Here is a 71355-nt window from a genome sequence, read left to right on the forward strand (position 1 = left end):
GGCCTGAAATGAAATCCTAAAAGTCTTAAATTCTGTTTTGATGAAGAAAGAAACTTGGATGGCCTGAGGATGAGTAAATTATCAGCAAATTTTCGTTTTTGGGCGAACTGTTCCTTTAAGATTTCTGTCTTTAAACCCTCCAAAAATTGGCCCCATTCACTTCCATTGTAAGTGACTCACTGTAACCTCAAAGTTTTTTTTTTTTTTTTTTTTTTTAAGGGAAAAGAGGGACGAGTCAAAATAATTTTTGAGGTAATCAACATTATGCCACAAATGCTGTTGATTGAGCTTAACATGTATAAATCCTGGAATATTCCTTGAAGCCACACTTTAAAGTGCCTGATTGTCTTTACATTACATAGCAAAATATCAAAGCAAGTGACTTTTATTGTAAAGAAACAACAAAATCACACTTTTAAAGCACAAAAAAAAGTTTGATAGGTTTTGAATGATAAAACAATAGATATACTGTTCAAAATGCAAAATATTTGGACTATTTCTGGTTGTCAAACATTAGTGGAAATTGTGGTTAGTCTACCAGAATGTGTGAATTTAAAGGGAGCTGACTTCATACAGTCACTAAAAATTACCTTAGGACAAGTTGGGTAAAAGTAAATGCAAATGTTAGTTAGTTCAAAAATAATAATTTGTTTTAAGAGAACACTTGCTTTGATATTTTGTTATCTGTTCTATTCAAACAAATCTAATAAATTAAATACATTTTGGTGCCACTGTATGTGGCAATGTTATTACGGAGAATCCAGTTTTAACATTGCTATTTTCTTTGGCTTAAATTTTATTTGGTAGCACACAGAAAATGACTTTGTTATGAAAAAGAGCATATATTTGAGTAAGTTTTTGTATCCTTTATTATGTTAGGCAAAATCAAATCCTTGGAATCCTCATGGGATCGCTGCCATATTTTTATCCTCTAATCATTCGGCATATCACATCCTCTCCCCACTGTTGTCTTTCACTGCCACGGGAACCTCAAAGACTCTTTGAATAACTGGCTCCATATGTGGAACATTTGGCATATGACCAGGCCATGCACGCCGATTATTCGTCCTTGGAAGAATGTAAAGCTACTCTATAAGACCCCTGGTTTGGGTCATAACACCACAATTGTTCTTAACTAGTGCAAGTGAGAGAATCCAGCTGGGTCATATCTCCCTCATTAATGAGTCATTGGGGGACCCTGTACCATTACTGTGATCCGGATTGTGCACTTGCTGCAATTTGCCACGATTAATGGAGGAGGGTCAACCCAGGTCACTTTCAATTTCCACCCAGAGGAGCGAGAAATGGAAACAACTCATTTGCACAGATTTGAATAATTTGCCCCCTCAAAAAAAAAAAAAAAATAAAAAATGGGGCGAGGAAAAAGAAAGAGACGATAAAGGAATTGGGTAGAGGACTTGAGCGCTGTTGCACTTTGCACAATAATAAGCCGCGCTGCCATCGTCGGCTGGCACAAAGGCAATAATGAATATGATGGAAGATATGAATCCAGATGTGGGAATAAAGCTCGCCTTTCTCTGTGCAGTCTCACTTGGGAGCGTCTGCTGCGTCTAGTGAGCTTTTAAACTTATCATAAATGTATTAAGATTGCACCGGGCCATGAAACAGCTGTACACAATTAATCTTCCGCAAATCTTATCTGAAGAATTGGTTTCAGCAAAGTAACATCTGCTGCGAGAGGCGGTTATTCATGGGCAACGCGCGCCTGCCACACTTTTATGCATAGGGCACGATCATTGCCAATGAAGTAAAAATTCATCGCTTTCCCTATTCGGTAAAAATAACATTCAGCAGCATTAAAACATCATCCATCAACATTGTCTGGGGGGCTCCAAACCCATCGCAGCCCAAGAAATTAAAGAGAATATTCATTTCTGTGTGAACTTGTAGCATGCAGCTTCACTGAGCTGATATTTTCTACATTTTTGGAGGAAATGAATTTGAAGCAGAGCGTTTCAATATTACAGCAACTTTTTTGCTGTTGGGCCTGGGGCAGGAAGTACATACAGTAGTTTGATTGTCATCATTATTCACCTGTGACCTAACAAGGGCCTTGTGTTTGGATGTGACATGGAAAAACACATTGCTGCTTTAGTGAATTAATTGTAAATAAATATCTGTCAATACCACATTGTTGCAGAATTATGACATTGTGCTGGTTTCTGATGATTTACAAGGCAGATGATGGACCTTGAAAGCCCTTTAACTCAGTTTTAGTGACAATTGTTGAAAAAAGTTTGAGGATCAGGCTGGATTGGTCATATGACAGGAACTTTTATGCATGCTCTACATCTTTTATTTTCTCAACATTAATTAGAATCTTGTAATTTCTTAATCCCCAACTGTCGGCACCTCACAGATGGCAATATTATTTAACAAAACACAGTGTTGCTTGGAGCCTGGCCAGATGCTATCTTAATATGGATTTGATCATCTGTAACTTTGGCACTTTGTCAATTAGTCTTTTTTTTATTTATTTATTTTTTTTTACAAAAAGGAAAAAACAAACAGCTTTATATCTGTAGTCCTTTGAAAACTTACACAAAAAGTCAGATTTAGAGACAATTAGACGAAGAAGTGGCCAAAATATATAAGCATAAAATGAAAATTTGAAAACAAAGGCTATTTGTATTACGATAAAGAGGTTTAAGAGAATTATAGCTTCATAATTTACTCTAAACAAGCATGGTGGTTAACTAAAAAGGTGGTTTAGGTGCATGTGTTGATAGTTTGAAGTATACAGAAATATAATTAGCTGATATTCTGTTAATGTAATTTATTAATATATAATTCATATAAAAAACTCAATAATAGTTAGTCCTACTCTGTAAGGGTTAGGTGTGTGTTAGGGTTAGGGTTAGGTTAGGTTAGGTTAGGTTAGGGTTAAGGTTCAATACAAGTTAAACTCATTTGACAGTGTTTGTGGCATAATGTTGATTACCAAAATATTTTATGAAGATCTCAAAAAAATTTGGGTTCCAGTGAGGCACTTGCAACGGAAGTGAATGGGGCTGATCCGTAAATGTTAAAATACTCACTGTTTCGAAAGTATAGCCACAAGACATAAACAATACTCGTCTTAACATGATTTTAGTGTGATAAAATTGCTTACTAACCTTTTCCAATTTCAAAGTTATATCCATTTTGCAACTTCATTGCCATGACGACAGAATGCTTAAAACCCTAAAACGACCATAAATGTATGATTTAAGCAACTTTACAGCAAAAAAGTTATACATATGTTTATAACATTTAAGCTTCACATTTCTGCCATTAAACCTTCCAAAAACTGGCCCCATTCACTTCCATTGTAAGTGCTTGATCTTTGCTGTTTTTAAAGAAAAGAAGGGATGAGTCGAAACAATTTTTTGTGGTAATCAATATTATGCCATAAATGTTGTCAATTAAGCTTAACTTGAATTGAATGCAGAATATTCCTTTAAATGGGAATACAGATTAGATCAAGAAAGAATACATCAATAATCACTCACTTTGCATGCTTTCCAGTACAACTTTGTTTAGAAATCTGTATAGAGCAGAAGTACCTGCCGTGTCCCGTGCCTGCTTTCAAATGGGGATTATGTTTAAAGCTCAAAGTGTATTGTTCAATGTGACATGGTCAATTCATCATTAGTTTTGAAGAGAGAACGGATGAGTACACTTTCAATTTAGTTCACAGCCTTTCTTCATTCATCATGCCTCCTCATCATCCATCATTTCCTGCCTTTGATTTGTACCAAAAAAAAAAAAAAAAAAACACACTTTCATAAGTTTAATGCAATTAATCATGAGGCAGGATCATTTTCTATTAATGGACCACAACCATTATTTCATTATTCATTTGATGAACTTGCACAGTGTGTTTAAAGCAATCTGCTTGAGGTGTGATAATAACCGCTGCTCACAAAGCATGAAAATGTGCGCCACACCAAATCTGTTGCTGTATTGCTGTTTCTTCAACGGCTCTTTGTATAATCTGCCTGCACTGGCATCTGACCATAGCTTTTGTCTTCATATAACAAGTTGCAGGGATAGATGAGAGCTGACTCAAAAAATAAAAGTAATCACAGTAAAGGGTAAAACGCCTAGAACAGCGAACTGCTTCAGCCCTCAGATTCAAGGAAAAATTCTGCCACTCTGTCCATAAAAAGAGAAACATGCATAGGCACAGAAAGCAATAATTAATGATCTTATTATTGAGCTTAATTATTTCAAACACTCAAACTGTCCCGTTTTTTGAAAGCTATAGAAGTAATCTTGTACTTAATGACAAATAATGTTCAAACTAATTAAAAAAATATTCCACATTTACCCAGGCGCAATACTGTAATTTATTTAATATCTAAAATTCATGTTTTTGTTAGTTGGAAACATTGCCCTTGACTCTTTGTTAAAGAACTTGTGGGGGATTCAGTATCAAAACTTCCGCTGATTATAAGAACATAATTATTTTTCAAACTAAATAGTCTTGAATCTCACCACAGATCAATCAACCCTCGGCTCAAAGAAGTTCCGACTCCATTTTAGCTCAATCAAAAAGAAGAAAAAAAAATCAATGTGGTCCAATTGTAGCTGGTTTCATTAAGGTATGTTAATCAGATAGAATTGCAAATGAGGTGGTCCCTATGATTTCTCTTCCTGCACCCTGCCAATATACAGTACAGATGGAGGAAACACTACAAGTATTTCAAAGTCTGTTGGACTGATCAACTGTACATAACCCACCTGTAATTGAATAATAAAAACTACCTCCTATGAACTAAAGCGCAATAATTCCATATAAAATGTTGCTTATTGCACTTTAAATTCAAACATGTCTGTTTGTTTGATTAGAGGGTGAGACATGTTTTGAACTTGGATTCAGAGTGTACTATGTTAAAGCATCATGCACATCCTTTAGTTCCAGCTATGGTTCAGGAGAGGACATGTCTAAGCACCACAACAAAAGTGGAGCACTCTTCTTTCATTGGATTTTTTATTTTTTCCTTTCTGCAGACACTCCATCAACCCTTTCATTTGGACCGTGTACATTCTTTGTAATCATTTTTTTTTTCTTCAGTCATGTCTGTCTCGGACACAAGCAAAGAAACATCAATTGTGGAGTGCGTTGCTCCATTCACATCAACAAAAAAGAAATATAAACTTAATTTAAAAGAAAAAAGAGAAATATTTAATACTTAAATGGATTCAAAGGACATTTATTGACACTAATGTAAACAAATGCACACCTGAGGATTAAAACCAGAATTTAAGGTCATTTGACTGCCTAAATATAGTAAATGATTCAATTACAATCTAAACAAAGCAAGCAACCATAATAGATTGTCCAATGCTATTCCAACTCTTGCCAACCATGAGTAACGTTTTATTTATCAAGTCATTATCATAAAACTTGACTAAATTTAATAGGGTTGCGTTTGGGCTTATTTGAGCACTAAACCTCCTCCTGAGGTGCCAAGCTTTTAGAGAAAAGAGAGTCTGTAGAGACTCTTTCCCAGTGTTCCTCTATTGATTTTCCCCTGAGAGATGTATTGTACCTCAAGATCTCATGCATTAGTGTAGGAGGTCCACTTGAGTCCCAGAAAAGATTGTAGAACAATGTATTTAAAAAAACATTTTGCTCTAACTAATGGTAGGTCCTCTGCAAAGGCAGGGTCATTTACCCTTCTGATGAGGTAAACCACTCAGTTCCAGGCAAACTGTGATTTAAAATGATGTCCCGCTTGAACTCCATTCTCTGGCAAAATGATCTAATTTAGCGATTTATTCATATTTACTGAGTGTACTGGCATTACATTTGTATAGATCACATCTGGGTAAAAACAGAAATCGGGGAAATCTAATCAAAATACACAGAGACATGGCCGGCGATCATACAGAGGCTGCGTTCAAGCCTCTGCTGGGGTCACTTCCATGCTTTTTATGATGTCGCTTTGAAATCTATCCGAATCACATTAAATTGGATATAAAGATGTGCAGACACATACATCACAGTAAATGGTGTGCCAGAGCACTGCTCGTAGAGAATCCCACCTCAACAATCAGGTTATAAAATCGGCTTCAGATCCGATTAATAATTTACAATCCTGTTAGGGGAGAACAAACATTTCTGTTCAAGCAATTTAAGTTGCAGGACTGTTATTAAAGCCCAGTGTTGCCTTTCAAGGGGGTTGGAGGATTGTCTGGAGATGTGCTGCAGAGAAAGAGAGAGAGAGAGAGAGAGAGAGATAGAGAGAGAGATCCCTATGTGCTGGAGAATAACTATGTTCTATTTCACACTCTATGCTTTCTTTATTAAACTGCCATCAAAGTAAGCACATATTGCTCACATTCTGCTGTTTGAATTTAGCATGGCTGCACCCTCTCCTCTTCGATGCTTGGAAACTTTGAGAGTTTCTGTTGAGTTTCTCTAGCAAAATGTTGGTGCCTAATGAGTTTATAATGGTAGACGTTCCAATGAAGCTCTAAGTAAAATGAGCTAGTGCTCATGCAATAAAGAACTTAATGGTGCTTTATGCATCACCCATCACTAATTGACAGAAGGGAGACAGATTTGCCCTTTTTATAGAGGGCTGAAAAGTGCTCACAAGCTTAATGTAATTATTTTGGTAAAGACTTGATAGATATATGTATATTTTATGTGGTCGTACCATTGTACACAGATTTGGCTCATACTTTAGATTAGGAATGATTCTTGAATTACACGTCTTTCTCAGGTGTTTTTCTTCTAAATATTATGTTTACTAGAATTATTTATGATTTGATGTAAAACCAAAGATAAGAGTTCATATTTAATTTCATTGTTTTATTGAGAAAAGGCAAATTGTGACAGTGAGCTGTCTGGCGTGGCTAAGATTTTCTTTAGTTTGCTAAGAGTGACCTCTAGTGTCCACACAACAACAGTCAGCTGGACCTGAGAAAAGTCCTCATAGGAATAGTTCACCCCACCAATTTAAATTCTGTCATAATGTACTCATTCTTATATTGTTCTAAACCGTCTTTCTTTCTTCCATGGAACACAAATTGAGATGTAAGGTAGATGGCAGTCTCATTCACCTTTCACTTTCATTATATGGAAAACAAATGCAATGCAGCTGAATAGTGACTGTCAGATTGTCATTCTGTGTTCAGTGGAAGAAAGAAAGTCATAAAGGTTTGAAACAATTTAAGGGGACGTGAATGATGGCAGAATTTTCATTTTTGGGTGAACTATCCCTTTAAGAGTGTGCAACTGGCATTCTTTAAGAGCTTTATCTAAAGCAGTCTTTCATAAATCATGTAACAGGAATAGAATAGGATAAGACCATGCATAAAAGTGAAAATAGTAACATGCAAATCTAAATAGTGTACTGTGGGGAAAACAAAACATATCAGCACCTAGCAACGTTTGAGAACAAATAACTTGACAAAAGTGTAATAAGACTATATATATATCACCACAATCTTGAATTGTCTTCACATTATTATTATAGATTTAAGGATGCATTCAAAAGATAAACATAACACCCAAAAAGACAAATCCAGTTTGGGATGTAAAAAAGAAAGAAAGAAGTTAATGTTCCAGTTTTAAAAAAAAAGAGCCCCCTATATTAAAAGGGGAAAAATCACACAGCATCATAACTGTGTTGGTGCAAGCTGAGTGATTGTTTCCGATGGCTCACCTACAAGTGTTTTTCACTTTCAAATCAAGTTCATAAATATTTTGAGCTGAAATCTATGCAGGACCCACAAAGGTCTTGTGACAGTCCAAGCCAACAATCATACTGCTGTACATCTTCTGTTGCTCCTCTTTAAATGAGTCCTTCACCTTTGCTCGCTTCAGTCCTCCATCCCTGCAGCACAAAATTAATCTATAGCAAAACATTGTGATGAACCAATATATTGGCAATTTTGAGATTATATTTTGCTCTCTAGATGTTGGCCATTGAAAAACCCATTGGTCGACCACTAGTAAATATACACTGTCCGTATGCATTCTGTGTATTATTCATCATAATTAATCATTAATTGTACGTTTGTTTGGTAGGCATGTTTGTATTCTTACCAGGACAAATCCACCAGTCCTCCCTGATGTGCTATGGCTGATTTCACTCTGTTAGCAAAATGAGCAGCATCCTCCCCATCCTACAAAAGCACATTGAGAGTCAGATTAAGTAATGGATAGGTTTGTTAAAATAAGTCTGTCTGTCTGTCTGTCTAACTACCTACCTATTCCAGAGACTGTTTTTGCTAAGAATTACCATGATACATTTGCTTAACATAAAATAGGTTTCCATGACTTTTCCATGACATTTCCAGGCATTTGTGATTATGGGATACATATTTTTTACAAATCATTTTGTTTCAGAACAATTTGCTTATGAATCATTTAAACCAATGTATGAACAACTAATTCACTGAAAAGAACTGACTCAAAAGAACAATTCACTGACAAATCATTCACAATGGGCATTTCTCAATACTAAGAATGCGTTCTCAATCTTGAAAAAGACTTGAGGACGTAAAATGCATCAATGCGAGTTTTGAGATGTGCACCTCTTAACTACATTGAATGTAGGTCCATACAATGCAAGTGAATGGTGGCCAGACCGCTGAAGCCCCAAAAATCACATAAAGAGAGCATAAAAGTAACCCATACAACTCCAGTGGTTAAATATATGTCTTCTGAAGCAATCAATTGCTTTGGGTGAGAAACAGAACAATATTTAAATCCTTTTTTACAATAAATCTCCATTTCTCTTTCACTCTCAGAAATTGAAAGAATGTGAAAGTGGAGATTAATAGTAAAAAAGGACTTAAATATTTATCTGTTGCTCATGCAAGTGAATTGTGATGAAAACCTTGAAGCTCCAGAAAGCACATAAAGGCAGCAAAAATGTAATCCATACAACTCCAGTGGTTAAATCCATGTCTTAAGAAACGATATGATAGGTGTAGGTGAAAAACAGATAAATATTGAAGTCCTTTTTTACTACAAATTATCCTCCCTGAACAGTAGGTGGCAATATGCATGAGTAATGTGAAAAATAAAAAGCAGAAAGTGAAGACTGACAGTACAAAAGGACTTAAATATTGATCTGTTTCTCACCTGCACCTATCATGTCTCTTCTGAATACATGGATTAACCACTGGAGTCGTATGGATTAATTTTATGCTGCCTTTATGTGCTTTCTGGACCTTCAAAGGTCTGGTCACCATTTACTTGCATTGTAAGGACCAACAGAGTTGAGATATTCTTCTAAAAATCTTTGTTTGTGTTCAGCAGAAGAAAGAAAGTCATACACATATGGGATGGCATGAGGGTGAGTAAATGATGAGAAAATTATTATAATTTTTTTTGTTTAGGTGAACTATCAATTTTTTTGCATACTGTAACATACTGTACTCTAACCTGTTGAGTCATAGGTGGGAGGTACCACACATTGCACACAATGGCCCAGCTGGTCATCATTCTGAGAAGGTAGCTCACCATGTTGTACTTGGCACTATTCCAGAAAGCATCTCCAAACTGAGGGTCATACTAAGAGAGAGAGGAGTAAATGAAGTGTGTCAATTTTTCACAGGATAACCTTAATGCTGTTGTAGGAAAGACTGAATTATTTATACTTGATACCTTGATTGCTACTGGGTATATCGTTCCACCAATTTCAAAGCTTCCCTTCTTGAACATCATGACTGATGTATTATTAATGCAAGTACCTAAATTAACACAAACACAGACCGTAGGGACTTTGGGAATAGGTTTGACAACTGGCACAGATTAATACTTTTTTTTATGATATACCTTTACATTGTTTAAGTTTACACATGTTTAAAAAAAATAATTTAAAAATGAACATCAGTCATTATATAGTTATCTATCACAATAAGCAGTGAATAGTGCATTACTACACACTTAGAACACAATCCCATAATTTTTACCCTCTGGGAAGATCAAGATTGGCAACTTGGTTTCATCAGCAATATGGTCTTTTAACCTGCAGAAACAGCAATAGTGAGGCTTTCCAAAAACTTCAAACAACTGAACAAGCACGTATTGTACTCCACTGGGCGAATAAACACACATAAACATACAGTACATTCACACAAGCTATTTAAACTCTTTTATACCTTTTGGCAACCGCATGGCGATCTTTCCCCTCTGATCTCTCAAACCACACATGGGGACAGGATCGCACCATTGACCTCTGGATAACCCCCATCAGCCCTCCATGAACTTGACCCACCTGAGAAAAATGGAACTGACTTAAAGACACCTGATACAGACCCAAACGTCTTATATAGTCAATATGACTTACCATAGCATAACATCCATCGTTTGCCAGAATGACAATGTCAATTGGGGAGGTGTGGTTGGCAACACAAATACCTCCTTTTTTGGGGCGATTCTCCCTGTTATGCATCCCAATAAAAAACAAAAAAAACATTAGTCATTTGACTATATTAGAGAGTGTTGAAAAGAAAAAGGCATTGGATAGCAAGTATGTGTGGGTCAGCTTTTGCCTACAGTACATTGTTGGGACCAAATGTCCCCACAAGGATAGTAAAAACCTGAAATCACCTACATTGCGGAGATCAGCCAACAGTGACCACGAGAAAAAAACGAAATAATGTCTAAATAAAAATCTAAATTGCTTCAAAAATAAAGCAAATACTCTTTCTTAAAAATCTAAAAATGCAAATTATTTCCTTTTAGGGGTAGGGTTAGGTTGTGGGTTTAGGGGAGAGTTTATAGTAGGATAGTAAAACCTGAAATCACCTACATTGCAGGGATCAGCCAACAGTTACCATGAGAAAAATGGCTTAATATACATACTAAATAATGTCTGTAAATCTGTAAAATCTGCAGACAATAATCAAGTATTCTCTAGCTTTGATGTCTTACCATGAAGAGGCATGTGCACAACACTTGCATATATTGGATAGGTCCTCACAATGCAAGTGAATGGGTACCAACATTTTTAAGGTCCAAATAGCATATAAAGGCAACATAAAAGTAATCCATAAGACTCCAGTGGTTAAATTCATATTTTCAGAAGTGATAATGATAAGTGTGTGTATGTGAAACAGATCAATATTTAAGTCCTTTTTTACTATAAATTCTCCTCCCTTCCCAGTAGGTGGCGATATGCTCAAAGAATGTGAATCACCAAAAACAAAAGAAGAATATGAAAGTGGAGACTGATAGTATAAAAGGACTTAAATATTAATCTGTTTCTCACCCACAGTTATCGCATCACTTCTGAAGACATGGATTAAACCACTGGAGTCTTTGGAGCTTCAAAATTTTGGTACCCATTCACTTGCATTGTGAGGACCTAAAGAGCTGAAATATTCTTCTAAAAATCTTCGTTTGTGTTTAGCAGAAGGAAGAAAGTCATATCAATAAGTATGAGAGAATTTTCATTTTTGGGTGAACTATCCCTTTAAGCATAGGCTAATCTGTGTAAGAAAGTGCACTGCATGTAAACGCACTTAGTGAGAAGGAGAGGGAAACTAAAGTCAATGAGACAAAGATCCAAGGGGGGAAACTGGAATTGAAAAAAGAAGCAGTGACTCACTTATTATGATAGCAGATAGTGGCTGACAGGCCTCTGGCACATATTCTATAGCAAGTAATGTGAACCAGATCACTGAGCCAGTTCTTCGCACTAAAAGAGACACAGATCTGGGTGTTAGAAAATGGTTCTTCAAACTCAAACTTCAAAGCAAAGTGAGAATTTTCTATATAAATATCAGTATTCAATCCATGTGTCACAAATATATTTGATCAAAAACAATTGTTGTTTAAGTTAGCAATAATTGTTAGCTTTAACAATAATTGTAATTTAGTTACAGGTCCATAAGTGGAGGACAAGAGAATATCATATATTTAATTAATTACTTCATATATTTAACATTAATTACTTGCTGTTGGGTAGAAATCCAACAATAGTAGTCCCAATCACCAGCCAGCTCAATCCAATAGCAGCCAAAGTGATCCTATGGCAGAGCAATACAATGATGGATTAAATAGTCATATGGGTGAATCTCACAAAAACATGTCCACATTTCACACCAAAATCACAACAGAAAATACTGAAGAAAATACATTTGGCATAAAGAAAATTAACAATAAAAATTAAGCAAAAAATTTCCCCTAAACGTGTCAGGGCATTTGACTTTTCTTTTTTTCTCTCATTGCTTAATCAGCATACATTTAAAGCAGTACAAGAAATACTACCATGTACTTTTCAATTTTAATAAAAAAAAAAAAAAAAGATCACATTACCGTAATGAGAATTTGTTTTTCCCATATGGTATTGAGATTTGAGGTGTATAATTATCATGAAAATAATATCACAACACACACAAAAAAAATCTTAATGATCCTAAAAATAAACGTAATTTTTAATGAACAAAAGCTATTTTTCTATTCCTTTCTTTTGATTTTGTGGTGAAATATGACCCGGACATATTCTGGAAAGGTTTAGTGAGATTCTCCCATATATTAGCTACTGGAGGGTCTCACTGTATCAACTATTGCAACAGTGGAAAAGAGTTCATGCTGATCTCACCTGAGAGGCAGCAGGATACAGTAACGTATAAAAACTCCCAGGCCCCATATGATAGTGACCCGCACACTGATGTAACGAAAGTTGTTGTTGGTTCGCGTGAGGAGGTTCCAGGAAGCCAGTTCCTCCGACGAGAAGCGCTGAGTCACCTGATCCTCAACAATGTTCTCAATGCCTTTCTTACAAAAATAAAAGACATCACATAGCGTAAAGTCTCCCCCTGCCAGAGATTTGGGGTGGGACCGTCGCAGCTCTCCGATCTCCTCCTCCATTGAGCCATCATCCTTTTCTATAATCCCTGAGAAGACATTATAAGTTTAAAGTGTTTGAAGTGAATTCTATGCTTTAAAGAATGTCATATGACATGATGGAGAGGAAACACACTCATGCAAACTGTGCAGTGCTTGTGGAGTATTTGGTTTTATATATTATGTAATCCGTTTGTAAGATTTCCTTCCTCTTGAGTCACGAAACATGAGCAATTGTTGTAGCCTCCACAAATAAGCATAATTTAAAATCTAGTACAATATAAATATAATTTAAAAAAAATTTAAACAAAAGCTTGAATAGATAACTTTATTATTAGACAGACCACTTCTGTGACACAAACACCTCTATAGTCTTTAATTACTCTGTTTTCTGGAACACTCTAAAGCACTCAGGATTCACATAGATCTGACCACACCAGCAGCGAGATGTCCTCAAGCTGGGTAAAGTTCATAAACAGAATCAACTGAAATTATGAAATCTGTCACTTGTTGCAATGCCGCTTTTAGTTCATTCAACTGACAGAACACAGACATGAGGCCAATAATAAAATCATTTAAAACACAGTTTTATTTATATATAAATAGCTTGTAAACTATAACATGATGCTAAACAACTTTTATTATCAAATCTTTATACTTAAGGGGATAGTTTGCACAAAAATGAAAATACTGTCATTATTTACTCACTCTTTTGTCTTTCCAAACCCATATGACTTTGCAATGAAAAAAGATGTAATGAAAATGAGGGAGGCTAATGTTCCGCATAATATCTCCTTTTGTGTTCCATGGAAGAAAGAAGGTCATATTGGTTTGAAATGACATGAGGTAAGTAAATGATGACAAAATGTATGTTTTTGGGTGAATTGTACCTTTAAAATTATGTTTGTGTTGATAAAACTCTAAATGACACTCACCATTGGTTGACTGTGATGAGAGTGTGGCCTGTTGCTTTTGCCCTCTCTGGATCCTGAGGGTTGCCCACTGCCCAAAGAACAAGTTTATTTTCAGGTAACTTTTGACACATTGCTTTTAACATACAGGACATTGCTTAAACTGTAATGCACAAGTGTTTCATTATTGAAGAAAACTAAATAAATATATAACATTAAAGGAAAATTCCCAAAATTGAAAATTCTCTCATCATTACTCATATCTCAGTTCTGCAGGTCCATACAATGCAAGTTAATGGTGACCAAAGCTTTGAAGCTCCAAAAAGCACATAAAGGCAGCATAAAAGTAATCCATTAGACTCCAGTGGTTTAATCCATGTTTTCTGAAGCTATCCAAAAGAATTTAGGTGAGAACAGGCCAAAATATAACTCCTTTCACTGTACATCTTGCCATTGCAGTCTCTAGGCACAATCATGATTTCAAGCTCGATTACACTTCCTAGCACTTGATGGTGCACAAACAGTAGTGCTAGATGGCGCTAGGAAGAGTAATCAAGCTTGAAATCAAGATCACCAAGGAGAATCCTGATGTCAAGATTTATTGTGAAAAAGGAGTTACATTTTGGTCTGTTCTCACAAAAAAACGGATTGCATCGCTTCAGAACATGGAATAAAACACTGGAGTCATTTGGATTACTTTTATGCTGCCTTTATGTGCTTTTTGGAGCTTCAAAGTTTTAGTCACCATTCACTTGCTATTGATATATAGAGCTGAGATATTCTTCAAAAAATCTTCTTTTGTGTTCTGCAGAAGAATGGAAGTCATACACACCTGGGATGGCATGAGGGTGAGAAAATGATGAGAGAATTTTCATTTTTGGGTGAACTGAAACTAAAGTACGTTTTTATGACTTCAAAACTAACTATGACTACAAATTATTTTAGTTTTAGTTTTTGATAAGCAGTACTAAACATGAAACCTTGACAACCCTCCTTCATTAAACATGAAAATATCACCAGATAGCAATAACATTAGACAGCCCTGAAAAATGTAATGCAGTTGAACATATTTAAACCCTGAATATAAATCAGATAATGCATATTTAAATTAGTTAATACATTTACTTTGAATGCCCTAAAATACTAAAGCTAAAATAAAAACTAAATATGCAACAAAAAAAACAAACAAAAAAAAACAATCATGGCATGAAAACTAACAAAAAATAAACTACATTAAAAGGACAAATTGAAAATAAATTAAAAACTAAATTAAAAACTATAATAGCACTGTCACGCACAAATCAGTGCGCAAATGTCCTTCTCATACGCATTAAATGCTGCAAACGAAACTCCTAATAAACAATCAAATTATATTTTAGTTTTGTGTCTTATGACCCTCTTTTGTCTTGCCATTGTCAACTTCTGCCATGTCTAGGTAAAGGAAGTAAAGGAAAATAGTTTTCCAAGTTAGCATCTGCAATTAATTAACATAATATCAAATATGCATGTTAAGTATGTAGTGTTCTTATAAACTATCTCTTTAAAAATGAGATCAGACTCATTTACCTCAAGTGTCTTAACCAGCACCTTGATGTAGATATCAGTGAACCCCAGGGACACGCCAAACATGGCAGGTAACATGATGAGGCCCACCACAATTGACACCCACACCTGGAAGATCACAGATGCAATATCCCAAGCACCTTCCATCTATCTGCATTCCTTCCTTTCAGTCTATGGGACTGGGCTCTGGACTCGCGCCATCTGCTCCAGTGGGTAAAGCCAAAACAGAGGTGGTGCACATGTAAAAACACTTTTCGTAATCAATGTGTTAGTAGTGTCAATTGTCTTTTCATGCACTAGGCCTGTTTCAGATAGTGTAAAAAAAAAAAAAAAAAAAAATTGTCCTTTTGTATGTATGTTTGTTTTTATGTTTACATGTATGCGTGTATGTGTTTGATGAAAGTGGCGGGCGGCTGGTAGCTGCCAAATTAACACACTTTTATTGTACTAACAGGAACTATGGTATTTTAGCGTAAACTATTTTTACAGTTTATGTAAAGGTCCGTTTAACGCACTGGGATAATCCTCCTCCTCCAAAGTATCGACACTCAAGAAAGAAAGTTATCAAAACTATTATCCATATACTAAACCATATATTTTCTTATATGACTTGGACTACAAATTTACTATACTAAACTAAACTATAATGGTACCTTTAAAATCCTTAGCGAAAACTTTTAAGACGTTGTCCTTCTGTTGCTTTTCCGTTATAAGAAACCGCTGTGCCATAACAATGTAACAACAGTATCACATGAGTACTAAAACAACACCAACCAAACAACGATTAAGTATCAATACTCTCACCTTCACAATACCGGGATAAAATTCATCTCTTCATTCCTCGCGTCAGAAGTTTGAAAGTGTCCCAAATACAAAATCTATGTCCGAAAAACTTCTTGTGACTGGTTACAAAGTTCGTCCACCAATGTTTATAAATGATGTAATAGCTCCTCCTTGTGGTGAACAACGTGGTGTCACGTTTTATTTTCACATTGCATAGTCGTGATATTTGGTAACAATAATAATAAAACATTTACTGACATAATAACCGCTATGTGTACGATTTAAATATTTAAAGTTTACATTTAAAAAGGTTTTGTAAAGCTAATAGGACCAGAAGTTAATCTATTTAGCATACAAAACCAATAACACTGTTTATTTGTATGTACAAAATAAAATGTAGACAAAAAGTATGTATTTTTTATATATTTATTTTTATATTATATTACATTTTATATATATATATATATATATATATATATATATAAGAAATATGACATTGTGTATATATGAATTTCTTTATATAATTTAGATCATTAATATAATAATTTTATTTATATAATTTTATATTAATAAATACATTAATATATTATTTGAATATTATTAAAACATTATTACATAAATTATATCATATTATATTTATATTTAACTGTACTCGTTATTCCGCACCACGTGGTGGCACCATAGAAAACTGTTTCGCTGTAAACTGCTGTCCGGAGAATAGAGAATAAGTCAATGAAACGTTCAAGCGCAGAAAGTTTGTGTATAAAACCCATTTACTCCTAGCTTTAACTTAGAACTATGAAGTATCGATAGTTAATACACAGTTCAGTCCGAAAGCATGGAGGAATACAACACCACTGTCCGTATGTCGGGTTTCGTTTTGAGTTCGTTGATGTTTCACCATTTGAACAGTGATGCGGATGTGGTAAGTGTCAAAAGATCCCAGTGTGACATTAAGAACCTGGTGACACGTAGCGGTTTTCTATCAAATGTCAAACTAATTCAAAAAGTATATATGTTTGCTATGCATTCCCTCAGTCCTCTAACTTCTGTTTATGTTTGTGCTGCTTTTACAGGAAGGTCTCATTCTTGGAGAGAGTGTGGGAGAGGAGAACTGTAGGATCACTGACTCACAGATCGATCAAATACAGGTTGACCACACTATAAGTAAGCTGTCTGTGTTTACCTTTGTCACGTAATAGTCACAATGCAAACATACAATTGAGGATCTTTTGTCATATGGAGCCATGACAACTTCCAACAAAACAGCAATGTCATTATGTTTTCTCTTTTTCAGATATTCAAAAACACATTTCTTGTCGTAAACTCCATAGGTAGGCAAAATGTTTAGAATTGTTTTCAATTTTTTTCAAATTAAAGGAATATTCTGGGATTAATACATGTTAAGATCAATTTACAACATTTGATTACAACAAAAATTAATTTAGACTTTTCTTTAAAAAAATAAATAAATCTGGGTTACAGTGAGACACTTACAATGGAAGTGAATGGGGCCAATCCGTAAACGTTAAAATACTCAGTGTTTCAAAAGTTTAGCCACAAGATGTAAACAATTTGGGTTAACTTGATTTTAGTGTGATAAAATCACTTAACTAACCTTTTCTGTGTAAAGCTTTGTACAACTCCATTGCCATTATGATGTAATGTCAACAAACCTTAAAACGACTGTAAAAAATACGATTTAAACAAATTTACAGCTCAAATAATACATGAGTTTTAATAGAAGAATTAATGTAAGTTTTTTTTTAAATAAAATTATAAGCTTGGGGGGCCTGGGTAGCTCAGCGAGTATTGACGCTGACTACCACCCCTGCAGTCACGAGTTCGAATCCAGGGTGTGCTGAGTGACTCCAGCCAGGTCTCCTAAGCAACCAAATTGGCCCGGTTGCTAGGGAGGGTAGAGCCACATGGGGTAACCTCCTTGTGGTCGCTACAATGTGGTTCGCTCTCGGTGGGGCGCGTGGTGAGTTGTGCGTGGATGCCGTGGAAAATAGCGTGAAGCCTCCACAAGCGCTGTGTCTCTGCGGTAATGCCCTCAACAAGCTACCTGACAAAATGCCTGGATTGACGGTCTCAGACGCGGAGGCAACTGAGATTCGTCCTCCATTGAGGCGAGTCACTACGCCACCATGAGGACTTAGAGCGCATTGGGAATTGGGCATTCCAAATTGGGGAAAAAATTAAATAAATAAAATTATAAGCTTCACATATCTGCCTTTAAACCTTCCAAAAATTGGCCCCATTCACTTCCATTTTTTTTTTTTTTTTTTTGGGTAATCAACATTATTCCACAAATGCTGTTGATTGAGCTTAACTTGTATTGAACACTGACTGTTTCTTTAAGGTTTTATCTTTTTTTTTTTCTTCTAAATTTTTGATTTTATTTTCTTCTACCACAACTCTCCTGAAGCTTCTACAGTAAAGTCGGTGATGTGAGTGAGCAGAAAATAAGACAAATTCTGTCTGATTATAAAAAGGTATTCACTTCATTTTAATTTACACATGCTTTTGGCCTATGTCTGCTGCATTTATATAAAACCTACGATGTAAAGAATTGTCGTCTTACTGTTTTACCCTCCTTTCTTTACCCTCATCAAGGAGAATGTGATTGGTTGGTACAGACAACGCAGAAACACCAGTCAGCAAATGACCTTCATGGAACAAGTGATTCATCAGAATATGAGAAAAACTATGTCCAGTCAGGAACTTGTCTTCTTGTTGCTCACCCCCTCTCAGGCAACAACATCAGTCTCCACCCATCGCCTTGAGTTTTCCGCTTTCATGTGGCACAGCAGGTGAGATCCATTGATTTTAAATTTGCACAAACATAAAAAGACTTTAGAAACATGTTGAGTTCAGATATGGCTGAAATAATCAACAATTATTTGATTTCAGGGGGCCTGGGTAGTTCAGCAAGTATTGATGCTGACTACCACCCCTAGAATTGTGAGTTCAAATCCAGGGTGTGCTGAGTGACTCCAGCCAGGTCTCCTAAGCAGCCAAATTGGCCCGGTTGCTAGGGAGGGTAGAGTCACATGGGGTAACCTCCTCGTGGTCGCGATTAGTGGTTCTCGATCTCAATGGTGTGCGTGGTAAGTTGTGCGTGGATCGCGGAGAGTAGCATGAGCCTCCATATGCAGAGTCTCTGCGGTGTCATGCACAACGAGCCACGTGATAATATGCGTGGATTGACTGTCTCAGAAGCGGAGGCAACTGAGACTTGTCCTCTGCTACCCGGATTGAGGTGAGTAACCGCACCACCACGAGGACCTACTAAGTAGTGGGAATTGGGCATTCCAAATTGGGAGAAAAGGGGATAAAAAATAAATAAAATTATTTGATTTCTCCATGTAGGCAGTATATCAACATCCCCATTTTTGTGAGCAATCTGGGCAATCTTGAGCAGCAAGACTACTGGAGACTGCCAGCCATGTGTCCATCTTTAGAACAGAGTCAAGTAGTTAATCAACACAGGTAAAAAAAAAAAAAAATGTCATCGCAATGATTATTCTTTCTTTTAGGGCTGCTAAATTGTTAAATTTTTCTTCTCTGTCAGGACCAAATTCTTCTGCTCAGGGGATGATTTAATAGAGGTCAGAAATGTCAGCGACATGAATGATGCCTTATTGGCAGAAATGCAGGTTAGTAACTAAAAGTTGTGTTAGTAGCCAAATGATTCATTTACAATCTCCGTTAATCGTATATATGCAAGTTCCGTATCCTTCTACTTGTACAGAAAATGTCTGAGGAAGTGGAGAGGAGTGAAAGAGCAGTGGAGAAGCTTCAAAAAGACATTGTTCAACTCAAAGATGCTATTAAGAAACAGAAGAGACACTCAGAGAAAAGTGAAGGTAAGATCTATTATCTCTAGTGCTATTAGGGGTCTGCCATTCACTTTGACCCTGTTTACATCAGGGACTAAAAAAAAATGTTTTAATTTCGGTTCGTTCTGAGCAAAAACTGTATTTTTTCGTTCCAGTTCAAACGTTCTGAAGCCTCCTTTCGAATTGTTAACTGGTTAGAACAAGATAAAAGAATGATTAATAATGTTCTTTTTTTAAATGACAGTACTCTATGCTAAGGGGTGGGTGAAATACCAATTGCAGTGTTGCCAGATCTCACAAGAGAAGCAAGCAATCTGGTCTGGAAAAACAAGCTCAAAATAAGCCACTTGCATCAAAATAAACAACACATTAGTGATTTGTCATAATAGAAATCGTATCAAGCACACAGTTAATTAACAGTTACAGTTGAAGTCAGAAGTTCAAATACAGTTAGGTTGAAGTCATTAAAATTCATTTTTTTAACAACTCCACAGATTTCATATTAGCAAACTATAGTTTTGACAAGTCGTTTAGTACATCTACTTTGAGTAATTTTTCCAACAATTGTTTACAGACAGGTTGTTTCACTTTTAATTGACCATATCACAATTCCTGTGGGTCAGAAGTTTATATACACCAAGTTAACTGTGCCTTTAAACAGTATGGAAAATTCCAGAAAATCATGTCAAGCCTTTAGGCAATTAGCTTCTGATAGGCTAATTGGAGTCGATTTGAGGTGTACCTGTGGATGTGTTTGAAGGCCTACCTTCAAACTCAGTGCCTCTTTGCTTGACATCATGGGAAAATCAAAAGAAATCAGCCAAGACCTCAGAAAAAAACTGTGGACCTCCACAAGTCTGGTTCATCCTTGGGAGCAATTTCCAAATGCCTGAAGGTACCACATTCATCTGTACAAGCAATAGTACGCAAGTATAAACACCATGGGACCACGCAGCCATCATACTGCTCAGGAAGGAGATGCATTCTTTCTCCTAGAGATGAACGTAGTTTGGTGCGAAAAGTGCAAATCAATCCCAGAACAACAGCAAAGGACCTTGTGAAGATGCTGGAGGAAACAGATAGACAAGTATCTATATCCACAGTAAAACGAGTCCTATATCGTCATAACCTGAAAGGCTGCTCAGCAAGGAAGAAGCCACTGCTCCAAAACTGCCATAAAAAAGCCAGCCTACAGTTTGCAAGTGCACATGGGGACAAAGAACTTACTTTTTGGAGAAATGTCCTCTGGTCTGATGAAACAAAAATTGAACTCTTTGGCCATAATGACCATCTTATGTTTGGAGGAAAAAGGGTGATGCTTGCCAGCTGAAGAACACCATATCTACTGTGAAGCATGGGGGTGGCAGCATCATGTTGTGGGGGTGCTTTGCTGCAGGAGGGACTGGTGCACTTCATAAAATAGATGGCATCATGAGGAAGGAAAATGATGTGGATATATTGAAGCAACATCTCAAGACACCAGCCAGGAAGTTAAAGCTCGGTCACAAATGGGTCTTCCAAATGGAAAATGACCCCAAGCATACCTCCAAAGTTGTGGCAAAATGGCTTAAGGACAACCAAGTCAAGGTATTGGAGTGGCCATCACAAAACCCTAACTTCAATCCGATAGAAAGTTTCCAGCATTTAAAAATAATGTTTTCACTCTGGAACAATTGAAAATCACTTTGTTCTGGTTTTCGGTTATGTTCTGCTAAAAATTTATTTTGTTTTCGGTTTTCGTTCCCTGGTTTACACATGGTAGTAACATGCATTTTCAGGTGATCTGTCAGCGGGGTCAAACATGTTTTTGTAATCCAATCACTCAAACTACATTCGAAAGTAGTCAAAAATGCATGTGTCAACATTGTAGTGCAATCACTAATAATTTGCTTAGTATTTATTGAGATTTAAATTTGGAAACATTTTTGAACTTACTACCAGGTGTAAATTGAAATCTTGTCACATCTGACCACTTATGATCAGATCAGCAGAGAAGGATGCTAACACCAGGTTAAATCACGGTCTTTATACCAATACCTGTAGAGGTTTTGTTGTAATGTAGCAGATGTAACCCTGTGAATAACTCTTGTTTCAGCCCAGAAATGTGCCTCTCCAGATGAACCCAAGGAGAACATTCTTCTGTGTTCAGCTCTTGAAACGCTTTTCCCTGATGCACCCTCATTACGAACGCAAACCCTCACTGTTCAGGGCTTCCCTGTTTTAGAACTGTGCTGTAATACTGATCACGGTATTGATATTCCCACCAAACTGCCTTTGATTCTGGAGAATCAACATAGTAGGAGGAAACTCGATCGAGCCCCCAGACTCCGGAAGAAATGCCTTGTCACTGGTTTTTCTCAAAGACTTAAAAGGAAGAGGAAAACTAATAATACCAGTGAGTCTGCCTCAGAGAGTGGATCAGATACAGAGATTGATGTGAATGGACAGAGCAGAAGTAATTCACCAGTCTTTTAAAGAGTAAGGTTGGCCTATTTTATTGGCAGTGCAATCTACCAATGACTGGATAGCATTTCATATTTTATACCTGGAGGTTGCCTTTATCTTAACATGCAGTGGGCATGTGTTGTGCTATTTTGTTAAAAATATTGTTTTTGTAAATATCCCACAATATTAAAAGTGATATAAATTCCTGTAGATGGTGGTGTTGTGTTATTTACTTAAGGGATTTTATTTATTAATCTTATTACAGTAGTAGTAGTATAACATTAATTTTTGGTTTATTAATATCAACTGCAATTGTGGTTGACATTTCACAGTTTATTTTTATTCGAATTTTGTGTGTTTTTACAAACAACATAGTTACAGACACCTTTAAATGTGACCATTTTACCAATCCAGGTCTGCGGTTGGTCAGATTAGTGATGATAAAGTCATAGTCTTCACATATTTGCTTCAAACATTTTAATCCAGAATAACAATCTACTCAAACTGTCTAGTGCCACAAATGTCAGGGTCTTTCATAAACTGTGGATCCTTGAGTGTGACTGACATGTAACCTGTGGATAGAACAGAGATACTGATTAATCAAATATCCTGGGTGTGTAAATTCTACAAGCAATAGACTAAAACAAGTTCCACATCTCTATAACAGCATATTAAATAACATACATGATTTGCAATTTTAAATTCTTACCCATTGAGCGAGCTTTCTTTATGGCCTTTGATACCTCCTTTTGTTTTCGACCACACAAGCCTGTGAGCAAAAGTTTGTGTTTTAAATTTATGCCTGAATTACATTTTTTGTTTAAATTTTAAAGGGATAGTTCACCCAAAAATGAAAATTCCCTCATCATTTACTCACCCTCATCCCATCTCAGATGTGTATGACATTCTTTCTTCTGCTGAACACAGAGATTTTTAGAAGAATATCTCAGCTATGTAGGTTCATACAATGCAAGTGAATTGTGATGAAAACTTTGAAACTCCAGAAAGCACAAAGGCAGCATAAATGTAATCCATACAACTCCAGTGGTTAATCCATGTCTTAAGAAGTGATATGATAGGTGTGGGTGAAAAACAGATCAATATTTAAGTCCTTTTTTACTACTAATTATCCTCCCTGCACAGTAGGTGGCAATATGCTCGAAGAATGTGTGAGGAAAAAAAAAGCAGAAAGTGGAGATTGACAGTACAAAAGGACGTAAATATGTTTCTCACCTGCACCTTTCATATCGCTTCTGAAGATATAGATTTAACCACTGAAGTCGTATGGATTATTGTTATGTTGTCTTTATGCATTTTTAGAGTTTCAAAGTTCTGGCCACCATTCAGTTGCATTGTATTGACCAACAGAGCTGAGATATTCTTCTAAAAATCTTTGTGTTCTGCAGAAGAAAAAGTCTCTTGGGAGCAATTCTCACATCTAGAATGGCATGAGGGTAAATGATGAGAGAGTTCACCCAAAAATGAAAATGATCCCTTTAAAGAAATAAACATGTGAACTCAAAGTTCTCTCACCTGTTAGGTGCCTTCCATATACTCTGCCTGTGTGTGGTGAAATGAACTGAGACAACAGCTTGAGAGAGAGAAGAGATTTTTGACCAAAAGTTTCCTTTGACCATTTTGACTCGACACCAAATATTGATAACTAATATTCATATTCCTTTTAATTTTACCAACCTGAACATTTTTGTAGTCTACGGATATATTGCATAGAATGCAAGTTTTCTGAGGTTGCTTGTATGGGTTTTCCATTTTGATGGGCTGATCAAGACATGTTACAGATATTATCATTTTTATTATTTCATTTGAGTTTTGGGGCAGTCACAAATTTTGAAAATTTACCATATCATCCTTTTTCGGAGTGTCTTGCGAAGATGTTGTTAGACCTCTGATGCATTGTGTTGCTGTGGGAGAGATAATGTAATGACAACGGTTCCTTCAAGTGGACCACATCATCACTAACATGCTGTCTGGGTATCTGCACGCTTCAAATTCCACGAGACAGAAACGTATAGCATCTTATATCCACCATTAACATCTTGATTAAGTTAACTGCCCCACGATCATGATATATAACTATCTAGAGGTTGGCAGGCAAGCTGAGTGCTCGTCAGCGTGGAAACGAAAACTTACTAAATGTCCGAGGAAACGTATTGCATTCAACAGGATATAGGAAAATAAATTTGGAAAAATACCTGTAGCCTTAGGAGTGAGTGATTGCCTGGGAAGAGCGTATAGAAACAAGCGACAATTAGAAAGGGCAAACATTCCTCTATCTGTTCCTGGAGGCCAGTATGGCTGGTGCTCCTTTCTTCTTCTGTCAAGCCTGATGTGAATAAAGCTAAAGCGAATTACTGCCACCTAAAGGCACGGAGTGAACGAATGTGTGGAGAAAAAAAAATCGTGAATGTCGTGCATTAAAGGGGTAGTTCACCCAAAAATAAGAACACAAACGAAGGTTTTTTAGAAGAATATTTCAGCTCTGTAAATCCTCACAATGCAACTGAATGGTGAACAAAACCTTAAAGCTCCAAAAAGCACATAAAGGCAGCATAAAATCCAGAAGATGCCATTGTCTCCAGATAATCTTTGTCTTCTGAAGCAACCCGATCGATTTTAGGTGAGAACAGACCAAAATAAATCTTGACATCAGCAGTCTCCTTGGTGATCATTATATCAAGCTCCATTACACCACTTTTTCCTCAACCTTTTTGACTCCAATGCCCCCCACTGTCCAAGACAATATTTTAAACCCCCCTCCCCTGAAACTAGATGTGTCTGATTAATAATTTTTAATTCTTGTAGGCATTTTTGCATTTTAAATAAGTTAGATTATTTTAGTATTTCTTATTTTAAATTAATTCTAAGCCATCTTATCTTTGTCCAGACTGAAATGCTATGATGGAAAAAAAAATAAAAAATAACTGATGGGACTTTTGTTTTGCTTTTTCTCGTCAGACGTTTGCTTTCGGCAACTTTAAAAGTCACGTGGTCCAAAAGCCGAACTCTCATTGGCCATCTCCATCATTATGCTTTTCGAAATTCCTCGTTTATTTTTGTAAGTGGCTCCTGTTAGGTTACGTAAACATGCGTTTGAATACCTCTGCTTATTATCCCAGTGTTATTTTGTAAAATAACCGATAATTTACTTTCTCAAGCATTTACTTTAACGGACAGTTCACCAGCTGTCATACAAAGTTCTCAATGGATAAATAAACTGCTACTGCTCTTTGTTGTTGTCAATTACTGGTCCTACGACAGCATTAAACTATAATGCTCGAATCTCACTGTGGAGTATCTTTTTAGTTGTAATGTACACTGACAACCACATGTACGATATTGTGGTAAAGCGTAACACTTCGTCCTCAAGAAAGAGATCCAGGAATGGCATGAAAACTCACATCACTCCACCCAAAAAAAGATCCAGTTTTACATCTGGTACATGTTCTGCGGGTGATGAACACACTTACACTCAAGACATGACTGAAAATAAAGACACAGAGCCGGTAAGCATGAAAGATATGCGTTTGTTTCTGGCTTTATATTGGTGCTGTTCTAAGTTCTGTTTGGTTTCTGTTCTTATCTAGTGCTTTAGTGACAATGAAGATTTATTTGACGGTTATGACAGCATTGTGGGTGACAGCTCCTTTCTGGCCAAACTTGAAGATGTGGAGCTCCAGATGAGGCAACGTCACAAAGACCAGCAGACTCCACACTCCTGTGAGGAGCAACTCTTAGACTCTATCTTAGCTGAGGATTTCAGAGATTCACCACTGAGAACTTTGCCAAGTTCTCCACTCGCATTTCGACAAGCTGTCATGACCCCACAAAATAGCACTCCCAGGGGTGCACATAATACATCTACCCCTGATTTAACAAACCACAATCCAACTACCTGTCATGCAGGTGTAAACAAGCCAGCACCGAAGGCCAGAAGAAGCATGAAAGACCATCTTAAGAAAGTACTGATTGAAAATGCAGCAACATCTAACACCATCTCCAAGAGAGTACAACAGAAGGAAGCTGTGATGACTGAAGAGATGGGTGCTGCCATGCAGGCCATGGAGTCCATATCAGCAGAGGGGGACCTGGGCCCTTTCTTCGGTCTCCCATCCAGAGTTAAGGATCTTATTTGTAGATTAAAAGGAATCCAGGATTTGTATGGTAAATAATTCTCATCCTTTCCATCTCACTTTTCTCACTAGTCCGCATCCTGCTAATCATACGTTTTTTTAGTGATGCTCCCTTTTCTTTCTCTATTCTAGATTGGCAGAAGACATGCTTGAGCCTGGATTCAGTGCAACAAAGGAGAAATCTAATTTATTCATTACCAACAAGTGGAGGAAAGACTCTAGTGGCGGAGATTCTAATATTTAAAGAGCTCTTGTGTAGAAAGAAGGATGCAATTCTTATTTTGCCATACATATCCCTGGTTCAAGAAAAGGTATTTTATCAAAATGTTGTTTGTTTATAATTGCAACAGCATGTCAGTTTTCAATATTTAACACCTTTCTTGAAATCAAATGATTATAAAAGGATAGATCTTGATTGTATTTCAGGTTCGAGGGTTGTCTAGCTTTGGGATTGAACTGGACTTCATGGTTGAGGAGTATGCTGGCAGTAAAGGGAGGTTTCCTCCAGTAAAGAGAAGAAGCAAAAACTCTCTGTACATCACAACCATTGAAAAGGGACACAGTCTCATCAACTCACTGATCGAAACGGACCGTCTAGGAAATATTGGCTTGGTTGTTGTGGATGAGGTGTGTGTATCACCAATGAATAATACTGGTGCTGATCCTCATGGTGAATTCATAGCCATTTATTCTTGTCAGTGGAGAATGTTTCTATATTGCACAAGAGGTCAACCAATATGGGTTTTCAAATTAAATGATCGCATATGAGATACATATATGTAAAATGTCTGAAATTCTTTTATTTTTTATTTTACTCAATACTTACTAAAAAAATCTTTCAAACGTATCTTTCGAACGTATGCACTCTGAAGTCCAGGGTTCTGTTCAAACAGCTAATGCAGACAATACAAATCTTTTTAAAATTGATATTCAGTTGAATTTTAATACTTGTCAACAAGTATTTCCAATAAATGATGACTTGTTTGTTTTTATTGCAGCTCCATATGCTTGGTGATGGCAACAGAGGGGCAATTCTTGAAATGACATTGTCAAAAATTCTGTACATGAGCAGTGAGTAGCCTAAAATCTCGCATGCATTGCTCTGGCTCTGTGATTGTAATGGATTCTGATCGTTTGTATTATTTGTTTCTATGCAGAATCAACCCAAATTATTGGAATGAGTGCGACACTCGGCAATGTGGGAGACCTTCAGATGTTTCTAAAAGCTGAAAACTACACCAATGACTTCAGGCCTGTAAGAATGACCTCACTACGTGATCAATATGAATGTTTGTCTTTGACATTTATTACATTTTACTAGGCTTCAAATTTGATCAACTCAAATGTATGATGCCAAGGTTGGGATAACTTTAGAAACTTTGATCTCCTATTTTCTTTAAAGCTGAAGTAGGTAATTTCTGGGCCACTAGCACCACCGAATGGAATTACAAAAATAAACGATGTTTTCAAAACAGCTTTCTTAATACGCTCCCCGAGATAGTCCTACTCCAACTCATAGAATTGGTTGAGTAATGTTGTTGGGGTGGGTCTAAAAGGGTCTCTCAAAACAAACAGAGGAATTTTCATATCACCACAGAGACAGTGTTTACAGTTTATAAGAAAATTGACCCTCTAAATGGCTTGCTAATTGTTGTCTCTACGTATTAAGCTAGGATAGAAGAAAGAACTTTAATGCAGACAAAGCTATGTACTTCAGCTTTAACTTCAGTTAAAATATTTGTGATCCTGTAGGTTGAACTAAAAGAGTATGTGAAAATAAAAGATAGCATATATGAAGTTGACCCAAAGGAAGAGGAATGCTTCAGATTCTCACGACTCCTGGATATTAAGGTATAGAAGCTCAGTCATGGCTAAAGCTCTGCAGAGTCAAGCCCTTTTTTAACTTAATAAAAAAAAATCGATCTGCTGAGCTGCACCAATTTCACATCAAACCTTTGTGCAATGGACTTCCTCAGTACTCCAGTGGAATGCAGAAGATGGACCCTGACCACATCATAGCACTGGCTGCTGAAATCATCCCTCAGCAGTCCTGCCTGATATTCTGTGCCACCAAGAAGAACTGTGAGAATCTGGCTGGAATGATCTGCAAGTATTTAAATAAGTACGTAGACATTTATGATCCCCAAGTGCATCAGTTTGTAAAGATTTAATTATAGTAGTAAGTGCTCATTGATGCAAACTTTACTGATAGCAAAGATTTAAATTTCTGATTTATTTTTTATTTTTTTCACAAATGTGCACACCATGAAAATTTTATTGAAAACACTCTTCCACAATCACACTGCAGCAAAGCTGATCAATAATTAAATAACATCAAGAAATTTTTGATGCACAAAATATAAAAATGCACTTTCACTTAAAGGAATAGTTCACCCAAAAATGAAAATACTCCCATAATTTACTCACCCTCATGTCATCTCAGATGTATGTCTTTCTTTCTTCTGCAGAACACAAACAAAGATTTTTGGGAGAATAGTTTAGCTCTGTAGGTCCATACAATGCAAGTGAATGGTGACCAAAACTTGTAAGCACTAAAAAAACACAAAGTAATCTTCTAAAACGATCCTGTTGGTTTTTGGTGAGAACAGACTAAAATATAACTCTTTTTCACTGTACACCTTGCCATTGCAGTCTCTAGGCACAATCATAATTTCAAGCTCGATTACACTTCCTAGTGCTAGACACATGCACAGTGTAATCGAGTGTGAAATCATGATCACCTAGAAGACTACTGATGTCAAGATTTATAGGAGTTGAGTATGAAAAAGGAGTTATATTTTGGTTTGTTCTCATCCAAAACTGATTGGAGTTTTATGGATTACTTTTATGCTGCCTTAATGTGTTTTTTTGGAGCTTCAAAGTTTTTGTCACCATTTACTTGCTTTGCATGGACCTACAGAGCTGAAATATTCTTCTAAAAATCTTTGTTTATGTTCTGCAGAAGAAAGAAAGTCATGCATATCTGAGGGCATGTGGGTAAAGGAGAGAACTTTCATTTTTGGGTGAACTATCCCTTTAAACAGTTTAACACATTTTTAATTTGCTGTTAAACAGAAGAATCTCAAGGACAGTCTAAAAAAGATTTACAAATGAACATATTACAGTACAGCCCTTTGACTGTATTTAATCAGTTTAAAAAATGAGCAACTTAATACCTAGTTATATGATATTTTTTTGTTATCAGTGCTAGAGTGCCATTGATAAAATAAAACCTCTGCATTTTTTCAGGGAGTTTCTGAAGCACAAAAAAGCAGAGAAAGCCACACTGCTGGGTGAATTGAAGAGCAGTGGTAATGGATCCTTGTGTCCTGTGCTGCAGAAGACTGTGCCATTTGGCCTGGCCTACCACCACAGCGGCCTGACCAGTGATGAGAAGAAGCTAGTGGAAGAAGCCTATTCTTCAGGGGTGCTCTGCCTCCTCACCTGCACCTCCACTCTTGCTGCTGGGATCAACCTTCCTGCACGCAGGTCTGTCCTCATCTATGTGTCAGAGTAGAATTACTTTCTAAAATCAGCTATTCTTTTCTTATATGCCCTTATTCACAAAGATATATAAGACAAAAACTGATTCTAGCTGGCCAAACCCAGACTGTCCTAAACCTGGACTAAAATAATGGTAAACTTTTGAAAGTGGTTTCATTATCTCTCTTGTGCATTTGTTACTTCTTAGGGTGATTCTGCGGTCCCCATACGTAGCTGCAGACTTTTTAAAGAGAAGTCAGTACAAACAGATGGTGGGGAGAGCAGGACGAGCAGGTATTGATGCCATGGGCGAGAGTATCCTGGTTCTGCAGGAAAAAGATATAAACATGGTAAAAAACATTGACCTTTAATTGTATTATGTTTGCATGTACAGTGGGGTCAGTAAGTCTGAGACTACATAAAATCTGGGATTAGTTTCAATAACCTGGAAATAAACAGTTTTGAAAAGTTATGATGTAAATGAATAAGGAATATTTAAGATTCTACACTATTTCTATGTCACTAATAAATAGGGATGGGTAAAAATAGAGATTTTCTGATGCATCGTGATCTTCATTTGAATGAACTCGATATCGATTCTTAAATCCAAAGATCGATCATTTACTCTATGCGCAACCAAAGTCCTGGCACAACACTTTACTACAATGAGTGGAAATCACTCGCATTAGCAACCAAATTTCATGCTATGTGACTAAAATGTATATATTTGGCAACAGGTTGGTAAATGTTTACATTTCACTCACCAGTAATTGTGTAGTGGTGGAGTATTCAGCAGTGAGATCCTTTCACTGTGTGTTAAGAGTAAAAGTTGTTCGGTGTAATGTGTGTCCAAAGATGAGATCCACGTGACCCATTTGTCATTGAATACTGTCTCTTTTAATACCCTTTCTGGTCTTTATAGTCCAGTTGTTGATTATAAACAACAAAAAAAAAGAAACATTTAATTCTAATTAAAGCCATTCGAGTCCTCTCTCGTTAACATACGCTCATCTACAGATACTTCACAGAAATGCTGGTTTTGTTAAAGAGACAGTATCGGTTTTAGCGCATATTCAACAAATCAATGTAAATAGTTTAAATAGTAAAAATGATGCTATTAAACAATAAACATGTAACAAAAAATTATGTATGGAATATATTATATTTTTTTATTGATTGAATACATGGATTTGTTCATTAAAAAAAAAAAAAAGCCGAAATGTGAGAATAAAAATAGTAAAATTAATAATTTCATAATGTACCTATTTAGAAGATCCCTATGTAAAATTAACAGCATTAATTGGGAGAAAATTTCTTTCATATGTAAGCAAAAAAAGGGATATTATAACTGAAATATACCCATATTAATCGACATCGAATCAGAATCGAAATCAAATCGAGAGCTTGTGAATCGTAATCGAATCTGTATCAATACCCAGCCCTACTAATAAAATATAAGCACATTTTTGACATTGACCATGTTCTGTACAGAATATTTCCTTGCTTTCATTGAAGCACACAAAATGCTCTTTGGAAAATTCTCAAATCATGCTGGGATAACATGGAACATCAGGATTTGTAAACAAATTGAGTCCATGCCAGCTAAATTCTGAAACTGATTTTAATTTTTCAATAAACTTTTTGAATTGCTAAAATTGTAATGCTGGTAATATAATTTCTAATAAAATATTTTGTATTAAATTAGACAAGAATGCAAAATATAAGTTTTACTCGTGATCTTAGACTTTTGGACCCCACAGTGTATAATAATTTATGAATGGCATTTATTTTTATTTATTTATTTATTTTTTTTAATATGCACATATGATTTTTTTTACCTCCCCAGGCCAAAAAACTTGTGTCCGCACCAGTGGAGAAGTGTTACAGCAACCTGCTGCATGATGGGGGACAGGGCCTCCTTAGTCTTGTCCTGTCGCTCATTGGCCTGAAAGTGAGTAACAAAAATACATTTTAATTGATCATTAACTCATAATATTTCAGTGTTTTTTTATTTAATCACAATCTCATTGCAAGTCAAGAACTGTAAACTAAACTCTTTCCTTTTATTTCAGATAACTACTACAATAGAACAAGTGAGGGATTTCATGAAAGGCACACTCCTTAGTGTGCAGGAAGCTCAGGTCAGTCCAGAGAGGAGTTTGTGGGATCTTACACTGGTATCCATAGAGACACTGAGGCAGAAGGCCCTCATTGAAGCCTCTGGTGATGTAAATGATGAAACCATTCTGCAGATCACTAGACTGGGCAGAGCAACTTTTAAAGGTAAGACAGAGTGTGGAATAAGGATTTAAGCATTTTCACTCATAAAATGTTAATTATATACCACAGGGTGGCAACATGACCCTGTTTAGAGATTATATGTTTTTATTATTTATCATTGTTTTTCCATAGCCTTCCTTTTTTAATATTGTCCATTCACATTGTTCCTTGTCTTTTCAGGTTCAGTAGACCTAAGCTACTGTGATCTGCTCTACAGAGACTTGTCAAAAGGGCTGGAGGGTTTATTGCTGAATAGTTTTCTACACTTACTGTATCTGGTTACTCCATATGATATGGTGCATCAATGCAAGCCAGACTGGATGATCTACTTCAGGCAGGTGGGATGCTACCGTCTGGTTGAACCCGTTTATGTTGGGTTTAGTGATGTATTATACACTAAACCTCGTTTAAGGTTGGTGCTCTGTGTATAGGGTGCAACATATGTGTGACTTTGTATGTTATTTGTATTTTGAATACTGGCTATTGATGTTGTCATCCTTTGTCTCAGCTGATTTGTATTTTTACTAAATATAAATTTTACATTGTTCCAGTTTACAAATTTGTCAGCTGCTGAGCAGAAGATGGCCACTGCTGTTGGAGTACCTGAAAGTTTTGTGACACGGAAGGCAGCGGGACAGAGCATGAGGAAGGTTGTCAGGAACAGCATTACTCTCATGCTTCAGAATACCAACTGTTTCAATCACATGCCTTTTTTTTTGTTTGTTTTGGATTTAACTGGCAATGTATAAGCAAAGCAAAATATTGCTACTGATTGATATCATTGGCATTTCAAAGTTCTGAGAACATTAAAAAATGTAGTTGTGTATGGAATATGCAAAAGTATTACCTAAATCATAACCTTCTTAAGGGATTTGGGGAGTGTTATAGCTAAACCTACATCTAATCCCTATTTAAGTCTCCAAGGTGAAAATATAATGATCATTTGCAATGAAAAGTACTGGGGACCCGAAAATGAAAATTCTCTCATTTACTCAACCTCATGCCATGCCAGATGTGTATGACATTCTTCTTCTGATGAACACAAACAAAGATTTTTAGAATAACTCAGCTCTGTTGGTCCATACAATGCAAGTGAACATGTACCAAAACTTTGAAGCTCCAAAAGCACATAAAGGTAATCCTCCAGTGGCTTAATCCATATCTTCAGAAGCGATATGATAAGTGTGGGTGAGAGACCGATCAATATTTAAGTCCTTTTTTACTATCAATCTCCACTTTCACATTTTTGGTCTTCGTGCATATTGCCACCTACTGGGCATGAAGGAGAATTTATAGCAAAAAAGGACCAGTCATACACATCCAGGATCGTATGAGGGTAAGTAAATGATGAGAGAATTGTCTTTTTTGGGTGAACTATCCCTTTAAGGTGAAACATTTCTGAACTGGATTTCACAATGTTCTTCTTTTCTCTCATCTTTGTTTCAGTCTGTGGACATTGTGGTGGTAAACAGGTTGTACCTGGCCATGGTGCTGTACTCCCTGCTGAAGGAGACAAATCTGTGGAATGTGTCGGATAGATTCCAGCTGACTAGAGGCTTTGTACAGACTCTTCTCAGCTCAGCTTCTGCCTTTGGCTCTTCTGTGCTGCACTTCACTGAGGTTGGGGAACATTAAAGGAACAGGTTCAATACAAGTTAAGCTCAATCAACAGCTTTTGTGGGATAATGTTGATTACCACAAAAATTTATTTAGACTCGTCCCTCCTTTAAAAAAAAAAAAAGCAAAAATCTGGGTGAGGCACTTACAGTGAAAGTGAATGGGGTCAATCTGTAAATGTTAAAAAACTCACTGTTTCAAAAGGATTGCCACAAAACATAATGTGTGTTAATGTGATTTTTGTGTGACAAAATCGCTCGCTAACCTTTTCTGTGTAAAGTTATATCCAATTTTACTACTTTAACAATACACACATTTTAACAGAAGAATTCATTTAAGTACTTTTATACAATTATAAGCTTCATATTGGGACGAGTGGATTTTTGTAATTTTTTTTTTTTTTATCAACATTATGCTACAAATGCTGTCGATTGAGCTGAACTTGTATTGAAGCTGGAATATTCCTTTAAATCCAGCAGGGATAATGTCAAGAAATATCAGTCTATATATCAGCATCTGTTCCCTCACATACTACCATCCAGTCATTTATGGATCAGAGCCAAAGTAAAGACTCACATAAGATGTGTTTGTCCATTTCAGGAGCTAGAGGAGTTTTGGGCCTATAAGGCTCTTCTGTCAGAGTTGACCCGCAGACTGACCTACTGTGTGCAGGCCGAGCTCATTCCACTCATGGAGGTGGCTGGAGTTATGGAGGTGTGTTTTCAGGCTGTTCGTCTCGACTACTCTCTCTTTGTAGCTGTCATTCCCTCCATTATGACTAGAAAAGTTAGAAGCTAAATGAATGAAATAATACATGTGCATTTGACTGTCATAATGTGTGTGTTTTAATTTAAAGGAATATTCCGGGTTCAATACAAGTTAAACTGAATCGATAGCATTTGTGGCATAATGTTGATTACCACAAAAAATAATTTCGACTCGTCCCTCCTTTAAAAAAAAAAAAAGCAAAAATGGAGGTTACAATGGAAGTGAATGGGGCCAATTTTTGGAGGATTTAAAGGCAGAAATGTAAAGCTTATAATTTTATAAAAGCACTTACATTAACATTTCTGTTAAAACTCATGTATTACTTGAGCTGTAAAGTTGTTTAAATCGTAATTTTTACAGTTGTTTTAGGGTTTACGTCATCATGGCAACAAAGTTGTAAATTTGGCTGTAACTTTACACAGAAAACTTTAGTAAGTTAGTGAGTATTTTAACATTTACAGATTGGCCCCATTAACTTCCATTGTAAGTGCCTCACTGGAGCCCAGATTTTTGCTGTTTTTAAAGAAAAGTCTAAATAATTTTTTGTGGTAATCAACATTATGAAACAAATGCTGTCAAATGAGCTTAATTTTTATTGAACCTGGAATATTCCTTTAAGTATGACAAATAAAACTCATCAACCAACCTTTATAACTTTCATGAAAAGACTTTCATTGAGAGCTCAGTTTGTAAATTATTTGGCTGCCATTTAATGTGGTGTTTTCCCTCACTCTGTATTGATTCAGCATCGTGCTAAGCAGCTCTATAATGCTGGTTACAAGACACTGGCGCATCTCGCCAATGCTGATCCAAAGATTCTGGTGCAAACTATTGACAACCTCTTCAAGAAACAGGCTGATCAAATTACCGCATCAGCAAAAGTAAGCACATATATTGCACTTTAGCAACATTGTGTTTCTACGTTAGCTTTGCATTCGCATTGTGACTTTCTCAATGTTTATTTTATAGATGCTAATAAAAGAGAAAGCAGATGCCTTGCAGGAGGAAGTGAACGACCTGCTTATGCTGCCATCTGATCTCCTTTCTTTGTAAATTTTTGTGTTTAACTTTATTTATATGATGTAAAATAGTATGTATATTATTTTGCCTCGGTGGCAATATGTAAACTATTTTTTGCCTGTTTGTCGGGCTGAAATAAAAGTGAAAGTATCCTCGTTTTACTCTGCTAAGTTTTATTTTGTGTCATATTGATCAGTGTTTCCCCAACCTTTTTTCTACCATGGCACACTTTTTACAATTAAACAAATCCCATGGCACATCCCATTGTCCCACATAACCATCGTTGATAGTTTTCCTTTTCAAGAACTTCCATGTTTTCTGTCCATTTTAGAATGTTGGAGCGTTTAATACAATTTTAAACTGGTTTAATCATCGACACATTTTGGGCTTTCATAGAGGTTTTAAACAAATAACCTCAAAGGTGTGGAATTCACACAAACAGCTTGTTACAAATTCAGTGCTGTCTGAGCCAATCACGTAACGCGTACAAATAACGAATCGGACTGAAGCCCCGCCCAGGAGATACAAGCCTGACATATTTTCACATAATTTGTCGTGAACTGTATCCTCGTGTACAGTCTTTAAAAAAAGAAGGAATAATATTTTTGACGGCGTCATATTTTAGCCAGCTGATCTGTTTTGTTATTTAAAACTTTATTTCTGTGTGAAGTGGGGATGCGCGCGTAAAACCGATGCAGTCACGTGTTTAATGAGCTCGCGGTTGATTGAACTGATGAAGTCGGCAGCTGCAACTGTTCCCTCGATTGTGGTGGTTGTCGCATTGTATGTCGCGGGCTAACACAGTAATATCTATCGGTGATGAATCTGATGTCCAGTCTGTACGGGTTGTTTTGGATCTGTCCCATGTGGCCCGAGGTGTGGACGAAAGGTTTCTCTCTGTGGCTATAGATGCGAGTTTAATCAACGAGGAGAAATGTATGAACCCACTAAATTAAGTCCTTCTAAACATATAAAAACAGACTACATTGTAAAAAGAATCAATGCGTCAAATTAACCTATTTAATCTGTAATGGAATGTTGTCATATGTATTATTTGCTTACTCTTTATGCAGTTCACCAAAATTAAGAACCCTTTCCAAAGCATTGATCCCAGCCTCTTTTTTATTTATTTATTTTTTTTATTTTATTTATTTTTTGCCATTTGGAGGGACCAAACAAGATGTCATGAAATTCAACCCAAGTGGAGGATATTTTCAAGCAAGAGATAACCGCAGCAAATCTTTTCACTATTTAGGTAACATTTTACACTTTGCATCCATACATGATTTAAAGCTACAGTACAGTAAGCCACATGATAGCTGATAAAGCTGTGTAGTGTATTGCCATCTGACTTTAACAGCATGAATCAAGTTTTGCTTTAATGAGAGAACAGTAAACTTAACACCCAGAGCATACTAGTCTATCCCTTACATGCTAGTCATTTGCATCTAGAATGTGCACTTTGGTTTTCGAAGTGTGTGAATATTGATTTTGAGCCATCTCCGAACATGTGCTGTTACTGTCCAAACAAAATCCATTAGCAGATAAATAATAATAATAAAATAAAAAAATAATCTAATTTCATTTCTATTGGGGATGCACTGATACCACTTTTTCTCTTCCGGTTCTGTTATCGGAAATCTCAGTATCGGCCGATACCGATTCCGATCCGATACCGTTTTTTTTTTTGTTTTTTTGCATAATCAGTTTAGAATATCTTTACATTATTGTGTGGAACTAATTGGGTGTGCTCTTTAATATGTAAAGAAACACAAACCTCTAACAAATATCATTATTTCAATATAAATGTATAACTTATTAAGAAAAACTTTATTGTTAACTAGTATACTGGATAATGTAGCAGCAAAATTAACAGTAATTCCAGTATAGGTTATCAGTAGAAAAGAAGCCTTTTTTTTTTTTTTCTTTTTATTTATTTATATAGTTTTTTTTCAACTTGTATCTGGACTTTAAAGGATTCAGATTTTTATTTATTTATTTATTTTTTTTTTTTTTTTTTCAATTTTGTCGTAAGATATCAGCTCACTTCTCATTCACACAGTTATTTTTTGGAACCCATTCAATTTAATTATAATTTGTAAACAAATGATAATAATAATAATATATTATAATAGTAATATATAGTAATATATCTCAATCGTGCACTTTTGGCACGGAACCACCAGTCTCTCTCTCTCTCTCTCTCTTTCTTCCTCACTGCCATCAGCACTCACTCTCCCCTGAGTTCTGATTACACGCACCTGCATATCATTAGTGGCTAATCAAGGACTGCATATATACCCCGCTGTTCTCATCAATAGTACCTCTGAGACTCCAGACCTTTCTACTATGTCAGTCATGCCCGTGTCTTCATTATTGTCTGCAAGTATCATAAGACTGTTGCGAGTTATCTGTTCATCGTGTCTATACCCTGTCTGGATATTACTCACCTGCCGTTTGCTGTTCTGTTTCAATCATCTGTTCAATAAACGCTGCTACTGAGTTCATATCTCTGCCTCCGTGAGTCTCTCCGTGACACCTTTAACTTTTAAACCCTCACACTTTTATTTTGACATACTGAACTCTCCAGGAAGTCCTATAAGTGTCTGCAGGCAAGTTCACAGTAGTTTAATTAGCTTTTTATTCAAATTCTGGTTAAAAAAAAAAAAAAAAGCACCTTCAGTGCCATTCTAAATGCATATTATAAGTGAACCAAACTATTGAGCATCTACATCTGAGATGTTGTTCATGAGTAGCGCTCAAATATTACTCACTGCTGTGAAGGCTAAAAATAGCTGCAAGTGTGTGTGTGTGTAAACAGAGCAGCGCCATTCAATAACGCACTGGAGCTGCGTGTGCATTTGATATTTACTTATTAAACGCAGCCTTTTGCGATTCACAAAGCTATCGCACATCTTCAAGTGGCTTTGAATAAAATGCACTAGTCATATGAACTACTTTAATTGTGTTTTAATGATTCTTTTGTCATTTTTTTATTTAGCTTGACAGTAACGAACATTACTAACACACAGTATCGGATTTGGATCGATACCCAATCCATTTAAAAACGTCAGTATCGGAGCCGATACTAATCCAGGTATCGGATCGGTGCATCCCTACTTTCTATAAGAGACTCCTGCAAGAGACTTGAGTTGCCTCCATTACTAGAAAATAGGTTGAAGCAAGAATGGGTGCTGTGGTCAAAGACAGGGGCGCCTGCAGGATTTAATCTGAAGGTAGGCACAGAAGTCTGCCTAATAAACCTTATATGGGGGGTCCAGAGGCATTCTCCCCTGGGAGTTTTGTGTGTGTGTGTGTGTGTGTGTGCAAAAAAACACCACCAAAGTGTTCAATTCTGGTGACTTTGAGATAAGCATTTGTTTTATTTTCTTGAGGAAGAGTAGCAATCAAATCACTTTTATTGTCACACAACAATATACACAAGTGCAATAGTGTGTGAAATTCTTGGGTGTAGTTCCGAGCAACAGCAGTCGTGACAGACAATAGTCATGTAACTATTGGCTAAAGCGTTTGTTCCAGTAACCATTCAGACAGACGCGTTTTCGCACTAAAAATGCAAAACGGATCACAATGAATAGAGCAGAACGCAGGTGTCTCAAGACGCGTTTTTATCAGTTGAAGTTCTTTTTAAATTGACAGTGTCAGTAGATGCTAAAAACACAGTGAAGCGTGACGCAGTTGTCAAAAGACATCCATCTAGCGAAAGTTTACATGGAAAACGGTTGAAAAACGAGTGGATGCAAAAACACGTTCAGTTTGAACAGCCCCTTGTTCACATGACACAGCACTAGCTGAAATTTCTCAAAGTTACCTCTCAAAAAGACAGCCTTTTGTTTCAGTTGACTGTAGGTAAATTTACACTATCCATTGCTGTATTCGTAAATATCCCGATGCTGTTTTACTGTATGAGAAACCGCTCCAAATGATTCAGTGAGAGAGCGCTCTGAATGAATTTTACTGAATCAGGAATCGATTCAGACCGTGTTTCAAGCCCGTTTGGCCAATTCACTGAAAAGAACCAAAAAAAGTTTACGCTTAAAACGTTGAAGTCCCCATATAAATAAGTCAGGCATATGAGGTATCATTTGAAAGCTTAGAATCAACTTTTCAGAGATAACTATCACTTCTGCATGTTATGTTATTTTGTTACATAAAATAACAAAATAAGGCCTTAAAACATTAGCATCACAACTTAGCTCCTCCTAGAGGTAATGGGGTAGAAATATTTATATGAAAATAAAAGTCTTTTCACATAGTATCAAATGAAAGCTCTCATTCTCAGCTCTAATACCACAGTTCGAAAGATTTTCAAAAGAATCACAAAGTGAAATATGATTTCAGTCACCAAATGCACATGTTTCTTTTATGCACCAATCTTTGCTGCTGTAAGCCCCAAGTTGACAAAAATTTTACATATGCTTTTACCTTAGACAGTTTTCTAAAAAAATTGCTATTTTTTTTTACTTGCCTGTGAGCTTGCTTGGCTGAATAATCCAATGTTATATCGTGGATGTTCAGAACAAAATATGTGGTCCAGCAGGAAAAGCATGTTAAATAAATACATGTTATCGACTATTGATAAGACGTTATGTATCATCAAAGGGGAGGATCAGCTTTCTAATGACACCTAGATTGATCTTCTAGTCCACTCAGAGTCTGAGATATTAGATGAAACAATGGCGGTGGTGCATGAGCTGAAAATTAGACTGAATGTCTATGGATGGGCACGTTTGTGATGGCTAAAATGCGTTGGAGCACCACCTACATTTCAGATCTGTATATTGTGATGGAACGTGATAGAGAAAAACTATTGTAGTGCTTACTGCCATCTAGTGGAATGAAATAATACTTTTCAAAGTGAGATAGAATGAACAGAACCAGAATTACATGTTTACAAAGTTAGGACAACAACAACAACAAACATTTCTTCAAAAAGTTTGTTTATCATAAGATTATAAAGACACACAATATTATTTATGAACAATTGGAGTCTTTTTTTTTTATTATTATTTGGGGGGGTTTCTTTTTGCAATTAGTCCACAGTATGTGTGAATGGTGAGCTTTTAAATTGAGTGTGAAAAATTGCGGGTGGCAGCCCAGAAATGCTCCATAGTTTAAGGGGATAAAAAATAAAAATTCTGCCCCAAACTACAAAAACTGCTTATAATCTAAACCAGCACTTGTTTGCTAATACAAAACTCAAAATCTATCAGTGAGTCAAACTAACTCTGAGATCCTTAAATCTTGTTTTTTCCATCTCTAGGTCAGTCAGATTAAATGGAAAAGTGCTAAAGATGGTCGATGACCGAACCCTTCCACTACTGCAGGGATCTGAGCTGCCTACTGGAGAACAGATCAAGCTGCCTGGGTTCTCGTTTGCGTTCTATGTAGTGACTCAAGCACAAGCTCTAGCATGCAAATGAGCTCACTCATAAAGACCATTTTTATTGTCTGGAGAATCAGGGATGCAGAATATTTTTTGAAAATTTCAAAATATTTTGTTGTGAGATTACTCTGTGAATGAAAGAAACTTGTAAAATGAGAATGTCTTTTAATATGTTGATTAGAAGCAATGTTTTTATTTATGAAGTTAATGAGCTCAAGATAGCCAAAAGAGAAAGAATAATCAATAATTTATGAACAGCTTGTTAATGAAGTGGAAAAACATGTAACTTATTTTGTTTTTCAAATAAACCAATTTTGTGCAATGAATCCTTGTTGTTATAAAAAAGGGGTTTAAAGTACTACTAAAGCAGTTAATACTCCCATATGTGTAAAATCATAATTCATTGTACTTTAGCTCAGGTCTGCATGGATAATTTCTAAAGTAAGCAAACATTTTGATTCTTGGTCATTTTCTGTCTGTGATTTACAACTGTGTGGGTGTTACTGTGAGCGTATGTTTAACTAAATTCAGACTGGAAAACATGATGGAGCACACATTTAAGAATCTCAAAAAACATATCTCTGTCTAGAAGATCTCTGTCTCCACCTTCAAGCTTTTGAAACTTTTCTAATACTTAATTCATTGAATATTGGAGGATATTGCTTATAAAGCAGTTTTGTCATTTATAAATGCACTTATCTTTATGTATGCCCTTTCCCTCAGTATCTACTGTTACAGTTACATACATTTAGAATGGTATCTTAAGGGTCTACACCTCTGTGCAAGCAAATACCAATTAATTATTTATCTTACATTTGGAAGCTTATTAGGAGCCGAAAAATGATGAATGAATGCAGATTAAATCAATCTTTTCCAAGCATGCACTCATTAAATTTACCAACAACTGTCCCATCTGAAAAATAATTTATCCTCTTAAAGATAAATTTACTAATGCTCTAATCTTTTCATGTTTTTTCTCTCCAAACATGTTGAGAAACATGGTGAATTGATGGGACAACTTGATCTTTCAACATGCTTTCACGCTTATTATATTTAACACTCAATTATCTTCAGCTTGCCTATGGAAAGACAAATACACCAGACACTCTTATCAAGAGCAGCTAATAAAGTGCTTTAGTATCATGTGTGTCCACCACAGTCAACAGATGGCAAGCATGCAATTTGTAAGCTAGAGACCCACTTCCAAGCAACTTCCTTTTTAAGGAACCTACTGTATAGTACCTATGTACTTATAAAGTACTTCCTATCCAGTTAATAAAGAAGAGCAATGTCAAGAGTATATTTTGTCATGGCGTGGTTAGTCTGTGTATTGTTGAAAAGTAAAGGCTGCTACTACTAATTGCTGTAATTGGATTGACATACTAACCAAGCAATGCATAAGTGTCCTTTAGATCCTTCTTGTTAATAAAGTCATCTCTGTTTTGATCAAGGTACATTTCTGTTTGAAGGCATTAGTCATGAATTTGCATAGATTGTATTGAACAAGGGGGTTTCTCAGAATGGCAAAGTCCTGTTGTAGATAGATCTGAATTTCCACTTCTTTGAACTCCTGAATTTGGGTCTGTGCATGTTATCACATTGAAGTACAGAAATGTTATTGCAGAAATCACATTTTAATTCTGGGTCGATAAACTTTAGTTTAAGGTCCCAAGTGCAGCACTAGCAAAACAAACACATCTTTGCTAAAAAAGGCAACAACTATTTTTAGTGGTATCCTTTAATTCTAAAAAATCATCTGATAAACATACCATATTCCTTTCATGATAATGCAGGAATCTAAATTTGTTAGACTATTTATACTTTATTAAAATGTGTGTGTCTACAGATCTACTAAGAGACTTATGCAGAGTGTATAATGCATCATAAGCGTTTTGCCACAAATCATATCTGGGTCATGGACGTGACACTCATTTTTTTGTCTAGATCTATTAAATTATTCAGTAATACATAAAATACTCTTCTATGATAAACAGGTTTTCAATTTCTGAGTTCAAAGTCATTTTAATATTTTTTCTGGGGCTTAAAGTTTAAAATGTAATGTGGTGAAACTATCCAGAGACAGTTAAATCAAATCTAAGTCTCATTAAATGCTGAAATTCTTCAAAAAATAAATAAAAAAAAATACAAAGTTGGCATGAGTAACGCAGTGATCTTTTATTAATATTTCTTAAAAACATAAGCAGTGAAACAATTGTGTTTTAAAATATACTTAATATTTGAAACACTGTTGTCCACCACATCAAAGTCAGCTGGTGTAGCCATTTTTTAATTTAAGTTGACAAAAACCATAAAACAGAGAGGACCTATTTACACCATCAAGACAAAAAAAATAATAATAATAATCTGATATTTTTATGAAAATGCACATTTTGTTCCGGCCATCAGGTTGTTATATTTGCACTCAAAAATGCATGATACTTGTAAAAAAAAAAAATAAAAAAAATAAAAAAAAAATAAAAAAAAAATAAAAGATTACTTTGAAAAATGTGTTTGAAAACTTTTTGATTAAGTTGTGTACACTCATGTATTGAAGGTGCAATGAAAGTATTTTAATAACTTTTACTTGATGGTTACACCATGACATTTTTAAAGTTATTAAATACGTCTTTTTATAGAAAATGCTATAAATGTATTTAAAAAAATTATGAAACCAATTTGGACACAGCGATTACATTTATGTGGGCCCAACTCCACAGGGGCGCCTGGGTTCAACTGTTTGGCCCACCCTGAGGGTCCTAAAGCCCACCCATACATCTGAGCTTGAGCCGGGCCTGAATGTAGATACGTTTTAAATGGCAAAATACTTTGCATAATATTGTGACATTTGTATTAATTTTATTTATAGATGGTCTAATTCGAAATGTATTGTAATAGAAAACTGTAAATGGAATTTACTCAATGCCAAATCTTTGACACAAACTGGACAAACAAATAACGCAGTGTTTTTCCCCCCCACCAGGCGGCGATGTTCACCTCTCAAATAATCCCCCCCCCCCCCTTACAGTTAGGTATAAAAGACAACATTCCTTTACATTAAGTAAACTTTTAAATGTTCTGAAATTTACCATATTTACAGTGATATTTACACACCGCTCTCATGGCTGAGTGCAGTGAAGCCCTGCGGTGTCAGTGCTAAGTTGGGCATGGCTGATGCTGAAGGGATCGTTGTTTGCTGTGGCCCACTGCTTGTAAGAGAGTGGGAGAGCAGACTCTGGCTGGCAGCCCCTGTCTGTCACACATCTTCTCCATCTCCAGTGAGAAATCCCACGGCCAGTGAACATAAGCCCACACTCCAACCATGTGGTTTGTCCACCAAGGCCTGCGGTACTCAGAACTCTCAGCTTCATTAAGAGGCGCCGTCTGGATGCATGAGGGGCCAAGTCAATATTGCAATGTCAGAGACTTTGCCTATACTGCCTCATAGTTAACAGAAATATTTAACATCTCCATACTAATTACCAAGTGCATTTCTGAAGTCTCTGTAGATGTTATTGATTTATACAACAGTTAATTCTGGTCCAGATCAGACGAGTGGCGTTTCTCAAGAGCACTGGGACGAATCTCTATAAATTCTATAAATTTTGTTCATCATTCATTTTGATTTCATTTACTGATACATTCAGTCACCATTTCTGGAGATTGCAAATTTATTCCAGTAGGTGGCAACATAATGAGTGTCTTTTATGTCATGAGTCATTCAATCATTGACTCAATTGATAATTTGAAAACAAACAAACAAACAAAAAAAAAAAAAAAAAAAAAAACCCACCAGAACAATGGATGTGAACGAGATAACGATTTGTTCAAAAACACTGACAAGTTCAAGACAGAGCATTAAGAGCAGTGTAGATACCGGAGTTGTACATGATGCTTTGGCTTCTTTTTGGAACTATTTTCGCTGGCGAAGAAATGCACAAACTAACTGGCCAAGTTTTGTCTGAAATGTACGCTTTTTTTATTATTATTTACTTCTCTCACGAAAATTAACCGTGATTACTACAGTCATGGGTACTGCAATATTACTGTACTAAACCATTACTATTTGGATAGTACAGTATTATATATGTAAAACCTGTTAATTGCTGTTGTTCTGTATATCAGCATGGCTGTGATTACCTTGCAAAAATTAACCATGGTTTTACTATAATATTATTGCCATAACCATGACTGTAGTAACCATGTTTTTTGGCGGAAAACATTGTTTTAATAAATTTACCATGGTTTTACTACAGTTATACTGTAGTATGTATCTATATAGTAACCATAGTTTTACTATAGTAATATTGTAATACTATTTGCTGGGTAGATTACTTCTGAATTGTAATCTGGTAGATTACAAACGACAGGACTAAAATTGTAGTCAGTAGCATAATATCTTGGATTGCAATTTTAAGGTAATCTAATCTGATTGGTTTTTGATTACTTTTGGATTACTTCTGACCTAATTCTTGTTTATTTGATATCATAAGCATTGGAGTAGGATAGGCTTGTGCCATTTTGACATCATGTTGCTTAAATGTATAAAATAAAATTTACATAAAAATATGAGAACTGATATGATTTTTTTTTTGTTTGTTTTTTTGTGCGTTTTACTCTAGTACGCTATTTGTTTCTGATTAAAAAAAAAGAAAAAAAAGGCAGTTTTGGCATTACAAAATCCATCCATGTTTAACAGATCAAACAAGTTATATTTGTGAATCTAAGACACAATAAATAAATAAATAAATAAACAGTCTCAAAATTTGTCACAACAGCAAATGAAGCCGAGTACAAAAACAATTTGTGAAACTAAAATGAACTGTATCGGTTCTGCATTTATGTGTGGATTACCACTCTTTAGCTAGTGGGCTAGTGGGCAAAAATTGAAAAAACACTAAAAGATTTACCGAATGTATTTAAAAATTAGAGGGATTAATAAATTAATGTGTAATCATTGTATTCCATAAAAAAGCAAATGTAATCTGATTATGAGTATTTAAAAATGTAATTTCATCTAATTACATGTACTTGATTTTTGTTATCTGATTATGTAATCCAGATTACATGTAATACTTTACTACCCAGCATTGACTATGACTGTAAACATGACTAATTGTGTGGTTCCTATTTTACCACAAAAATATGGTGCAGTAAGCGATTTTTTTATTTTTATGGAATGGTATGCTGAAAATGTTACTCCCTGTCCTGAAAGATATCACTGAAATAAGTGTCCTCCTGAGATATCTCACCTGTCTCTGTGACAGCGCTAGACTGTTAAAAAGCAAACAAAAATGTGACCGCGGGCGTTCTTCTGATTGATCAGCCAATCAGAAGACTCTGATGAGCTTTCTGCTTGTAAATCATTTCGCACGTTCTCACAGTGTAGTAGTAGGTACCGATATTTTAGCTCCTTGGCAGGTACAGCTGCAGACCAGAGATCTCCAAATGGAGCAACCCTCTTTTTGAGTAACTCCCGCCTCCATTTGGAGGTCTCCGGCCTGCAGCTATACCTACTGGAAAGATGCAGGTTTAATCATGTCATATTCAGATTCATTCAACAGTTGTGGCTGAGGAAGCTATTTTGCTATTGTTGTGTGTTTGACAACTGCGAGAAGGTGTCAGTCTCAAGTCTCAGTGTTATCTTTGGAAAGCGGTGTTTTGGAAAGAGTCTCGTGGAAGTTCCAGAAGGGCTCAAATCACTTACAACACCAAAGTTTAAACTATGGTTACTGTAATAAACCCATGGTTATTTTTCGAAAGGCCAGGCCGCATTACTCTTGCACATGCGATACTGTTTAAGTAATATAATCTAAGAACTTTTTGAATTTTTTCTTCTTCCTTCCCCCCTCACACTTTTTCTTTTTTTGCATTAATAAGATGGGTTTTAGTGCATTTGTCCACTTCAAGATTACATAATGACTAAGTAATACATGATTCAGCATTCAATAGAAGTCTTGGTTTCATGAGACATAAACAAACTCTCTCTCTCTCTCTCTCTCTCTCTCTCTCTCTCTCTCTCTCTCTCTCTCTCTCTCTCTCCGAAATTCGTTTTTGAGTGCTACATTTGCAGTCACTGTATACACACAGGGCGACATTTCTTTGACTCTAAACTAAGCAAATGCCGAAGTAAAGGTTCAGTCACAGATACAGGGCGGAGAAGCGCATTGGTGCCTCCCACACACGGTTCAATAATCGCTGGACAGCAAGACTGTGTTCTCTGAACTTGAGGAAACTTGAAGGTAAACTTTTGGAAGACTACAAAAAAAGTTGTTAGTACCTCAATGTAATCGCTCAATGTCGACATAATCGATCTAAAATGAACTACCCCAGTACGTCAGGACGTCGGAATCTGAAAGGTTGTCACGGGGAATGAACTCTTTCATTTGACACGAGACGCGAATTCCAAATGGACTGCAGGCTTTTATTGGGAATAATCACAGGTAAGATTCACCATTAATTGTATTGGTTGGAAAAAACCATTTGTAAGTGGCTGTCATGTCAAGTGCTAGTGTATTGTTGAGATCCGGGTTATGTCCTGCAAAGCAGCTATAGATCACTTGTCAACGCGCCTCCTTTGACATTTCCATTTTATGGCACTGCAGATTGGATGAAGCTTCCGAAGTACCAGTTTGCCAGCTTTACGTTCTCTTTATTTACATTACATGACATCAAGAGCGGCTGTGTCTTTACTTTACTTTACTTTAGTGCCAGACTTTTTGATAGTACTATGAAAGTTTCTATTTTTAGCAATGGAAGCTATTTAGCCCATTAGAAGACCTTCTATGGGTTAATAATGGAGGTGGGGATTTTAAAAGGAGCCCCTAATCAAAGGTCACTACTATCTATAATACTGAATGTATTACCTCTGCATTGAATCCTAGATAGAATTCTAAGACCAAAGTTGTAGATTTGTTTCCGAGACATGCATGGTTCCACCTGTAATGTGTTTGTTCTATGCCCTCAGCTGTTGCCATATGCAAATACACCCAGGCTGAATGGAATACCACAACTGCACCGGCAAAAAGGATTGTGTCTTGCGATCCCCATAACAACAGAAGCAACTGCACAGGTAAATAACATTGGCACACCATACCTGTTTTTGTTGAACGAACAAGCCCAGCCTGCATCATTTTCAGTATGCTGTGCTTTCAGGATGCCAGCTCATACAGAAAACTTTTTTCGAAGCTTTGGTGGGGCTTTACTATAACTGACATTGGGTTTCTCTCACTTCCAGCGAAGATATGAGATGCAACACTGTGTTTGCCCCTGCTGCTGTGTTGTGAAAAATGGGTTTCCCCTTGGCATGACATTCAAGTACAGTATTAAAATCCAGGCCATGTACTAAAGAGATAGTACATTGAATTAAAGGATTATATTAATGGCATGCAAAAAGTTTCATTGGTGTGGTCTGGTTGCATTTGCTTAACATGCATCTATAGGAATATATTATTGTGCATTCCATGGTAGAGTTGATGAAAAATGGACTGTTAGAATAATTGAGCTTCTTAGTCCCATAACCTTTTTTTTTTTTCAAGTTTAGCATCTCTATATAGCAGTAATCCACTCTGATTGAAGTGAGGTCAAGTTACATGTAGCCAGAGGTAGTAATTAGATTCTTTCCCATTCATCTTTTAGTTCATTCCAAAGTCAGAGCTCAGGTTTCAAGAGGTCTGTGGTTATAGACCGGTCTTGTTTCAATCCTTTGAACTGAGTTTGGCCTTTACAGTTAGCTTCTATATTGGCACAAAAGATATGGTAAAAGAGTAAAAAGACAATAGTGTGATAATCTGTACCGCTGTTTCACCATGGTTACGTTTGTATTGTTACCCTGAGTATTTTACTCGCCTGTTTTAGTGTGTTGTTTATGTGTGTGTAGTTGATTATGTTTTTCTGAATCATAAACGTATTATTGTCACTTTAAATCTGGACAGATTCAAACGATGACCACAGGTGGAATGGACACTTCTCTAAGTGTCCAAAAGAATACAAGCATTTCTGCATTAATGGTGCTTGTCGTTTTGTGAAGGAGCAGAACACTCCTTCCTGCAGGTGAGACTTTGATCAGCTGTGGAGGACCTGCCCATCTCTCAAAAAATCAGAGCTCAGAAAAATGATGCATTGAACAAAACACTCTGTGATGATGATTCTTTCTCTTTTGTTTTACTTTTACACAGATGTGAAAATGGATTTATTGGCTCCAGGTGTGAATATTCTGATATAAGTTTCCTTGTAGGGGAAAGAAAGAAAATAGTCATCATATGTGTAATCACAGGATTAGTGTTTCTGATTCTGCTCATTGTCTTCATATGCATCTGTACACAGTAAGTGATGTATAACAATCTTTTATACTAAAATCTTTTATACTTGAACTGCTTGTTCAATTTACTTTTAAACTAAATTAAAACTAAAGCAACACAATTCTAGAACATTTAGTCACAACTTGATTTCATTGTGTTCTATACATTTAAATTTGTAAATTTGTAGTTTACTTTGTCAATTTGAGTTGGGACTACATGAATAGTTTTTGTGGTGTTAATGTAGCATTGATTAAACTTTGCAGTGGATTTCCATTAAATTAAGTGTTGGTTTATGTGGTTTTGTGCAAGATGAATATAAAGGGGGATACTGGTTAGTGTTAAGTCTTTTGTTATGTTGAGATTTAGAAGATTTTTTGTTTTGTTGGAGATTTGGGGGTTACCATTATGGTGAAGAGTGGAGCTTGAGCATAACAATGAGGACAGATAGAGGTTGCACATGAAAATGATTGCTGGTCTCGTTGAGCAATTGTGCTAACCATAGCATAGTTACCAAACTACACTCTGTTGCGCATCCAACCAGCATGTATGTAGCATGCTAACATTCATTTTCACTAAAGGAAATAAAAGAGATTTATTTGAGTTAAATTGATGCGACATTGGGTTTACCCAATTCAGCTGGGTTCTTTCTACACAAAGTGTTTGTGTTGAGGTTACATAGTAATTTTAAGTTAAGAAAACTCATTTCAAACACATGGAACCACTGTCCAAGATTGAATCAAGTTCAGCCAAAGAGCTTTTTTTTTTTAAGTGTACAGTAAATGTACTTTGCCTTCATAGTAATGTTTAGACTCAAGTTTAAATTTGTTGGTCTTCTGTTCAGTGTTTTTTAAGGCAATGTTCACCCAAAAATGAAAATTCTGTCTCATTTACTCACCCTCATGTTGTTCCAAACCTGTATGACTCTCTTTCTTGCGTGGAATACAAAAGGAGCGATTTATAGAACAATTTCTAGGCTGTTTTTGTCCATGCAATGAATGTGAACAGTGACCACATCTGTCCCTGGTCCCAATCCACTTTCATTGTATGGAAAAGAGCAGCTTGGACATTCTGCTTGATAACTCCTTTTGGGGTCAAAGCAAGAAAGAAAGTCATACAGGTGTGGACTTCAACGAATGAGGATGAGTAAATGATGTCCACATTTTCATTTTTGGATAAACTATACCTTTAAACTTCAATGTCACAAGTTCTTTCCCTTAATGATTAAAGTATCATTTTAAAGGTTTTCATTCTGTTTCTGTTCACAGAAAACGATATAAACCATGTAGAAAGAAGAGAAGAAAAAAGGAAACAAGAGCTGAAGTTGAGAAGCTCAGTTCACTTACTGCAAATGAATCTTTAACTGGTCCTGTTGACACATCCATCACAAATGCTGTTTGAAGTAAGTACTGCATATATTAAGCATCTGTTTGCCAAAATTGTTATGTCTTCTTTCAGTTCACACTAACCAAATGGAAAATCTTACAATGGAAAACTAGTGCTTTGTTTCTTTATTAAACAAAATATTAATCTCTCATTGCCAAATTCCTTTGTAAGTCGGTTTGGATAAAAGTGCCTGCTAAATGAATGACTGTAAATGTGCTACACATTGTCATACTGCCATATTCAACTCAAGCATTCCATTACTTTATCCAAGGCTAAATTTTAAAATTAAATTAGTTGACAATTCTGTCATTATTTACTCGTGGCTTTGTCATTTAGTTTTCAGAATGTTCGATTTGTGGCTCAAAAAATGAGAAAAGCAGCATAAAAATTCTCATAAAATTAATTGTCTATTCATGCGCTTTATTTCAGGTCTTCTAATGCCACGTGATCATTTTGTATGAGGAACAGATCTATTTATAAGTTTTGAGCCCTATTTTTAGAGAGCTAGCATTAAGCGCAATGCTATGCCATGCCATAAATCATAAGCACAAAGTCAGTGGGCATGGCCATGAAGTTTTGGTATTTTCGTACAAGCATGTGCTAAGTCTAGGGGTAAGTGGGTTTGGCAAAATTGCGTGTGCAAATTGCTAATCAGGTCAAGTGCAATTTAATTTGGAGGTTCTTCTCTGGTTATTGCAGCATCTGTGTCCTATTATATATATGTTATATTATTCCCTCAAGCACCAGCAATATAAACAAAGACAGCACATTCATAAGAAGTTGGTAGTGTAAATGGACTGGATGCAATGAATTAAAACAATAGAACCGGTCAATGTTGAAAAAAGTAATTCATGTATTGAAAAATGAAAAAATTAAACCAAAAATATTTCTTAATTCAAATTACACTTCAAACTAAATTTAAAAATAACAAAGTGGTCAAAAAAATCATAGCTAATCCAAAATGTTTCTCTCTCCAACTTCTGCCCCTTCTGCAGTGACTTCAAAATAGGTGGAAAAATATCAATACAAATTAAATCATAAATACAACTGTAAATATAAACATAATAATAATAATAATAATTGAAAAGTAAACCATGACCTAAAGATAGTTTAACATAAATCTTAACATAAGTATTTGGTTCATAAAACGGCAGCAACAGTGATTGTCATGGACATAATTTGATGGTCCATTATATTTTCAGAGATTGGACATGGACTTTATTACCACCTGCTGGTGGAATTTTCAATCTGCAAACGTAGGAACTGGATTTGGACTTTGCGCTGTGATAAGGTGTGCTTTTAAAACGTCTTAGCGCAATGACCTATTTCTCAGGAAAATAGCAAATTGTGCTTTGTGCCACTTCATTGACATACAATACACCCACAGTTTACGCGCATACACCCACAGATAGCACAAACACTCCACCCGTAAGACGGACCTCATGGTCACTGTGAGTAGCATTGCGCTTTGAGCCCTGTATTTAATAATCAGCTTTCCTACCCATTGTAACAGTCAGATCCCGACTCATTCATTTAACATTTTAAAAAATTGCTGCCTCAAGAAACATTGCAACAGCTTTGACGTCAGTAATTTGTTTTTTGCCAATTGTGACATTTTAATATTTGGATGTATATTTTTATATTTTCAGCAATTAAAACTAGCTAATGTTTGGTTTCAGAAGACTTTAAATGCAGCATGAGTCGTTTGGAATACTTTTTATAATGTGTTTGCTGTTATTTTTTGGAATCAATTATTGTAACTCTACTTGTATCTGCTTATTATGTATTTTATGTTGTTGATAAATGGTTAGGCTTAGGAATGAGATTGGGTTAGGGGATCTAAAATACTGATATTATAGGGTAAGATGACTAATGCATTTCTAAGTATAATAAAACATTGTGGTTAAACACGCAATAATATTCGAAGATTGCAGAGTGTGAGGGACTCGACATGAAGGCGAAGGTAGAATCCATATGCAGGAAGTTTATTAAACACAGCAAACAAATCCAAAACACAGGGCAGAGACGTAATCGTTGAAGCAGGCAAAGAAGTCGTTATCAAGTAATCAGTCCAACCAGGCAAACAGAGCAAAACAGTAATCCAAAAATCAGTAATCCAATAAAGCAGGCACAATGGTCATAACAAGAAGGCAATGGAACAGGTAATGGGAAAAACGCTTGGTAAGGCAGTGAAATCCAGCCTAAATGAATACCAGCCTCATTCGTTACACCGAGCCTGTGACAGAATCTTCCAAACTGAGGAGAGACATGGTGTATGAAAAATGTCACCAACACCTCACTTATGAGACTGCCCTCGAAGTTTAAATTTAAGTGATCTTTGAATCAGGACACATCCATCATTTGTGGAGCACTCAAGCTCTGGAGATTCACCTATAAAAACTACATGATGTAATATTTCTACACCATGCAACTGGTCATTCTAGTTCAACCTAAAAGCACCAGAGCAAGCCACTCTAGCTCTAAAATATGGTATGGAAGCAAGAAAAAAAGTGAAATTTTTGATTGTCCTTCATTTTGACACTGTTGGTTGTCAGTCCAACAATGCTTAGCGCCAAAAATATAGTGCTGCACCTCACTTTTAGGAATGAATAGAGTAACACCACAGACTTCCTGTCAACAAATGACATTTTAGATCAAATACAGTAGGTTTGTAGGAAATTTAGCTGATTTGGTTCTGAATTTTTTTTATTATTAAAGACCAAGGTATGCAAAGAAATGGGTGTCATAGTCTTATTTGTTTCTGTGAAGCAGTGAAGAGCACCTGCCGGGTTGGTGATAGCATGATTATGGTGTGAAAATGGAGAGCTGTTCTGGATAGTGATGAAAGCAGTGCTTTACCGTAATCCGGAATGGACTTTAAATGGACTTGGGAGATGTGGCATGTCAGACGACAACCTTTGCCATTCAGTCTGCTAATGTTTTCCACATTCTTCATGAAGCAACTGCCTTGCTGGTTAAAAAAACTTTTGAGAAAAGAAGGTATGTTTCTTCAGTATGGATGTAATGAGTGGGCTATATGCTTCATAACTGAAATGTATGACCAGCTAGTGTGCAATATTCTGAATGTAAACAAAGCCCAGCACCATCCGTGCTGGTTAATATGCTGTAAAGGCCTTTTTTATTTCTATTTCATATGAAGCACAGAATGTTGAAAATTGTATACTGGGATTTATACATGCTTTTGTATTATTATGAACAATAATAAAGTTATAAATGCATAGTTACTGTGCCCTCTATAAGTATTGGGAGAGTAAAGACAAAATGGGTCTTTTTGCTGTACACTCAAGGCATGTGTAAATATGATTAAAAGATGAATCAAAAATACAGAATGTCACCTTTATTTCTGAATGTTTCAACATGTTTTACAGCACTTTTAGAATTCCATCCCCCCATTTAATGTGAGCATACAGAGCATTCAGGAAGTATTCAGACCCCTTCATTCATTCTGTACTTTTGCCTCATCTTTTAATCATATTTACAGATGCCTTAAGTGTACAGCAAAAAGAGCAATTGATCTTTACAGTCCCAGTACTTATGAAGGGCACTGTATATTTACAACTTTCTGAAAGTAGCTCTCCTGACGTTGTGACTTTGCTGAAACCTCCTTGGTTGTATGGTGGTTACCTTAAATTTATCATAGCTTGATAGCCATGTTTTTGTGTTAAAAGATTAGTCCAATTTGTAATTCTAAGGACCAAAATATAAAATCTAATTACCAATTGCTTTGATTTATTTATTGGTTGAATATATACATACAGAATATTTTTCATTTTGTTTGTTGTGTTAAAAGAGTATATTGTGCTGAAAGTTTTACGTTGTGGAAGAAATGTCACAATTAATGTGACTGTTGTCATAATGTAATAAAGTATTAGCCATAATGGATAGAAAATAGAAAACGTTTGTTTGGTCAAGTGAACAACAAAAACTAAATATATATATATATATATATATATATATATATATATATATATATATATATATATATATTGATGATAGATTTTTTTATTTTATTTTATTTTTTTATCTGTTATCAAAGTTGAGAAAACCTATATGTATTTTGTTATTTTGTAAAGTCTTTATTTGCTAATGGTGCAGTTTGCTTTGAAAAAAAAAAGTGAAGTTAGATATTTGTTACAGGTGCTATTCAGATTTGATCCCTTTCATTGTAAACACTAATACTATTTGAGATTCGCTTCAAATGCAAAGTTGTATTTACATCTCAACATACATAAAATGCTTTCATTAAATCATGAATGTCAGTTTTTTTTTTTTTTTAAACTGTAAGTGTTACATAAGAGTTTATTTTTAAGTAGGCCTCTACAGGGGTTATTAGCATTAGTTAAGTAATGCATGTTTGTGGTATGTCAAATCATTCCATTATCTTCTGTAAAAGGTGAATGTTTCTTTGTGGGATTATTTAACCTTTACCATGATAGATAAAGCTTTGAAGAGCCGCCTTGTTTTAAGAACATTTATTACTCATAAGTTGTCAAAGCCTCAGTGTGTGCTGATGCCAACTGGCCAGACCTCGTGTTTCAGCCATAAATAGCTTTCCTTGGCCTGATGTCAGTGATTGAAGAACGACAGGAATCCTGCACCTCACTTGGTGGAATTTTGTGAGGCAGATGTTTGTCCATGCTATTTATTAGAGGTGTGTTAAATGTTTCATCGGAACATCACTTAACTAGACAAGTGTATGCTATGATATCAAGCTTGCTTTTCAAGCAGAGGCAACAGAGATAAAGATTGTATAGGCATTTTCTGCCACGATATGTAAATGCTGAGATATATTAGATCATGTGAGAGAATTAAGATAGGATAGGTCTCAGAGAATTTAATAGGTAACCGATATAACACACTTTCAACTAAAGGGTTTCACAAGGGTGTCCCTCTGATCTTCCCACTGATCTCAATTTCTGGTTAAAAAATAAATTAAACAATATCTGCCTAAATCTATATACCGTAAGCATGTTAAAGGACTAGTTCACCCAAAACCCCTCAAAGTTGCACTTTGGGAGCCACTGGGTAAAGATTTAGGTAATTTATAATTACCACGGTCAAAGTGAATGCCCCAAAAGATTAACTGTTTATCAGCTTTATTATTGTACTCTAAAGGAGATATTGGGCATAATGAAAGCCTCAATCACCATTCACAGAAAAAAATATGCAATGAAAGTGAATGGTGACCGAGTCCCTAACATTCTGCTAAACATCTCCGTGTGTTCCAGTGGAAGAAAGTAAGTCATATGGGTTTGGAACAACATGAGTGTGAGTAAATGATGACAGCATTTTTCATTTTTGGATGAACTATCTATATAAGCACCTCAGTATGTGGTATGGGACATAGTTCTGCAATGCCAATCGTTTGAAATAAACTTTAAAGAGGACATACTGCCATCTGCAGTACAACATGAGAAGTCCTTGTTCCTCACTAGTCAATGGGCATTTTTTAGGCAGTCAGCATTACACTGCAAATATTAGGTTGACAAACAATCTGCATTTTTGAATATTCGCCCTGGCTATTATAAAGCACGTAAACTTTTTAAATGTATATAAAAAACTGATAAACAATTTTCCTGTTCTTTTGTTTGTCCCTAGTCCCTTTCCACAGTGTGATTTCCAGGGTAACAAATCGTCTCTATCGCACAGTTGTCTTTCTCATCTGGACCTGGTACAATGGTGCCATCCTTTTGCACACATCATTAACACTTATGTAATAATGCAACAGCTGTGAATCCATCTTTCCATCTGTTTTTTTTTTTTTTTTTTTTGTTAGAGAGAGAGTTTGACCAGAGTGCAACACAAGCCTCAGATTGCTTTTATAGCAGGTGGCTTTGAGTAATTGACCATGCTTTGACCCAGAGTTCAGAGCTTTGACAGATCTCCGGTGCATTTGGCAGCATCTATTGTGTGGTTTAAACCTGATTCATTATATTTTTCTCAATGTCTTCTGAACTAAGGTTGACATGGTCTTAAAGTTGATTGATGTTGCATTTCTGTTTAAGCTCATAGTGTGTAAGATATAGTTATATGGAAATGAATGGCAGCATGACTTGTTTCTCCCTCATTATATAAGGGCAGAGATAGACCTGCATCCTGCTAGAGGCCATTCACTATGATCACAGATGATCATTATAGTAATGATGGGGTAAATAAAAAATGTACTTCTCTCAAGGTTATTTCAGATGTGGTTGCGGTGCTGTTTTCAGGCAATGATGTGAAACGGTTCTAAATGTAGCATGCAACTAAAATGTGTGTTGCATGGTTGATTGAAAAACAAAGTTGTCTGAGGTGATAAAAATGAGAAATCTTTTAAAAATCTAGTTTAAAACACACGTGTCAAGTTCGTAGAAGTGTAATCTTTGTCCAATTTGGTTTCATATATTTTTGAAAAACATTTATAGCATTTTCTACAAAAAACTGAAAATGCCATGTGGCGCAACCGTTGAGTATACTTTCCTTGCACCCGGAATACATGAGTGTACACAACTTGATCATTAATTTCTAAAATGTTTTAAACATATTTTTCAAGATAAAGCATGTTTTTGAGTCAAGAATTTCAAGAGGTTTTCTCAGGTTTACTCCAGTATGCCTTTTCATAGAAATGTCAAAATATGGGATTTTTTTAAATGTCACACAGAGGTAATGTACCTCCGTGAAGTTGGCACCCCATATAATTAAATCATTACCAGATCTATACCATTAGTTTGTGCTGCGTTTGTGCCGCAAAAATTAACGTTTGTGCTGGTTCGGTGTTTGAGTAATTATACATTATTTTTTTGGCTGTGTGACATCACTTTCCGCCCCATGTGGTCCAAATCACTCCAAACCGGTGCCGTTCGTTTGTGCTCAATTTGTGCAGTTAAAAGAAACACTGTAACTATTTCCCTTCCTTACATATCCACCTTATTTTTCAGCTAAACTAGGGCACCGCCATTATCAACCTTGAATGTGGACCACTTCCGGTATCAGCCACTTCCAGCTATTTTAGCTATACAGAAATACTACATTGTGCTGCTTTATATTACAGGCTGTCAATATATGTCGTCATATTGTTATCATTAATTATTATTTTCATAAACTCATTGGTTTTGAACGCGTATAGTTTTATCGTATTTTGCCGTCATTTTATCACACTGTTGCACAGGTAGAATGAATGAGAGATCAGGCGCTGACATGCCTCCACAAACTTTACACAACCAGCAGAGAGCAGAAAGTCGCTGGGCAAATGTTGCTTTAACTTTCTTGTTTCATCTTGGCAAATTAATAAACGCATTTTACTCTCCGTTCATGTCAGAGAGCATTCTCCCTTTTTTAGAAGTGTATAGTAAACAGACACGCAGATCAGGCATTCAGCATGGCTTATGAAACATCGCCTTTGGAAATAAACAAATAAAGGCATCTTTGGAGGTTATGCAGGTACATATAAATGGAGGTTTACATGGAGACAAGAAAGACTGCATCATCATGATCTCGGTAAAGAAGCAGATTTTATTACCGTCTCTTCAATACAACACACAGCAACAAGTGTACTTGTATTTTACTATAAATGCTGAAGGTAGAAAATGATCTGACATTAGGCCAACATTCTGCTGTATATCCTGTGGTTGTGTGATAGTTTATAAACTATCACTAAATTCTGGTAATTCTGGTAATATCTCAAACACCAAACCAGCACAAATGTTAATTTTTGCGGCACAAACGAATGGTATAGATTTGGTAATGATTTAGCTATATGGGGTGCCAACTTCACGGTGGTTCTTGAGGCTTAAATTGGTTCTCTCTGGTTTTTATTTTTGTCACATAACAACAAAATGGCAACCAACAAGTTGGTTACACTTTGATTTGGTGGACAAAAGTGTCAAACATGCAGACAATTGGCTTTGGATGGGTATTTATTTACTTTTTATAATATAGTTATTTTCTGTTTTGTTTTAGCCAGTTATATGAATTAGCAGGAAATAATTTCCCCAAATTAAGATATGTTGGAAAATTTAAGTGAAAATGTTCCAAGAAACACTTTTGTTATAATGCAATCAACCAAATTCAAGTAGCAACAAATGGAAACTTTTTAGAAGAAAAAATAAATACAAATAAAAGATTTACGATAACCTAGTTGCATAAGTGTGCACACCCCTCAGCTAATATTTGGTTGAAGCACCTTTTGCTTTTAATACAGCAGCATGTCTTTTTGAATAGGACATCTCGATTTGTCCATTTTTTCCCACTCTTCTTTGCAAAAAAAGCTCCAGATCGATACAATTGTTAGGGGATCTCCTGTACACAGCCCTCTTCAAGTCATTCCACAAGTTTTCATTTGGATTTAGGTCTGGGCTCTGACTGGGCCATTCCAAAACCTTGATTTACTTGTTCTGAAGCCATTCCTTTGTTGACTTAAGATTGTGTTTGAGGTCATTATCGTGCTGAAAGATTACAGTCTTTCTAATGGAGGCCTGCAGGTTTTGTGCCAAAATGGACTGGTATTTGGCACCATCCATGATTCCTTCCATCTTGACCAGTGCCCCAGTCCCAGCTTAAGAGAAGCAGCCCCATAGCATGATGCTTCCACCACCATGCTTCACCATATGTATGGTGTTGTTTGGGTGATGAGCATTCTTTTTTATTTATTTGTTTTTTTTTTTGCATCAAACATACAATTTCAAATTATGGCCAAAAAGTTTTGTCTTGATTTCATCAGACCATAACAAATTTTGCTATATGGTTTTGGGTAATTGATATACTGTATGTTTTGGCAAAATTTGTGAGTAATTTTGTCTTGCCACCCTACCTCATAGCCCAGACAAATATAGAATACAGGATATTGTTGTCACATTCAGCAAGTGACCAGTACTTGCCAGATCCCCTTGTTGCAGGAGATAAAGGGCCCCCATAAAAAAAAATTTAAAAAAAGCCCCCCTCTTAAGTAGGGGGATGTGAAGGAGTTCGTTGGGTGGAAAAGGAGGAAATGGGAAACTTGGGTCTTGAACTTGAAAATAGCTTTTCAGCCGACTTATAAAGGTTTGCTTTTCAGCAGTCACTTTTCACACACTTGTCTTCGTGTGTCTCTCGCTCTCTGCCTCTCGCTGGTGTGGTTCCTCCTTATATCGCTCTCCCCATTGCTTACTGTAATCAGAAACAGGTGTTAGACATTATAGTGCTCAGGTGTGTGTACCCTTACCGCTTTCTCTCTCAACGGACGAACGCACGACCACGCCCCCGCCGCCACAAAGGAATAGATTTATTATTTACTAAGTATGTTTAAAGCTCACATTAACTTGTCCAATCACAATGGAGATTAATTTATTTATATTATACTTCAAATGTTGTAAAATGCCAAATGTGACTGAAATTAACAGAAAATTATGCAACCTTTTCTAAAGTGGTTCTATTGAATAAGCATTATCTTAATTTGTTGCTCAAAAAAGCATCTTGTTGTCTCAAATGTATTTGCATAAGTTGAAAAATGTTGCCCTATAACTATTGCTCTTTTATCCATACACTCACTGAGCACTGCATTAGGAACACCTGTACACCTACTTGTTCATGCAATTATCTAATCAGCCAATCGTGTGGCGGCAGTACAATGAATAAAATCAGGCAGATATGGGTCAGGAGCTTCAGTTAATTTTCACATCCACTATCAGAATGGGGAAAAAATTATTTCAGTGATTTCAACTGTGGCATGATTGTTGGTGCCAGACGGGCTGGTTTGAGTATTCCTGTAACTGCTGATATCCTGGGATTTTCACGCACAACAGTCTCTAGAGTTTACTCAGAATGGTGCCAAAAACAAAAACATCCAGTGAGCAGCAGTTCTGCGGACGGAAACGCCTTGATGATGAAAGAGGTCAACAGAGAATGGCCAGACTGGTTTGAGCTGACAAAGTCTACGGTAACTCAGATAATAACTCTGTGCAATTGTAGTGAGCAGAATATCATCTCAGAATGCACAACACATCAAACCTTGAGGCAAATGGGCTACAACAGCAGAAGACCACGTTGGGCACTTTATTAGGACCATAGTGCTCCTAATAAAGTGCTCCGTGAATGTATATTGCCCATATCATATGACACCTTATTTAAAAAATATATAAATTTTATTCGAAAAAATCTGTAATTTCTTTTCACACAAATTATGTTGATCCATCAATATTTAATAAAAACAAATGTATTTTTTTCAATCTTGAAAAAAATAAAAAAATCTTACCCAATGTACCCCACCAATGTTTATTACTTTTAGACTGGATTGTAAACATTTGATGAATTGTATCAATAATTAGCATTAAGCAAAAACATTGTTTATAAAGTATTAAGCTACTATTAAAAGAAAAAAGGGAAACATTTTAGAATATTTGTATAGTCATCAAAACTATGAAATAGCACATAGTCAAAACAATAAAAAAAAAACCCTCAAACTTATCTTAGAATTATTGATTTTGATTTCAAGCTCAGTTACACTTCCTATAGCGCCATCTAGCGCTCCGCGCATGTGCCAAGTGCCAGGATGTGTAATCGAGCTTAAAAACACAATCATGCCTAGAGACTGAAATGACAAGTTGTACAGAGAAAAAGGAGTTACATTTTGGTCTGTTTTAGCCCCAAACCAACTGGATCACTTCAGAAGACAATGATTAAACCACTGAAACCACTTATGGATTACTTTTATGCTGACTTTGTCTCCTTTTTGGAGCTCTGGTCACCATTCACTTGCATTGTATGGACCTACAGAGCTGAGATATTCCTCTAAAATCTTCGTTTGTGTTCAGCAGGAAAAAAAACAAAAAGTCATACACAGCTGGGATGGCATGAGGGTGACTAAATGAAGAGATTTTTGGCTGAACAAAATCCCTATTTAAACCAGAGATGCCCAAACCATTGGGCCGTGATGACTTTTGATTTGACCCGCCTTGCTGAATATGAAAAGAGGAAAATCCCTTTAACTGACTTCATGAGATATCCATCTGAGATGCTTTTTAAACAGCATTTAAGGAGTTCCAATGTATGCTGGTTATTGTTAGCTGTTTTTTCTTCAACTCATCCATAAAAAAATGTAAAACAAATTTGTACACATGCGTACACACACTGTGTAATTGTCCACAAAACTAATTTGAAGCATGTACACATAAGCATTTAGAACAAAAGAAATCTTGAATAGAAAGCTTGGCATAAGGACTCTTGAGAGCCTGCTACAGAAGGACAGAAACAAGAGAAGGACAAGGACAAATGTAAGGTCATAAGGAGGGAGCCGAGGAAAACCATGTGCTGCAATACTTATTTCCCATGGGCCAGTAAAGCACACCCAGTGACCAAGAACTATCACACAGATGTTAAAACTTTGTCCAGCATCTAAACACCCTTACCAGCCTCTCAGCTCATGCTTTGATCTCCATCACCAGCTCTGTTGGCTCAGAGATACTAATTGTCCTTTTAGTGGAAGAGAGGAATGAAGAGCTTTTCGTCAGGATCAGAAGCTCAGACATCTCTCTTACCATTAAGGATCTGTGTATGTGTTCAGGTATTAGTATTTTGTGTCTCAGTAGGTAGCCTGTATAAATCTGTCCCTTTTCTCTATTCCCCAATTACACGCCATGGGGCCATTCAACCAAGATGTCACTCGACTATTCTTCTAGTATGGACATAAGCCTTGTATTTGCAGATAGGATCAAAGGCAATGCTTTATCCACCATGCTGAAGGAAACCACAGGCTGCTGATCCTGCAACACACATGGACATATAGAACAGTGGGAAATATATGCAATTTATCCATCAGAGAAAGGAAGACAGGCAAGCTCTAATGCTTCTTTCCCTGTTCTTTCATTTTAACGAGCGCTTGCTCATTTTGTCCTTTTCTCAGTCATCGTCACAAAATTGAACCCAGCTGTGAGAATACATGAAATCGTTTTTCTGTACTACACTGTGTTTGCCCTTTGTTGCTATTATGTGATTTTTATGTTGCTTTTATGAGATGAATGCCAACGTTTACCCTCATCAGAGGAAGAATGAGGCACAGATGGAAACACAAAGAACAAGTGTTAGTAATCAACGAAACCAAAATGTGTTTGGAGAGACAGAGCTCTGAGCTGAATTTTAAGCACACAGGTGTGAAATGATCTTACATTGCATGTAAAAAAAAAAAAAAAAAAACACCATAATGTCTCTATCCACATGTAATATGACAAGAATTTCAAGTGGGCAAATGTTATGTATATGGCCTTCAATGTTGCAACACTGACCCACAGTTCTTCTGCACCCCGATTCGTGTTCTATAATCACACTTATTCTCTCTTTAAGGCATGTTTAAAAAAGATTATTCTATTCTATTCAGTGGCCCCAAAAATCAAATATCAAACTAAGTGGCATCAGCACAAAAATTAGACCATTTTCTCTTAGCATTTAAATTATGCAATTATTTATACACTAAATGGTGTCAAGGTCATTTTAGTGGACATATTAAATCAGTTCGCTACATTAGTCATGGACTTGTTCTGCAAACGTTTAACAACTACAAAGTAGAACGATTTTGAACAGTATTTCTATTGTTTAATCATTTAAGCCTAACAAACCTTTTTTGGTAAAATGTTTTGCTTGAAACATTTACTTGTGCTTTCTAAATGTGGCCTAAATATTTTTGAAGCCTTTGTATGTTAGGGGAATTTTTAATTTATGTAGACCAAATCATGAAAAGAAGATTAATGCAACTCTTTTCAAAGTTATTTTTTTCTTTGTATCTAAAACTGTCATTTTAATCAAGTCTTCATATTCATAAATGGTTCAATATGGGATGAAACACTTGAAATCACAAAGGAGTGAAAAGAGCAGCACTCTAATGGAGCGCCTTGCCTCAGTGGCACTGTCTTTGAGCCCTGCATAATGACTAATTAACTGTGTACTGAGGAGATCTTGAAGAATATTTAACACTTATTCATAATTTTATGAACAGTGGATAGTGTGAATAGTCACAAAAAATAAATAAAATCAGAACTAATTTTAACAAAAATGTCTTAAGCATTTTCCTTCAAAATGTCCATTTATTATGCTCTCAAACACACACTAGACGTTTACAGAGGAGGCTCTGTTCATGAAAAAGGGAAATATATAGAATTTATTACTTATTATTTATTATATATATTATATATTATATATTACAGTATATAACAATATAACATATGTAGCAGACACATATTTAACATTTGAAGAAAAATCTCACTACAAAAATTCTCACAGAATTCATGCATGCATGATATTAATCCATAAAACAATGAATTCATGCATAACTGATGAGAGATTTTGCATAGGAGAGAAAAGTATCATTGTAATGCTGTCTTTTTACAAAGGTAATGATGTTGGCATCTATTTGAGCCCAAGGAGAATGCAATCGCAGTCAGTGTTGGGTATGTTACTCTAAAAAAGTAATTAATTGCTAACTACTAATTACATCTTATACAGTGTAATTAGATTACTGTACTAATTACTCTGTCTGAAAAGTAATTGCATTACTTATTACTAATTACTTTCTAAAACCCTTATCAACCTCGACCAGATGAAAAATACAAGGATAGACATGAAACTGTTCTTTTAATTCTTTCAAATAAATCATATAAAATCAAATAAATTATTCATGAACTGGCCAAAGAATTTAAGGGGGCAGCATTAAATTAGCAAACATATATTTTAACAATAGACGTTAAATTTCGACTTTAAATTCACTATTGTTTTATATAGAATTGTTCTATAGTCTATACAGTATTTAATGCAATTACATCAGGAGTAACTGTAATTAAATTATTGAAAAATTAAGAGTAATCCCTTACTTTAACTTTTCATTGAAAAAGTAATCTTACTATAGTAATTAATTACATAGTAATGCATTACACCCAACACTGTTCACTGTAAAGTCAATCAAACAGCTCTGTATAAACAACATCCTTGTCTTCATATAGGACAGTGCTGATAAGCAGATATACACAGCATTTGTGTCAACATCACAAATCAACTATCCTAAAAATCTTCTACACTTGCAGGTAATTATTCAAAGAATTATAGAAACATTATGTGGATTTTAACAAGGTAAAAGCTAATATTGTTCAAAAGAAATAGAGATATTTGTTTCAGCATCACTTTTATATTTTCATCACATTATAGACACCGGTTTAAAATAATTTAAAGGGGTCATGAAATGCTCTTTTTTTAGAGTTTCATTATCTTCCCTGAGGTCTACTGATAATGTAGTCAAGTTTTTCACCAAAACAGTATGATAATTTTCCACCCTGTCTCTGACCATCTTTCTGAAAAGCTAGATTTTTGCCTCAGCTCCTCCTTTAAACTTCAATGTAAACGCCCACTGTTATGACTGGCTAAAAGTGTGCAGTCCCTCAAATTCAGCCATTTATGAAACTCAATCAGAAGAGAATAAACAAGCACCAAAACATTAGAAATGTAGATTTCATGGTTTACACATAACGCACATCCAACACATTGCATCTGAATATATTTCACTATTCATCTCAAGCACAACTGTTAACACTCACACCCTGTCTACACCGGACGCTATAATCAATGATGCTGTCTACCACGGAAACATCCGTTGCGGCGCGTCACTCCAACAGTAAACAAACAGGTGTCCCGTTCCATTTTGTGCTGGCGCTACTACTGCCAACAACACAAAGAAATGTTTCACTCAACGGACACGCCCGGTGTAGACAGCGTGTCAGCATCATAAACAATCATGGCGTTAGAAATATTAATGCATTGAACTGTTTACTTATGTTTTTGATCAGGTCCAATAGTGTTTTTAACTGCCCCATATCCTTCAGTGACAATTCCTTCGTTTTATGACTGCTTCACAAAACATATCCAGTTTATCATCCTGTACAGAGGTGCACATTGCCAGAAACAAATAAAAATGGTCAAAGATATCCATCTAGTGCGTGTTTAAATACACCAACAATTAAAAATAGCGCTGATATGTGAATGAACAGTTTGTTGAGCAGTTTAAGCGGCTAAACAACAGGAGCCACAGCAGCTGATGAAACACATCTTCTCTTCAGAGTTGAAAATTGACACCGCGTCTTTTAAAAGCGTGCCAGAGAGATGACAACAGTCAAAGACATCTATGTAGTACATGATTGTATACAAAAATATTTCAAAATAGTCCAGATGGGTCCCCTTTGGTGTTCAGGAGTAGTTAGGCCACAGACAGTAGGCCTTTTTTCCTTCTCTCTGTCTCTGTTTAAGAGCCAAGTGATGGCCATGGGTGCGATGATTTTATAATAGCCATTGATGTTGCTGTAGAGGCCGCCTTAAAGAGGGTTAAAGAGTACCCCAAGTGACGTAGCGAAGTCGCGGAAGAAGAGAATGGGGTGTTTTGGCAGCTTAGTTTCAATAAATACTTTTATTGCATTAGGGATTAAGTTTTGAGTTGTGGAATTTACAGTATGTTTTTATAGTAGAATGACCTCTTATATGTCAAAATATCAAGGAAAATTTGATTCCTCATGACATGACCCCTTTAACATTTATTTGGTTATAATCTACAGTATATTTTTATATACAATGATGGAATGTGAAATTTGTTTTTCTGCTGTATGTGCATATAACAGTGCTGCACTTGTATTTATAAACGTTTTTGATGTATATGTCTTTTCAATGTACAGTTGTGCATTTGAAAATATGACTGATCATGCAAAAAAACTTTTACAAATTATTTTATTTAAGGTCAGTGATCATATGAAGCCATTTATTATCACATAGTTGTTTGGCTCCTTTTTAAATCATAATGATAACAGAAATCACCCAAATGGCCCTGATCGAAAGTTTACATACCCTTGAATGTTTGGCCTTGTTACAGACACTCAAGGTGACACATGCAGGTTTAAATGGCAATTAAAGGTTAATTTCCCACATCTGTGGCTTTTAAAATTGCAATTAGTGTCTGTGTATAAATAGTCAATGAGTTTGTTAGCCCTCACTTGGATGCACTGAGCAGGCTAGATACTGAGCCATGGGGAGCAGAAAAGAACTGTTAAAAGACCTGCGTAACAAGGTAATGGAACTTTATAAAGATGGAAAAGGATATAAAAAGATATCCAAAGCACTGAAATTGCCAGTCAGTACTGTTCAATCACTTATTAAGAAGTGGGAAATTCGGGGATCTCTTGATACCAAGCCAAGGTCAGTTAGACAAAGAAAGAATTCAGCCAGAGGAATTGTTCGGGATACAAAGATAAACCCACAGGTAACCTCAGGAGAAATACAGGCTGCTCTGGAAAAAGATGGTGTGGTTGTTTCAATGAGCACAATATGACAATACTTGAACAATATTGAGCTGCATGGTTGAGTTGCCTGAAAGAAGCCTTTACTGCACCAATGCCACAAAAAAGCCCAGTTACAATATGCCCGATAACACCTTGACATGCCTCACAGCTTCTGGCACACTATAATTTGGAGTGACGAGACCAAAATAGAGCATTATGGTCACAACCATAAGCGCTATGTTTGGAGAGGGATCAACAAGGCCTATAGTGAAAAGAATACCATCCCCACTGTGAAGCATGGTGGTGGCTCACTGATGTTTTGGGGGTGTGTGAGCTCTAAAGGCATGGGGAATCTTGTGAAAATTGATGGCAAGATGAATGCAGCATGTTATCAGAAAATTCTTCTGCACGCAAGCTGTGCATGGGACTCTCTTGGACTTTCTAGCATGACAATGACCCTAAGCACAAGGCCAAGTTGACCCTCCAGTGGTTACAGCAGAAAAAGGTGAAGGTTCTGGATTGGCCATCACAGTCTCCTGACCTTAATATCATCGAGCCAATCTGGAGAGATCTCAAACGTGCAGTTCGTGGAAGATGATCAAAGACTTTGCATGATCTGGAGGCATTTTGCCAAGACGAATGGGCAGCTATACCACCTGCAAGAATTTGGGGCCTCATAGACAAATATTACAAAAGACTGCACGCTGTCATTGATGCTAAAGGGGGCAATACACAGTATTAAGAACTAAGGGTATGCAAACTTTTGAACAGGGGTCATTTCATTTATTTCTTTGTTGCCATGTTTTGTTTTATGATTGTGCCATTCTGTTATAACCTACAGTTGAATATGAATCCCATAAGAAATAAAAGAAATGTGTTTTGCCTGCTCACTCATGTTTTCTTTAAAAATGGTACATATATTACCAATTCTCCAAGGGTATGCAAACTTTTGAGGACAACTTGTACATTGCATTTACACATTTACAGCAGTGTGTCCATTGGGGGAGAGACATTACGAAGTGTCAAAACTCATGAATATTAATTAGGTTATGTGGTGATAATGTCAAATCATATATTTACCATCCATTAAAAGGAGTTCCGTGTTCTAATCTCTGATAAAACTTTTTATTTTAATAAACAAACATTGCATCTGTACGTCAGCGGATGTATATTATGAGCGGGAACACATCTGTTTGCATTTTGCTTTGCAATTTAACTGGAAAAAAGTGCGAGTTGCACAACAGCAGAGTGACTGGTGAGAATATCGGCGCCACTGAAAACAGCAACAAGCACTTATTATAACATTAAAAATAAACAAACCCCAGCGCTGGATCACCGCTTACAATAGCACACAAAAATGAAATGGAAACTACTGGAGATGTTTCATCTGCATTAGACACTTACCTAACAAAAGTTATTTCAAAAAGTGCTCAGGGCAAAAAGTGGTACCTACCCGTAAATTACGCCTGTGTGAAGAGACTCCTTTTATTATGCAACGAGATACTCCTCAGTTACATTTGAACATGAAACATTTGTGCACAAAGCTCTCTAAGATGTGTGTGGAAGATCTAGCAAGATAAAAGAACATAAAGCCTCAAGGGTCAAAAAATGTCCCATGTGCTTCTGTGGGAATGTTTATGAATAAATAAAGGCTCAATTTGTAAATGTCATCCACGCACACTTACAACTGCTGAATTATATCACTGACAGATTCCCATCTCCAGACGATTGGTTTAAAAGCAAAGTTTTCTCATAACAGGAGCTTTTTTTATTTGCCTCTATTTGAACATTAATTTAAACCCATTTTCACACTCCAAGACTGATTATTCTAACACTTTGGTTTGTTTAATTTTTATTTTGGTATCCAATTCATTTGAATATGTACACAGCCTTACCTAAACATTTTTAGCCAAAGAATTATCAATATGCTAAAATGAGAACTTTCCTGACCCATGACTTATAATAAAAAAAATACATAATTTATATATTAAAAATATATTTATTTTAATTTTTAGATAATTTTTCTTCTTTATCTTATACATTTTGGATGGTTTATACATATTTTTCATTTTTTTATAATTTTATTTATTTTATTTGTTTATTTTTTTCCTTTACCAGTACTTGTCTTTATGATTGTATTCATACATTGTTTGATCTTATTGATACTTCTTTGGCTGCAGAGCAAACTTACCTAAATGTCATGCTTCAAAAAGAAGATGGCAATGAGTATTATAGGAATCCTTAAGGATTATGGTGAAAATGTCAGGTTTGACTGTAGAAAAGAACATTCTTTTCATTGGTTTTTTTTCTTTGTTCTTTTTTCCCCCTGAATTACTCATATACACATACAGTATTGTTCCAAAGCAATCACAATGTATGTCAAAACTGAAAAAAGAAAAGCAAAAAAGTTACAGTAGTTTCTACAATGATGGAGCAATTTTGAACACTCCTTGACAAACCTTTCCAGACTGTATGGGGGGAATACCATCACATTAAATCTTATGTAATAGCAGGGCCGGAGTGGGATTCATATTCAGCCCGGGATGTCATGTCCAAGTCAGCCCACACCCAAAAGGGGGGTTGGAGGTGAAGATGATTTACTATAAATCTCCACTTTCACTTTCATAAGCACTCTTCTCTCATAAGAATTCTTCTTCTGTTTTTGGTGATTTACATAAGCATATCGCCCCCTACTGGGAAGGGAGGAGAATTTATAGTAAAAAAACAAAACAAAAAAACCTTAAATATTGATCTGTTTCTCACCCACACCTAACATATCGCTTCTGAAGACATAGACTTATGCTGCATTTATGTGATTTTTGTACCTTCTGAGTTCTGATCACCATTCACTTGCATTGAAAGGACCAACAGAACTGAGTAATTCTTCTAAAAAGCTTCATATGTGTTCAGCAGAAGACTGAAAGTCATACACATCTGGGATGGCATGAGGGTGAGTAAATGATGAGAGAAATTTCATTTTTGCGTAAACTAAGTTTATTTGAAAGACTATCTAGTTCCATAATAACACTATAGAACTGTAAATGTTTATAACTCTTTCAAGATGTACAGGCTTACACTTTAAATGGTCAGTGCTTTGTATTTTAGATAATTAAAATAGCAACAGATCCAGTGAAACAATTAAGGTTGAGTGATTGTTTTACATTTTTACATGCCATTCAAAAACGTGCCATTTTACAATGATAAGAGTGAAATAAAAGACTAAAAATAACACAGTTGTACTTTTCTTTTACTTGGAATATAAATGTTCAGGACAAAGGCAAAATGGTTACTGTCTCTTTAAGAGGGTTTTATCGCATTATACAACATTGAAGGCACTCTGCAGTTTGTTTCGTTGAGTTTAATCTTTTGAGAGCTGTAAAGTCCCATTATTTTCGTACCGTGTTGTTGCATCTGTATTCATTTACTTTAAGTATTCTGTTATTTTGTGACAAAAAATTATTTTGTTATTATCATTGTGCACTGCTAGGGAAGAGGATTTCAGAGATTAATTTATTGAGATTGTGAGACTGCAGTCAGTATTAAACTTGTGATGATCTTGTACCTGAAGCACGTTCATCCATTCAGCTATTAGTAGCCTATCTGTTCTCGATGGATCTTCCGTGATCCTTCCCACGCTGTCAAGTGAAGCGGTGCAACATCAGTTTCGTCTCTCACATGCTTCTCTCTCATTTGTTTGGGTGTGAGATGATAAAATACAGACTGTGTCCGCTATAATACGGAACGCAATTCTGATCCTTTAAATACTGGATGTTACAGACTGTTGGCAATTCTTATGCGACATATGATGAAAGTTTGTCAATCAACATGCGGACCTAACCGGCCCAATTTTTGACCGGCCCAGCGGGAATTCTCCCGATCTTCCCTATTGCCACTCCGGCCCTGTGTAATAGTAATATATCAGGTTCTATGCCCAAAAAAGGCCATAGGTGTCTTGGACATATGAAAATAAAGGATTAGTTCACCCAAAAATGAAAATTCTTTCAAAATTTACTTACCCACATGCCATCCCAGATTTTTAGAAGAATATCTTCATACAATGCAACTGAATGGTGAACAAAATTTTTAAGCTTCAAAAAAACACATAACGGCTTAATAAATGTAATACATATGACTCCAGTGGTTTAATCAATGTCTTCTAAAGCAATCTGTTCAATTCTGGGTCAGAACAGACCAAAATATAACTCCTTTTTCACTGTACATCTTGCCATTGCAGTCTCACAATCATGATTTCAGGCACGATTACACTCCATAGTGCTTAACGAATTTACAGAGTGCTACATGGCA

The 71355-nt window shown here is 35.9% G+C and overlaps 5 protein-coding genes and 1 long non-coding RNA gene across 10 annotated transcripts; 3 read left to right on the plus strand and 3 right to left on the minus strand.

Moving 5' to 3' along the window:
- Positions 1 to 6811: 6811 nt before the first annotated feature.
- LOC127428881 (glycerol-3-phosphate acyltransferase 3) lies at positions 6812 to 16238 on the minus strand. Its single transcript, XM_051677544.1, has 13 exons — positions 16102 to 16238; positions 15301 to 15498; positions 13759 to 13825; positions 12579 to 12873; positions 11929 to 12003; positions 11583 to 11672; positions 10320 to 10413; positions 10132 to 10247; positions 9943 to 9998; positions 9635 to 9720; positions 9413 to 9541; positions 8066 to 8145; positions 6812 to 7853 (listed from the first exon to the last, which is right to left on the minus strand). Exons 2-13 carry the CDS (start codon positions 15442 to 15444, stop codon positions 7736 to 7738), a joined length of 1350 nt encoding a protein of 449 aa, XP_051533504.1. The 5' UTR covers positions 15445 to 15498; positions 16102 to 16238; the 3' UTR covers positions 6812 to 7735.
- Positions 16239 to 16789: 551 nt separating this feature from the next.
- LOC127428884 (BRCA1-A complex subunit Abraxas 1-like) lies at positions 16790 to 22580 on the plus strand. The gene is made up of 9 exons (XM_051677546.1): positions 16790 to 17005; positions 17157 to 17247; positions 17378 to 17414; positions 18512 to 18578; positions 18700 to 18896; positions 19456 to 19575; positions 19658 to 19742; positions 19838 to 19952; positions 22021 to 22580. Exons 1-9 carry the CDS (start codon positions 16919 to 16921, stop codon positions 22398 to 22400), a joined length of 1179 nt encoding a protein of 392 aa, XP_051533506.1. The 5' UTR covers positions 16790 to 16918; the 3' UTR covers positions 22401 to 22580.
- An 8-nt stretch (positions 22581 to 22588) lies between these two features.
- On the minus strand, positions 22589 to 24747 carry LOC127428894 (28S ribosomal protein S18c, mitochondrial-like). The gene is made up of 6 exons (XM_051677563.1): positions 24584 to 24747; positions 24231 to 24292; positions 24066 to 24149; positions 23904 to 23961; positions 23080 to 23139; positions 22589 to 22942 (listed from the first exon to the last, which is right to left on the minus strand). The coding sequence occupies exons 1-6, from the start codon at positions 24654 to 24656 to the stop codon at positions 22866 to 22868; spliced, it is 414 nt and encodes a 137-aa protein (XP_051533523.1). The 5' UTR covers positions 24657 to 24747; the 3' UTR covers positions 22589 to 22865.
- A 652-nt stretch (positions 24748 to 25399) lies between these two features.
- Positions 25400 to 36128, plus strand: LOC127428869 (helicase POLQ-like). Of its 2 annotated transcripts, XM_051677520.1 has the most exons (18): positions 25400 to 25894; positions 25976 to 26552; positions 26654 to 26832; positions 26948 to 27148; positions 27520 to 27592; positions 27679 to 27776; positions 28274 to 28372; positions 28498 to 28643; positions 29771 to 30010; positions 30213 to 30354; positions 31851 to 31955; positions 32077 to 32287; positions 32465 to 32622; positions 32836 to 32934; positions 33731 to 33904; positions 34502 to 34615; positions 35416 to 35550; positions 35639 to 36128. In XM_051677520.1, exons 1-18 carry the CDS (start codon positions 25700 to 25702, stop codon positions 35720 to 35722), a joined length of 3030 nt encoding a protein of 1009 aa, XP_051533480.1. In that variant the 5' UTR covers positions 25400 to 25699; the 3' UTR covers positions 35723 to 36128. The 2 variants fall into 2 exon arrangements, with proteins under 2 accessions (XP_051533480.1, XP_051533481.1); XM_051677521.1 differs by lacking the exon at positions 25400 to 25894 and having other exon boundaries at positions 26445 to 26552; positions 26625 to 26832; positions 35639 to 36124.
- LOC127428896 (uncharacterized) lies at positions 29892 to 38243 on the minus strand. Of its 2 annotated transcripts, XR_007895202.1 has the most exons (5): positions 38140 to 38240; positions 33764 to 33899; positions 31843 to 31949; positions 30206 to 30330; positions 29892 to 30022 (listed from the first exon to the last, which is right to left on the minus strand). It is a non-coding gene; the product is annotated as an uncharacterized LOC127428896 (long non-coding RNA). The 2 variants fall into 2 exon arrangements; XR_007895203.1 differs by lacking the exon at positions 33764 to 33899 and having other exon boundaries at positions 38140 to 38243.
- Positions 38244 to 47190: 8947 nt separating this feature from the next.
- On the plus strand, positions 47191 to 54754 carry LOC127428893 (probetacellulin-like). 3 transcript variants are annotated; one of them, XM_051677562.1, is made up of 7 exons: positions 47191 to 47335; positions 47427 to 47536; positions 48061 to 48165; positions 49028 to 49145; positions 49271 to 49417; positions 50659 to 50792; positions 53549 to 54754. In XM_051677562.1, exons 2-6 carry the CDS (start codon positions 47503 to 47505, stop codon positions 50789 to 50791), a joined length of 537 nt encoding a protein of 178 aa, XP_051533522.1. In that variant the 5' UTR covers positions 47191 to 47335; positions 47427 to 47502; the 3' UTR covers position 50792; positions 53549 to 54754. The 3 variants fall into 3 exon arrangements, with proteins under 3 accessions (XP_051533522.1, XP_051533521.1, XP_051533519.1); XM_051677561.1 differs by having other exon boundaries at positions 47191 to 47536; positions 53546 to 54754; XM_051677559.1 differs by having other exon boundaries at positions 47191 to 47536.
- The last annotated feature ends 16601 nt before the right edge of the window (positions 54755 to 71355 follow it).

Source organism: Myxocyprinus asiaticus, chromosome 38 (genome assembly GCF_019703515.2).
Source record: "Myxocyprinus asiaticus isolate MX2 ecotype Aquarium Trade chromosome 38, UBuf_Myxa_2, whole genome shotgun sequence".
Taxonomy (NCBI): Eukaryota; Metazoa; Chordata; class Actinopteri; order Cypriniformes; family Catostomidae; genus Myxocyprinus; species Myxocyprinus asiaticus.

Bases quoted from the DNA above. Each gene is read 5' to 3' on its own strand.
- LOC127428869 (XM_051677520.1), top strand. From the start codon at position 25,700: ATGTACACTGACAACCACATGTACGATATTGTGGTAAAGCGTAACACT. The intron at 28,644-29,770 runs GTACGTAGACAT...GCATTTTTTCAG, and splicing joins ATCTGCAAGTATTTAAATAA to GGAGTTTCTGAAGCACAAAA. The intron at 34,616-35,415 runs GTGTGTTTTCAG...GTATTGATTCAG, and splicing joins AGGTGGCTGGAGTTATGGAG to CATCGTGCTAAGCAGCTCTA.
- LOC127428894 (XM_051677563.1), bottom strand. From the start codon at position 24,656: ATGTTTGCCCTTTCTAATTGTCGCTTGTTTCTATACGCTCTTCCCAGG. The intron at 24,293-24,583 runs GTATTTTTCCAA...TCTCTCCCACAG, and splicing joins ACTCACTCCTAAGGCTACAG to CAACACAATGCATCAGAGGT. The intron at 23,962-24,065 runs GTTGGTAAAATT...CTCTCTCTCAAG, and splicing joins TAGACTACAAAAATGTTCAG to CTGTTGTCTCAGTTCATTTC.
- LOC127428884 (XM_051677546.1), top strand. From the start codon at position 16,919: ATGGAGGAATACAACACCACTGTCCGTATGTCGGGTTTCGTTTTGAGT. The intron at 17,006-17,156 runs GTAAGTGTCAAA...CTGCTTTTACAG, and splicing joins TGAACAGTGATGCGGATGTG to GAAGGTCTCATTCTTGGAGA. The intron at 19,576-19,657 runs GTAAAAAAAAAA...CTTCTCTGTCAG, and splicing joins CAAGTAGTTAATCAACACAG to GACCAAATTCTTCTGCTCAG.
- LOC127428881 (XM_051677544.1), bottom strand. From the start codon at position 15,444: ATGGAAGGTGCTTGGGATATTGCATCTGTGATCTTCCAGGTGTGGGTG. The intron at 11,673-11,928 runs GTAATTAATGTT...TGTCTCTTTTAG, and splicing joins GGATTTCTACCCAACAGCAA to TGCGAAGAACTGGCTCAGTG. The intron at 10,248-10,319 runs GTAAGTCATATT...CATTTTTCTCAG, and splicing joins ACGATGGATGTTATGCTATG to GTGGGTCAAGTTCATGGAGG.
- LOC127428893 (XM_051677561.1), top strand. From the start codon at position 47,503: ATGGACTGCAGGCTTTTATTGGGAATAATCACAG. The intron at 47,537-48,060 runs GTAAGATTCACC...CTATGCCCTCAG, and splicing joins TTTATTGGGAATAATCACAG to CTGTTGCCATATGCAAATAC. The intron at 49,418-50,658 runs GTAAGTGATGTA...TTCTGTTCACAG, and splicing joins TTCATATGCATCTGTACACA to AAAACGATATAAACCATGTA.